The sequence below is a fragment of the Lathyrus oleraceus genome, chromosome 2, assembly GCF_024323335.1.
Source record: "Lathyrus oleraceus cultivar Zhongwan6 chromosome 2, CAAS_Psat_ZW6_1.0, whole genome shotgun sequence".
NCBI classification, from domain to species: Eukaryota; Viridiplantae; Streptophyta; class Magnoliopsida; order Fabales; family Fabaceae; genus Lathyrus; species Lathyrus oleraceus.
In genome coordinates, this window is record NC_066580.1 from 9,111,681 (window position 1) to 9,183,769 (window position 72,089).

At 38.9% G+C, this 72,089-nt stretch overlaps 5 protein-coding genes and 1 pseudogene across 5 annotated transcripts; 3 read left to right on the plus strand and 3 right to left on the minus strand.

Annotated features, from left to right (window-relative positions):
- Positions 1-7,334: 7,334 nt before the first annotated feature.
- LOC127117601 (ABC transporter C family member 3) lies at positions 7,335-13,925 on the plus strand. The gene is made up of 10 exons (XM_051047673.1): positions 7,335-10,076; positions 10,224-10,310; positions 10,393-11,040; positions 11,160-11,324; positions 11,452-11,746; positions 11,855-12,072; positions 12,319-12,624; positions 12,709-12,772; positions 12,949-13,188; positions 13,276-13,925. The coding sequence occupies exons 1-10, from the start codon at positions 7,662-7,664 to the stop codon at positions 13,383-13,385; spliced, it is 4,548 nt and encodes a 1,515-aa protein (XP_050903630.1). The 5' UTR covers positions 7,335-7,661; the 3' UTR covers positions 13,386-13,925.
- LOC127117602 (cytochrome P450 71D10) lies at positions 13,894-15,787 on the minus strand. Its single transcript, XM_051047674.1, has 2 exons — positions 14,752-15,787; positions 13,894-14,611 (listed from the first exon to the last, which is right to left on the minus strand). The coding sequence occupies exons 1-2, from the start codon at positions 15,622-15,624 to the stop codon at positions 14,000-14,002; spliced, it is 1,485 nt and encodes a 494-aa protein (XP_050903631.1). The 5' UTR covers positions 15,625-15,787; the 3' UTR covers positions 13,894-13,999.
- A 2,556-nt stretch (positions 15,788-18,343) lies between these two features.
- LOC127117603 (pentatricopeptide repeat-containing protein At5g18950) lies at positions 18,344-20,284 on the minus strand (the record flags this gene model as incomplete). Its single annotated transcript, XM_051047675.1, has 1 exon — positions 18,344-20,284. A coding segment is annotated over one exon (1,764 nt), but the record flags the coding sequence as incomplete, so codon positions are not given.
- Positions 20,285-20,592: 308 nt separating this feature from the next.
- LOC127121620 (kinesin-like protein KIN-14S) lies at positions 20,593-23,446 on the plus strand (annotated as a pseudogene).
- Positions 23,447-23,490: 44 nt separating this feature from the next.
- LOC127121621 (T-complex protein 1 subunit theta) lies at positions 23,491-24,120 on the plus strand. Its single transcript, XM_051052079.1, has 2 exons — positions 23,491-23,934; positions 23,986-24,120. Exons 1-2 carry the CDS (start codon positions 23,491-23,493, stop codon positions 24,118-24,120), a joined length of 579 nt encoding a protein of 192 aa, XP_050908036.1.
- A 22,140-nt stretch (positions 24,121-46,260) lies between these two features.
- Positions 46,261-47,208, minus strand: LOC127121622 (uncharacterized). The gene has a single exon (XM_051052080.1). It carries the CDS (start codon positions 47,206-47,208, stop codon positions 46,261-46,263), a length of 948 nt encoding a protein of 315 aa, XP_050908037.1.
- Positions 47,209-72,089: the final 24,881 nt, after the last annotated feature.

The window sequence follows — 72,089 nt, forward strand, 5'->3', positions numbered from 1 at the left end:
AAAAATGGTTTTATTATGAATTAAACAAAATAAGTGGATTAAATGAAAATATAAAAAATACAAAAAAAAACAAGGGCCATCAGATCTCCCTCATTAATTGAGGTGGCAGATCTAATGGCCAAGCACGCGCTTTACACCATACACCTCAGTAAACACGTCATAGGGATGGTAATTATAAGGAGCGGTCAAGATTAAAACATTTTGAATGGATCAGAAGGTTGGGAGAGTGCCAACGCACCACCGGAGCCCTAGCTCCAGTCTTTTTCTCCTGTGGACCTCACCGGATTGGTCCACCACCAACCTCCCCAAAATAAAAAGTGTGGATGTAATTTTAAAGGAAAAATGCTCAGGAGCTCGAATCTGACCTCCATTTCATCCAATTCCAAGTGTATTGAAAGATACATGGATTTGAAATTTGAGGTTCATGATGTGAGTTGCTTCGATTTGACCTCAAAGCAACTCAATCTTGTTGTCTACATTGGTAAGACTTCAGACAACCAATAATCAAGCAAAATAGTTGAGAAATGAGAGAGAATTGAAGAAGAGAAGTTTGAGAAAAATCACCTTTGGGTAGCTTCAATTTAGCTTGATCTTGCTTCTAATTTGCCTTGGCTCGACCCTAGAAGCTTGCAGGAAGTGAAATGGATCAATGAGAGGCTTGGATTCTTGGAGTTTCAATCTCAAAACAGAAGGAGAATTGAAACTCGATTTCAAGTGAAATCTGCAAGTTTATCCTTTAATGGAGGCTAGGGATGCAAGGGTTCAAAGCTTGGGCAAGCAGGGATCTTCTTTCTGATCATAATGGTCATGTATATATAGCATAGCAAGTTGCTTTTCGCTCACATTGAATTTTTGCCAATTTTAGCAACTTTGGTGCATGGATGCATGGACAATGATTTGGGCCCAATTCATGATGTGATCTCACTCCAATTCATGCATAATGGATTCTGAAACAATAACATGGAAGCATGCAAAAGGAAATGGTCAATTGAATTCAAATCTCTCCAAAACAAACCTATGAAAGGAACCATGCGTAAGTCCCTCAAATCTTGTCCAAATGAAGTGATCTTGGACTTTTTGGAAAGGTGGCATCAAGGGGAACAACTTTTATGTTGAACACTTTTCCATTTGGAGCTTGGATCATAATGCATTTTGAGGTGTAAGTTTGAGAAATCAAACATATTTGAAATTTTTCTAAGTACCAAGTCAAATGACCACTTCTTCCACCTTGAATAACTTTTGCTATGAGCTTCAAATGGAAAATGTTCCTTCATCAAAGTTGTATCTCTTTCATACCTATTCAATTTAGTAACAAATTTGATATCATTTGGATTTGGCATGAGGGAGTTATGCATTTTAGAAGTTGAGGAAAATTGCTTGTTCAATGATGATGGCCTAAAATGACCTATAATGTTTCCTCTTGGCACATGCCCTTGCAAGTTGAATTTGAAGTTTCTCAAAGAACCAAAGTTGGATAAGACATATTTAAATTTATAATGAAACTTGGATTGCATTCATCTCATAAAAAATGAGCAAGTTATGGTCCTTGGAAGTTGTCCTCCTAACTAGGGCACAGACAAAATGACCTATAATCTTTCACCATAAAAAATGACTTTACAAGCAAAACTAGATTTTGATGTCAACATGAAAGTTATTTGGAATTTCATAAAGAGTAATGTTTCTCTTGTAATCATTTTCATATGACAAACATTGTAGGAGATAGAGTCTAGGGAACCCCGGTTTTGACTAGTTGACTTTCTCTAGTCAATCTCTTTGAACCAACTTGCAAACTTGAAGTTATCTTGATCTTTGGGACTCATGGAGGATCATATATGCATAATATGATTTAATATGAAGTATACCTTGAAATACTTGACTAATTGTTAAAGAAATTTATTGAGGAAGTCACACAAGATACCCAGATGAATTAGGGCTTCCAAGGCAAACAAGCTTCAAACTTTTGATGAATTCTTGATCAAAATGATAAATGAAGAACATGGGGATCCATATATGATGTTTAGAACCAATTTGAACCATCCCTTGATTGATATCCTTGCACTGAGGGTCTCAAACCCTAGTTGTGAGCTTGATAGGGTATAGGTGGAAGCATACACTACCTACAAAAGAAACAAAGTTATACATTGACGTAATTTTGGTATTTTGGTTAGTAAACAAAGAAAATAAAGGTATGATACAATCAAATGTGCTTGTTGATCTATCCCAATTCAAACCCAATGAATGAGGGGTAAGGAGGGTTCCAAGGTGTGATCCCAAAGCCAATGTAATTGATGAGATATCATGAGGGATCTTAGGGTCAAAATTGGGGCCTTACAGCTGCCCCTATTTAAGGACATTCTAGATGAGGATGTGAAGGTTAAAATATTCGCATCAACTCAGTAGAATGGACTTAAATAACAACATCTAGAAATAAAATTTGCATGTATCCCTCTCCCCGCTTTCTAGCTTATGACACAATGCACACACAAGGCTTTCTCTTGGGATACCTTACAACGAGCCCCTTTATTTCTTGCACAAGTCCCTTGTATTTTTCATGTATCCCTCTCCCCGCTTTGATGTACTTTTTTACTCGCTTTTCTTTGTCTTGTTATTGCTTGCTAGCTAACATTAGACCATAGGATCATTCACCATTTCATAATCAATGAACAAACCCTTGATCCAACGTCAAGCGGTATTTTCTCAAATCAAATTCAAAAACATAATAAAATGAGATTAGGATTGTATGTCACGAGCCTTAAGTGGTAAAGAAGGGATGAGAATGGAGCTTTCATACACTCGTTCTGAGAAATTTGAACATAAGACGTTTGGCTTGGTAGTTCGAAATATTCACCTTTATCCATAGTCTTTAGTGCAATCCGAAGTCAAAACATTCTTTTCAAAACCTAAAAATAACATCAACTCGTCAAACCTTTTATTTGAGCCTTAGGGCATCACTTCGAAAACCTTTTTCAAGGTATAAAATCAACAAAAACAAACAAACATTTTGTACCCACGAACTACGGGGCTCTGATTTCTCACTTCAACAAGTGGGCATACGTAGGCACGAGGATCCAAATCCTTGGAGAGCACACTAATTAAAAATCCATATTCACTCTGTAAACCTTTAGCAAGTAAGCATTAAGATAACGACACTCATTCGAGCATAGACATACTAGATGGTTCCCATGGGATACCATGGATGTGAGGGATGCTAATATTTTGCCCTTGCATAACCGACTTCTGAACCTGTTCGTGGTTTCGATGACCATTCTTTTGGGGTTTTCTCGATATTTTCCCTTTCCTTTGGAATAAATAAAACCGATAGCGACTCTGTATTTTTCGTGTAGCGACAACTATGCTGAGATCGACGATGAAGATGAAATGTTATTAATGGTGCAGGCTGATATCAAGGAAGGAAAAAGGGAAGGGATCTGGTTTTTTGATTTCGGATGTTCATACCACATGTCAGGAAACAAATAGTGGTTCACACAACTTGATGAAACATTGAAGCATTCTGTAAAAGTTGGAAATGATTCCAAGCTAATGGTGATGGGGAAAGGAAGAGTCAAGCTAGAAGTTGGAGGCCAAACTCGTACTGTAAGTGATGTTTTCTATGTACCTGAATTACATAATAACCTGTTATGTATAGGTCAATTATAAGAGTGAGGCATCACCATTATCATCAAATATATAGTTTGCAAGTTGTATCATCTGATCCATGGTGTTATAATGGATAACATAATGACAACAAATAAAATGTTTGTTGTTATTGCTAACATTTTCATAAAATCACCTTCCTGCTTCAACATACAAATTGAAGAGTCAAGTGAAATTTGGCACAGAAGATATGGTCACCTGAGCAATAAAAATCTAATGTTGCTTCATAGTAAAGGGATGGTTCGAGGGCTTCCAGACATTAAAATTCCAATAAAAAGGTGTACAAAATGCTTGTTGGGAAAACAACAAAGATAAGTTATATCAAAGAAGAGCAATTGGAGAGCCACAAAGAAGTTGCAGCTCACACACTCCGACATATATGGTCATATTTTGCTTGCTTCATAAAGTAAAAAGAGGTACATATTAACATTCACAAATTATTATAGACGAAAACTGTGGGTTTATCTTCTAAATGGGAAAAGTGAAGCTTTTGTGACTTTCAAAATTTTCAAAATAATGGTGGAGAAAGAGTGTGGTTTATTAATGTGCAGCTTAAGAACAGATAGAGGAGGAGAATTCAACTCTAAAGAATTCTCAGAATTTTATAAAACACATGGCATAAGAAGATAACTCACTACAGCACATACGCCTCAGCAAAACGGAGTTGCGGAGCGTAAAAACCGTACTATCCTCAATATGGTGAGATGCTTGCTTGAAGAGAAAAAGATGCCCAAAATGCTTTGGCCAGATGCTGTGAAGTGGACGTGTCATGTTCTCAATTGGAGTCCAACTGCTTCTTTAAAGAACAAAACTCCAAAAGAATGTTGGAGTGATATAAAACCGAATGTTGAATATTTCAAAGTGTTTAGGTGTATTAGAAATGTGCACATACCAGATGCAAGGAGATTAAAATTAGATGCAAAAAGCCAAAAATAGGTTCTGATTGGCTACAGTGAGGAGTCCAAAGGTTACAAAATGATCAATCCTTTTATAAAAAAATCACTATCAATAGAGATGTGATTTTTGAAGAAAATGTAAGGATGGGATTGGGAGAGCATAAAAGAAGAAACAAGGGATATACTTGATTGGGGTGAAGCTTATGAGGAAACCTTCAATCAAGATGAAGAAAGTGAATAAGGGGATGAAGAACATTTAGATGAAGGTGGTATAGTATATGAGAATATCACCTCTACTGATGCAACAACCTCCTCAAGTTCAGATATAACACATAGAAATACCACTTCTTGTGTTGGTGCAGTAACCTCACTTGTACGAGAACGAAAGGCTCCAACATATATTTATATATGATTACACAAGTGGAGAAGAAATCTCCGAAGATGAGGTACAAAATTTTTCTTTACATATATTCTTTGATCCTTTGTTTTATGGACAAACAGTGAAATCAAAAAAATGGAGGGAAGCAATGGACCTTGAGATCAAGGCAATAGAGAAGAATTGTACCTAGAAGCTCGTAAAGGCTCATGTGGGAGAAAAAGTAATAGGAGTAAAATGGGTGTATCGAACTAAATTGAACAAAAATGGAGAGATTGACAAATGTAAGGCGCGGTTGGTGGCCAAATGGTATGCGCAAGAAAAGGGGATTGGTTACAATGAAGTATTTGCACCTGTAGCAAGATGGGACACTATCAGAATGATGGTCGCATTGGCAGCAAGAAATGGATGGAAGTTGTTTCAATTTGATGTTAAAAGTGCCTTCATGCACGAGAAACTCACTGAAGATGTTTATGTTGCTCAACCACAAGGTTTTGAGGTGAAAGGAGTGGAGAACAAGGTGTACAAACTAAACAAAGCTCTTTACAACTTGAAACAAGCCCCGAGAGCATTGTTTAGTAAGAATGAAGGTTATTTCATCAAATAGGGGTTCGAAAGGAACTGCGATGATCACACTTTATTTGTAAAGAAACGTGAACACAACAAAATTCTAATTGTAAGTCTCTATGTTAAAGATTTTATTTTTACAAGTAACGATTTATTCATGATGCAAGATTTTAGAAGCTCAATGCAAACCGAGTTTGAGATGACTGGTCTTGGAGAGATGAAATACTTTTTTGGGGTGGATTTGCATCAAGGTGTCAATGGCATCTACGTTAGCCAAAAATAATATGCGGGTGAAATACATGAGAAATTCGGGTTGAGCAACTGTAATGGAGTAAGAAATCCTATAGTTCCTGAAAATAAGCTGTCAAAAGAGGAGAACGGAGTAAAAGCAAATGAAACCTTGTTCAAACAGATTGTGGGAAGTTTAATGTACATGAAAGTAATTAGGCCAAATATAATGCATAATGTTTTATCATAAGTAGATTCATGTCTAATCCAATGGAAACACACATGCTAGCAGCTAAGCGAATACCGAGATACATTCAAGCTACTATTGACTTTGGTATTTTTTATAAAAGGGGGATGGAGAAGCGAGCTAATGACATACACGGATAATGACTAGGCTAGTGATTTGGACGATAGAAAGAGCACTTCAGGCTATGTATTCAAGCTAAGTGGTGGAGTTGTGGCTTGGGCATCTAAAAAGCAACATGTAGTAGCTTTATCATCTACCGAAGCCGAGTATGTTATTGCTGCCTCTTGTGCTTGTCAAAGCATCTAGATGCAACGAATTTTGAAGAAGAATAAAGATACTCAAACTGATTCTATTAAAATTCGTTGCGACATATTTCCACCATCAAGCTTACGAAAAATTCAATTTTTTATGGGAGAAGTAAACACGTTGATGTGAGATATTATTTTTTAAGAAATCTTACAAGTGATGTATCAATTGATATTGAATATTGTGGCACAAACGAGCAAGTAGGGAATATCATGACTAAACTATTGAAGCTTGACCAATTTGAGAAACTCTAAGAAGCTTTTGGTGTTAGAAGTAGTTTGGGTATAACCTAATATGCAACACACATGTTTAGTTTAGGGGAGAGATTTGTTAAGAGTTACATGTTTTAGAAATAGTTTTTTTAGTTGCTAATAAAGTTCCTAAATGTTAGGAGTGGAAGTTTGTTTAAGTTTGAATTAGTCTTTTATTGTAATCCAGTCCTTTCTAATTATATGGAGAAGTTAGTTTTTTTCTTATACTTTCTATTATTTGTAAGACTATTTAAAACCACAAATATCTTTTATATGTAAATAGTTTATTCTGTTCAATAGTTATCATTCTACCCTTGAAAAGAAGATGCGGCATATTAAGAAGAAAAGGTAGTATGGTCTTTTCTAAAACACATTATTTTCTTAAACATTTTAATAATTATTACAAATTACTAAGTAAAAAAATGAAAATACACTAATATTTAAAACAATTTTGAATTGAAACAAATTAAGAATCTCCCATTTCATTGCATCCACCTAAATTTGATAGAAAAATGAAAATAAAAAATTAGATAAAACAAACAAACTTAATTTCATTATATTTCATTAATTATTTACAAATCCAAACCATAAAATTTCAATTAATTACCCTTATATGATAGAATCTCAAGATTAAAGCAAGCATATCCTCATAGTTCTGTGCTGTATATACTCTGTTTCTCAATGTTTTTCAAATTCAAATTCCCAACACATTGATTCAATCCATTTCACATCAATTTTCACATCAATATCAATACTATCATATCTCACACAATTAAAAATCTTCCAATCCAATATTTTTCTATTTTCGCCTCTTCCTTCTACTAAAAAAACCACTAACCCTGTTTCTGTCTCTTTCTCAGTAACCTTTCTCATCTATTTTTTTTTTTGTCTCCTTCCCTCTCACTTTCTCTTCAATTATTTATCTCACGTTTCCACTAAACCCTCAATTCTTGGCCACCACGTTAACCCAATTCCCAAGAAATTCCCATTTTTCCATTGACTCCATAAACTTTTGACTTCATTACAGTACAACTTTTTCATCCTTTATAACCTCAAAAATCTCATCTTTTATGATATCCGACTGCACCCTTTTCATCATAGAATCTCAGTAACGAAAAAAAAACCGATTTTTAACCATGTTGTTTTCTTTGTCTTCTTCCACTTCACTCATGAACCTTGCTACTGATTTTGATTTTCTTCTCAAACCCATTTTCCTTCATGGGTTGTCTAGTGTTCTTCATATACTGTTGCTAGTAGGGGTTTTGGTTTCATGGGTTTGGAAAAGGGTTGTAGCTGGTGTTGGGAGTGTTGGGAATGAGACTAAGGAGAAGAAACCAAATAGTAGTTTGTTTAAAGTGACAAAGTTTTGTTCTGTTGGTTTTTCTTCTTTCAATTTTGTTCTTTTTCTTGTTAATTATTTCTACTGGTATACTAGTGGTTGGTCAGAAGAAAAGCTTATTACCCTTATTGATTTAGCTTTGAAAACAGTTGCTTGGTGTGTTGTTTGTGTTTGCTTTCATAAAGGGTTCTTATTTTTCTTCAGTTCAAGTCAGAGAAAAAGTAGGTTTCCAGTTTTCTTCAGAGCTTGGTGTGTCTTCTATCTCTTTGTTTCATGTTATTGCTTTGTGGTTGACATTGTTGTTTTGTATGAAAATCGCGTTGAGTTAACTGTTCCATGCATTGTTTCTGATGTGGTTTCGGTTTGTGTTGGGTTGTTCTTTTATTATATCGGGTTTTGTGTGAAAAATGAGAGTGGAGAAGAAGGTGATAGAACTCTTCAAGAACCTCTTTTGAATAGTGATCCACATATTGGTAATGGTAATGGTGATGTCTTGGAGTTAAAAGAGACTAAAGGGGGTGACACTCTTACCCCTTATTCAAATGCTGGAATTTTGAGCCTGCTCACTTTCACATGGGTGGGTCCATTGATAGCATTCGGCAATAAGAAAATCTTAGACCTTGAGGATATTCCTCAGCTAGATAGTGGAGATAGTGTGGTTGGAGCTTTTCCAACTTTTTGTGAAAAACTTGAAGCTGATTGTGGTGAAGTCAATAGAGTAACCTCGCTTAAGTTGGTTAAGTCATTAATAATCTCAGGGTGGAAAGAGATTCTTTTCACTGCTTTTCTTGCACTTTTAAACACTCTTGCTAGTTATGTCGGCCCTTATCTTATCGATTCTCTTGTTCAATATCTTGATGGAAAAAGGCTTTATGAGAATCAAGGCTACGTGTTGGTTTCTGCATTTTTCCTTGCAAAGGTTGTAGAATGCTTTACACAAAGGCATTGGTTCTTTAGGTTGCAGCAACTCGGACTTCGTATCCGAGGACTGCTCGTGACGATGATATATAAAAAAACGTTAACACTTTCGTGTCAATCAAGGCAATGTCACACTTCTGGAGAAATAATCAATTTCATGACAGTTGATGCTGAAAGAGTTGGTATATTCAGTTGGTACATGCATGATATGTGGTTAGTAGTTTTGCAAGTCACATTGGCGTTGTTGATTTTGTATAAAAACCTTGGACTTGCTTCAGTTGCTGCTTTTGTTACAACCATCATTGTTATGTTGGCAAATGTTCCGTTAGGATCGTTACAAGAGAAGTTTCAAAAAAAATTGATGGAGTCGAAGGATACAAGAATGAAGACGACGTCTGAAATTTTAAGGAACATGAGGATCCTTAAACTGCAAGGATGGGAAATGAAGTTTCTATCTAAAATAACCGAGCTCAGAGATACGGAACAAGGCTGGTTGAAAAAATTTCTTTATACTTCAGCCATAACTACATTTGTCTTTTGGGGTGCACCTACATTAGTATCCGTGGTTACTTTCGGTACTTGTATGCTTATAGGGGTCCCACTTGAATCCGGGAAGATTCTGTCAGCACTTGCAACAATCAGGATTCTTCAAGAGCCTATTTATAATCTTCCAGATTTAATTTCAATGATAGCACAAACTAAAGTTTCTGTTGATAGGATCGCGTCGTTCCTTCGTCTCGAAGACTTGCAGTCTGATGTTGTAGAAAGGCTTCCTCGGGGTAGTTCTGATACGGCAATTGAAGTGGACGATGGGAATTTTTCATGGGATTTATCTTTGCCTAATCCAACTTTACAGAACTTAAATCTCAAAGTTTTTCATGGTATGAAGGTTGCGGTTTGTGGTACTGTTGGATCAGGCAAATCTACTTTACTCTCTTGTCTACTCGGAGAAGTTCCAAAGATATCGGGTACCATTAAGGTTTGTGGAACAAAGGCCTATGTTGCTCAATCGCCGTGGATTCAAAGTGGTAAGATAGAGGATAATATATTGTTTGGTGAACAAATGGTTAGGGAAAGGTACGAGAAGGTACTTGAAGCGTGTTCCTTGAAGAAGGATTTGGAAATCTTGTCATTTGGTGATCAAACGGTTATAGGCGAACGTGGGATAAATTTGAGTGGTGGACAGAAACAAAGAATACAAATTGCTCGCGCTCTTTACCAAGATGCTGATATCTATCTATTTGATGATCCTTTTAGTGCTGTGGATGCTCATACAGGATCTCACCTTTTCAAGGTAATTTATTTTCTGTGTTTTGTTTATCACGTGCGATATAAAAAACTGGCTATTTTATTTCTTTTGTCCATGCATATTACAAAATAGTTATCAGTATCTTATGATACATGTGAGTCGCATCTTGATTCTATGCTTAATGTGTGGCAGGAATGCTTGCTGGGTGTTTTAAGTTCGAAAACAGTTGTTTATGTTACTCATCAAGTGGAGTTCTTACCAACTGCCGATCTTATATTGGTGAGTATTTATCATAATTGTATTATCATTTATTTAAAGGAAGGATTTCTTTTAACCTTTTTTTGGCCGTTGTCGTATAAAGGTCATGAAAGATGGAAAAATAACTCAGAGTGGAAAGTATGCTGATTTGCTTCACATTGGAACCGATTTTATGGAACTTGTTGGTGCACATAGAGAAGCTTTGTCTACACTTGAATCATTGGGTGAGGGAAAAACATCTAATGAAATAAGTAAGTTAGAACCAGAAGTAAATATCTCCGGCACCGGCACTCACGAAGAGGTAAACAAAAATGAGCAAAATGGTAAAGCAGATGATGATACAGGCGAACCGAAAGGCCAACTTGTTCAAGATGAAGAAAGAGTGAAAGGGAAAGTTGGGCTTTCAGTTTATTGGAAGTATATCACAACTGCATATGGAGGAGCTCTCGCACCGTTCATAATATTGGCTCAGATTTTGTTTCAAACTCTTCAAATTGGAAGCAACTATTGGATGGCTTGGGCAACTCCAATCTCAGCAGATGTAGAGCCACCTGTTAAAGGAACAACTCTTATTGAAGTCTATGTTGGTTTGGCCATTGGAAGTGCTTTATGCATTCTTGTTAGAGCATTGTTACTTGTTACATTCGGCTATAAGACAGCTACTATACTCTTCAATAAAATGCACTTGGCCATTTTTCGCGCCCCGATGTCGTTTTTTGATTCTACTCCAAGTGGCCGAATCCTTAATAGAGTATGTCATAACGCTGTTCTTTCTTTTTCTAGTCAATTGTATTTAATAATTATAACTATCGATTACATTTTCGCTTGTTTTTTTTATTTATCGTTTTCTTACTCTCTGTTGTCTTGCAGGCTTCAACTGATCAAAGTGCAGTGGATATAGACATTCCTTATCAAGTTGGCTCATTTGCCTTCTCTTTGATCCAGCTTCTAGGAATTATAATAGTGATGTCTCAGGTTGCATGGCAAGTTTTCATCGTCTTTATACCCGTCATAGCAATTAGCATTCACTATCAGGTATTATGGGGACCATCAACCATGTTTAGACTTTGATAATAAGTTGGGACTTTTTTTTTGCAAATTTGATTCCATTTTATAATATTAAGTGGTGATGCTTAACAACTATAGAACTTGTAATATGCAGCGATTTTATTTACCATCAGCGCGTGAACTATCACGTTTATGTGGAGTATGCAAAGCTCCTATCATTCAACACTTTGCGGAAACAATTTCCGGTACTTCAACCATTAGAAGCTTTGATCAAGAGTCAAGATTTCATGCAGCAAACATGAAACTGACGGATGGCTATAGTCGGCCAAAGTTCAATATTGCTGCTGCTATGGAATGGTTATGCATCCGCCTAGATATGTTGTCTTCCATCACATTTGTCTTTTCCTTGATGTTCTTGATTTCAATTCCACCTGGAATCATAAATCCAGGTGCATACTTCAAATCTAGTATCGTATATCCGTTAAAAGTTACTCTACTTGTATAATGAGGAGTTGAGCATAATTGTTTCTATTTTTTTATTCCAACGATTTTTGAAGGCCTTGCTGGTCTAGCTGTTACCTATGGACTGAATTTAAACCAAATACAAGCTTGGGTGATATGGAATATTTGCAACTTGGAGAACAAAATTATATCTGTAGAAAGGATACTTCAATATACAAGCATTCAAAGTGAGCCTCCCCTTGTTTTAGAAGAAGAAAATAGGCCAGATCCTTCATGGCCCGCAAATGGCGAGGTTGATATACGAAACTTGCAGGTAGCAGATTTTTTTCTTCGTGTTGCCCCCTCTTAATCTTGTTTCTGGTTTTGTTTTCATTCATTTTGTGGTTAATTAATTTATGAAACTCATGCTAAGGTTCTCTTTTCCTTAACGGTTAGAAATCCGCTTGTGAACAGGAAGGTTGTGCTTTTGATACAACATACTTTGTAGCATTATTTATCTACTAGATGTTTGTCTGAGCTCGATTTCACCATTTGTAATGATTTGTTGTCCATGATGAAGGTTCGATATGCTCCACATCTTCCGCTCGTGTTGCGTGGCCTGACATGCACGTTTCGTGGAGGATTGAAAACCGGCATTGTTGGAAGAACAGGAAGTGGCAAATCAACTCTTATACAAACACTTTTCCGACTCATTGAGCCTACTGCCGGGGAAGTTATCATTGACAGCATCAACATCTCTGCAATTGGACTGCATGATCTGAGGTCTAGACTAAGCATCATTCCGCAGGATCCAACAATGTTCGAGGGAACTGTGAGAAGTAATCTGGACCCTCTCGAAGAGTACAACGATGATCAAATATGGGAGGTGAGTTGGTTTTTTTTTATTCGTGTTGCGTTGCCTGACACTTGTAATTGTTCTTCAAATACTGATTTTAGTTCTTTAAAATAGGCTTTGGATAAGTGTCAACTCGGAGATGAAGTTAGAAAGAAAGAAGGAAAGCTTGACTCGTCAGGTTTGTCCTCTAATTTTGTCGAACATAAATGCTCCGTTCAAACTTATATATAAGCAAAAAGATATATGTAAATTTAGACCAGGTGTACCTTTTTGCTTATATTTAAGTCTAGCAGGAGTATATAGTATTTTCTACTCTTGAACCTATTGCTAATATGGAAGTTGATGCTTTTATAGTTACCGAGAATGGTGAGAATTGGAGCATGGGTCAGAGGCAATTGGTTTGCCTTGGTAGGGTTCTGCTTAAGAAGAGCAAAATTTTGGTGCTTGATGAAGCCACTGCATCAGTTGATACAGCTACAGATAATTTGATTCAACAAACTCTTAGGAAGCATTTCACTGACTCTACCGTCATTACCATCGCACATCGAATAACTTCTGTTCTTGACAGTGATATGGTTCTACTTCTTGATCAAGGTTAGGAAGAAAAGCTGTTATTCTCGATATCTTTTTTTCATTGCTGTTTCGTTTTCTTATGTCGTTCATTGTTGTGTGTTTGTGTAGGACTTATTGAGGAGTATGACTCACCAACGACATTGCTAGAAGATAAGTCATCCTCTTTTGCTAAGCTTGTTGCAGAGTATACCATGAGGTCCAACTCCAATTTTGAGTAATATGTTGATCACTGATTGAAGTCTAGTCTACCGTCCGAAATAAAAGTTTCTTGATGAAGACGAAAATATTGGGGAAGAGGATAGTATCTTATCATTAGTGTTTGTAATTTTTTTTTATTAAGCATGTTTGATAGAAAAATGTAATATATAAGAATAAGGCTTTGAATTGTTCAACTTCAAAAAAAAATTCAAGGCTGAAGGAAATTAATTTACTAGAGGAAAGAATTACAGAATAAAACAAAATCTTATTCAAAATGCATTAATGCATATGTAGTTAATATAGCATTGTTGTCAATAAATAAAACCATACGTGATACCAAAATCCTACATAGAAAATTTTGAAGCCATGAAGAATGCTGTTCCTTTGCAGGCAAGATTAATAGAAGAAGGACAGGGATGAGAGCTCATGAAAGAATGAATCAGAATCAGTTACTGCAAATGTGATATCATTGATTGAAGTGCATATGTTTTTTTAATTTATTAAACACTTTGTTGTAATACTAAACATGCATGAAAAATAGCATAAAGAAACTTAAAACACTTTGTGAACTTGATGCTCAAACTTTTTTTGACAGATTGTATGCTTAAACTTAAACTAGGCAATATAGTACATATTAAGAACGACGAGTAATAGGAATCAAACAGAGGTCATTTTTTCGTCTTAAAGAAAATCCAAATGAATCGCTCATGTCAAGTTCTTCGTTCTTCATTCCATTCTGAAGCTTCCAATCGAAGTGGTAAAGTAACATAGCAAGCGGCAACTCAACATTGGGTAAAGCAAATGCTATACCTGGACAAATCCTCCTTCCAGCACCAAATGGTATGAATTCAAAGTCTGTGCCTCTGAAATCAAGTGGACTGTTAACAAATCTTTCAGGTTTAAAACTCTCAGCTTCATCCCAATACCTTGGATCTCTTCCAATCGCCCAAACGTTGACAGCAACCCTTGTTTTAGCCGGGATCTCATATCCATTGATTCGACTTCTCTCTCTACTCTCTCTTGGAATCAATAATGGTACAACAGGGTGCAGTCTCAATGTTTCTTTGACGACAGACCTCAAGTATATCAATTGGTGCAAACTTGTCTCATCCACATACCCCTTTCTATCAAACACTCTTCTTACCTCAGCTTGTGCTTCTTCCATCGCCTTTGGATTCTTTACCATCTCAGATATCGCCCATAAAACAATACCCGAGGATGTTTCGCTACCAGCGGTGAACAAGTCCTGTATATGAATTGTCACTATCTTTTACTATATATTCATGCATTCATGCAGTATAGAATATAAGAACGAACTGGTGTAAAAAAATATTTTAAATTGGTTACTAACAAAACCGATCACGATGTGTTAGGTTATAGACTAACCTGGATGACTGCTTTAACGTTGTCATCGGTCAAATGATTATCCTGCTGAAACTTGAGAAGAACATCAACTAGATCTTCATCTCTATAATTGCTTCTGTGATCATTGATGATGTCTTGCAATAGCCTATCAGTTTCTCTACAAACTTTTTCAAATCTAGTCTTTGCCCTACTCACCCTCTGAAGCAATATTTTAACAGAAGGATAGAAATCTGCAATGCAAAATCCTCCTAACAAACTCACTATTTCCTCCATTGCATTTTTAAACACTTGTTCGTGTTTAGTCCTTTTTCCAAAAACTGCTCGTGATGTTATCTCATATGTCATCGAGAATACGTTCTCAGTGAGATTAACAATTGATCCTTCACGTGTAGATATTGATTTAACTAGTTTTGAAACTACTTCCTCTCGTATAGACCGGAATGATTGGACGCGTTTCAAACTTAACAGCTCTACAATGCATACTTTTCGTAGTTGCCTCCAATAATCTCCATACGGAGCGAACGCAATATCTGTAGCATTGTAAGTAAGTATTGTAGGCAAAAGAAGGTTTGGTCTATCGCAAAAGTTTAAGTCTTGTGTTTTCATAACCTCTTTGGCTATTTCTGGTGAAGTAACTATTATGTATGGTACTTGTCCTAGTTTTAGGTACATTAAGGGTCCATATTTCTCTGCTAAAATTTTAAAACATTGATGAGGCATTGAATTGCTGATAATTTGGTGTATGTTTCCTATGAAGGGCAGTGTTCTTGGTCCTGGTGGTAAATTGGTGATGGAGTTTTTAGAAGTACTCCATTTTTTAACTGTTTTGAGTATGATGAAGAGGAAAAGAAATGTGGCTATGAAGGTACAAAAGAAAGGGTTGTGAAGCTCCATGATGATAGCAAGATTCAAGAGGGACTAAAGAAGAATCATTAGACGAAGGGATTTATAAACACATTTTTTCATAGGAAAAGAAAATTATAAAAAAGTTGGCAACTGTGAGATTAAGATATATAGATGAAAAGTAGTTCAAAATGGAGTATCAAAGATTCTTGTCCATAAATTTAAAGATAATGCATATTGAAATAGGTAGCACCATGAATAGGATTGTTGAAGTTAGAAAAGATTATCGTCTTCATGTTAATATAAGGAAGTTAGTATCAGGAAAAAATCAGAATGTCTTTTTTAGTTTCTAATGAAAACATGACACTTTAGAGAAACAACCAATTCAAAAGAAAAAGAAATATTACTAGACAACTTACTTTCCCAGTTACAACCAAAAGAAAAAATAATGGTTTAAATATACTTTTTATCTCTGCAAATATATATTTATTTATTTTAGTCTTTGCAAAAAACATTCTTTTTATTTTTGGAGAGTTTTGTTGGAGGACTGCATCTATATCTTGAAATGTGTGATATTTTTAAAAAGTTAAAAAAACAATATATTACATTAGCATATAAAATCATATTGTTTTTTGAAATTTTTTTTTTACAGTTAGTGAATGACATCTCAAAAATGTCCATAATAATTAAAATATTTTAATAAATAAATAATTAATTCAATTAAAAAAAATCAAAACAATTTCACCGATATTTATGATGGAACCTAATGTTAACTACTAGTATAAGTAAAAGACCAATAAAGAACAATATTTTTTTTATTTTTGGAGGGTTTTGGAAAGGAAGACTTTGGAGGACTGCGTCTATATCTTGAAATGTGTGTGATATTTTTAAAAAGTTAAAAAAACAATATACTACATTAGCATATACAATCATATTTTGAAATGTTAATATTTTGAAATGTGTGTGATATTTTGAAATGTGTGTATATTGTTTTTGGAGGAATGCGTCTATATTTTGAAATGTGTGTGATATTTTTAAAAAGTTCAAAAAACAATATGATTTTATATGCTAATGTAGTATATTGTTTTTTTAACTTTTTAACTTTTTAAAAATATCACGCACATTTCAAGATATAGACGCAGTCATCCAAAAAAACCAACTCTCAAATGGACCCTTACTGATACGGATCTAGAATATGTATGCAGAATACATGCGAGAAATTAGTGGAGATGTCCAAAGATATGCCATAAGTAAATAACAACTATTTAATCACTAAGTTGTAGAAAATTTAGTAATGCAGTTTTGAATTGAAAAGAGTTATGAAACTTGTATGCACAGTTTACATTAAGACAAGCTGTGGTTTTAAAGCAATTCTTACAACCACACATTTTCATATCCTTTTTTGTTCGCAAGATAGACAATAATTTTATGAGGAAAGTAAACCATTGTCATAAAACTTAAAACACTATCTGCAACAAATACAAAAATAACAATAGAAGGTAGTTTAAGAAAATATTTATGCATCTAATATAAGACATGATGTAGACTGATACTTGATATTACTTACCAAGAGTATATAATAGGAGCATATTTATACATAAAACAGAGGGGAAAAGAAAACCATGTACAAACTACAGGTCTTCACAAATGAGAGTTATTAAAATAGTTAATATATGATATGATCCAACCAAAAATGCAATGACAATTAAGTTTACCTCACACCAGAAAGAAGAGGAGTATCAGCTCCAAGTTTTGATCAATAGGCCTTGCTTGGATTGCCCAACTTTATGAGTAGGTAAAGTGTAAATCATGTGTTGCAAGCTAAATTGTGCTCTAGGATAAACAAATGCGCATCAGACAAAAAATGTTAAGTAGTATTGAAACAAAGGTCCAGCGATAAGTGTAATGAAACTCAAATAATAGTCATTAATAATATGATATATTTTAGAAGAGAGACACCATTTTCAGCTAATTTTGTTGGTTTCTCTGTTTATGAGAACAAACTGAAGAGGATAAACATCTGCACAACAATTACATAATGAAGTTGTTCATCGACTTGGAACATCAAAATTTAAATAGAGGATTGAGAGAAGCAAACTAGCTTCTGATCCAAAGCTGCAAGGTTTTAAAGATCCAAATACAGTGTTGTTGACTTGTTCAGTGTACTAAATATGTATTGAATATTTGTGGTTCCAATACACTACTTAATATCAGTGGTTCCAATGCAATGAGAAAAATAGAGGCACAAACAAATGTATATTTAATATATGCGGTTCCATTACACTTGCTTAGAACGCAAGTAATTTCCCAATAGAGTTTTGTGACAACCTATATAATACATAATTGAGTTTTACCCACATCTAAGTCAAGTTAACTGAAAAAAACATTGACGAATTTGAAACAATTAAATGTATAGTTAGTTCAGAAGTAAAAAAAAGTCACTGGTTCTTTCTCGCTGCACGACATCAATTCTCTGGAGTTCTACAGCCAAGCTCCGCGCATATCAACTATCAATCAAGTCACACTCAACTGAAATTTGAGTTTATTATTCATGTATGAATACTTAGTTAAATTCCACATCACGCCCATATCATCTGAGGCACAATTCACATTGCAAAACCGTTGCAAAATTCACATTGCAGCTTCCTAGTTCTAATGCTCTTTGTAAGAGAGTGGAAACTTAGTCGACACTACTATGCTTACAAAGTATACTAAAGGCATATAACTCCTTTTGATAATTTGAAAAAAAAAAACACAACATTATAAATCCTCAGCGAAAATATTGTCCATAATCATAAAATTGAAAGGTAATTTATCTAGAAAGACATGTTACAGCTTCAAGATTTAAGATTTACAACCGGAAACATCAAGATGACTATAGCTACGTGTTTCCAAAAAATCATCGCTTTATTGATACATGGAAAATAAAACAACATAATCAGTTACATCAATTTCTTTCTACGAGCTCCTCCAAACACAAATTAGGGAAACCGAAATTCTCTTTGCTAAATTTACTGACCAAAGAATGAATTATGCTTTCTTTGAGTTTATATCCCTCCCTAAACATTAAATCTAAAACAATCAAAATATCATCTAACCTATCTTCATGTGATAGACCGTCAATCAGGTGCTCAAATGTAAGCACCTTGGGTTTCAGCTTCCAACTCATCATCTTTAGTAACCATTCCATACCTTGTGCAACATTTCCTTCTTTACATAGCCCAACTATAATATCATCATGTGTACTAGCAATTGGTTCCAAATGCCTGTCATGCATACCTTTCAACAACCTCATTGCACCCCCAATTTCACCGGCTTCACAAAGGCTTTTTATGAGAGGAGTAAATGAAGAAACTGATGGCTCAAAGCCCTGTGCAAGAAGTTCATGCAACAAATCAGTGGCCTTGACTAGCTCGCCTTTCTGGCAAAGGCCTTTGATTAAAGAGTTGTAACTAATCAAATCACGGGCAACACCCTTTCGAGACATCTCATGAAACATGCTCAGAGCTTCATCAACCCTTCCATGCAAACACAAACCCGAAATCATTGTGGTATAGCTAACCACATTTTCTGCATAACCTCTATCACACATATCATCATAGAGCTTCTTTGCCTCAACAAAATCACCGATCTTACAATAACCATCTATCATTACATTATACGTGTACTCATTCGGCACAAGTCCTTTATGAATCATCTCAAACCACAACTTCCTAGCCTCACCAAGCGACCCCATATCACAAAGACCTTTTATCACTGTTGTGTACATAACCTTATCTGGAAAATACCCTCTATCCTTGAGATCATTAAAAACCCTAAAACCCTCATCATTCTTCCTCTTGAAGAGTCCATTGATGACTTCTTGATAAGTATAGATACCCGGATTACACTTCATGGAAATCATAATATGAAGAATCTCAGAAACTCTATTATACTGTCTCTCCTTACAAAAACCAGTTATAAGCGAGTTAAAAACATTATTATCAGGACACAAACCCTTCTCAAGAACCTGTCTAAGAAGTTCATACCCATTAAAAACTTTATCTTCAACACAAAATGCTTTAATAAGATACCCAACAGTTTCAACATCAATGCTAGCTACAACACCAGATTCAAGCATATGTTCATACAATTTCCAAACCAAATCGGTTCTCCCAACTTTCAAACAAGCCAACAAAGACGCATTAAAAGTTGACACAGAAGGTAAAAATCCAACCTGTTTCAATCTAACAAACACATCAAGTACATCCTCAACCATTCCGCCTTTTCCGAGACACAAAACGTAAGACTCCAAAGAACCCGGCTTTGGATTAAAATCAGGATAATCATCAAGCAATGACTTTGCAGCTTTGCAGGCACCAGCATGAACAAGGGAATCAAAAAGCGCATCACATGAAGATTGATCCGGTGAGAAACCACAATGAGAAGCGAGCCATTGAAGGAAACGAAGAGAGAGGAAGGAATTGTTCTGATGATTGAGATAATGGAGGAAGAAATTTGGGTTTGAGAAATTGAAAGATGGGTATTGTGAAAGAAGGGTATTCTCCCAACGTGATTTAGTTCGAGTGATGGTGCAAATTTCACTGAGAATATGAGTAAAGTTTTGATCTTTGGAATAATCACCACCTTGTTTGGTTTCTGTGGTAAGGTTTCGGATATAAGAGGTTCCTCTTCTCCTCAGTAACATGGTAATTGGTTTGTGAAATGAAGCTCAAAGGTTGTTATCGGAGTGGAACAAGAAAACGTTAATGTCACCGAAGTGTTGGAGTTTAGTTTGCAGTAACTGATTAGGGAGTAAAATACTAAAATCACAGGTTATCTCTGTGGTCAAAGTGTAACATGAACTTGTTTAGGGACGAGTTATAAATTATGTTAAATTGCAAAATAGTACCTTAATTAGAGATTAGGTTACGCTGTGCGCATAGACAAGGCTAGCGTCTCTGCAAAATCGGCGTTGGGTGGTGGAGAAATCACCGGCCGGCGAAGAACTACCGGATATAGGATTAATTCGGGAAGAAGATGGAGAAAGGAAGAATCGACGTGAGAGAGATCCGCGTAGAACAAAAACTGCGTCGCGGTGGTTTAGAGATGAATGAGTTCGTTGTTGAGTGAAGTTTGTGAGAAAAGACGAGTTTTCCAATTGATCCACCAAAATCTGAGATAAAAGGGATTATCAAGATTACTACTGTTATTATATCACTAATACAAAACATTTAATTAATAGATTCGCTTTATTCATTGCGATGGATTCCAAAGTATAACAAAATACAATTTCATTTGCGTGACACAATTTATTTCTAGAGCGTCTCAACCATGGACAAGTATAAAGTCAATAGATTTCCAAAAGCGCTAACATAAATTATTCAAGATATCATAAATGATTCTTACTTGGAAGTTAGAAACTTTCGCAAAAAGAAGAGCATCATCTATATAAAAAAAAAGTGATAAAGAGGGTCCAATGCGAGACAATCTTATATGTTTTCATTGTCTTTCATCGACTACTTTGATGATGGCATGCGATAAGAATTCTATGTAGATAACGTGAAAAGGGTCGTAATCCTCTAGTCGAACAAAATTTGATAATTATCTCCCATTTCAAAGAATAAACATAGAGGAGCTAGCTACACCTAGTTACACAGTACATGATGTCATACCTCGATTTTGGCCCTAAAATTTTTTTCCCATCAATCACTCGTTTGCATTCTTTCTTCATGACCATTCCATCTGGTCATGATACTATCCAAAAAAAACGTTTGTTGTTGGACTCGCTACCACGACCAGTCCATGTTTGTCTTTTGGGCTTTGTTTCTTGATTTTTGGTATAAGATGATTAATTTCCTTAGCAATGCGAGATTTGAAAACTCTTTCATTTGTTAGAATCAAGTGAACCTCATGTTTCATCTTTCGTTCCAATTTCATCGAGGTGATTATTCATCTGTCATTTGTCTTACTACCAGTTTTCACCCCCCTTTCGAGTAAATCATGTGTCAAGTGCAAAATATTTTATTTTGGGTCATCATGCATATTCATTTTCTCATTCATTCATAATTCAAAGAAATTTCATATATATTTCTTCATTCACATTTATATTCTCCATTTCAAATTCGAGATTCTACATTTCATATTCAAAATTTTCATTCATATTTCTTCATTACATTGGAAATTTTTCATTCACATTCAAGAATTTCCACATACTCATTCATAGTTCGATTACTTCGTTCATTCATTCAATCATAATCATCCATTGACATGGCATATGAATAACTTATAATCAAAAAGCACCTCATCACATGAATACATGAAGTTTCTAAGATGCAAAGAGAGATCCTTGTCTTGCTACAAGAAACACCAATTTTCATTCATTGCAAATCATAGATTATCCAAAAAAAATACATAATTTACAAAGAGCAACATGTAGCATTATCTGATCACGTGAAATTCACAACTGAGTCCTTTTCAGGCCTTGATGTTGTGAATTCTATTCAGCTTCTCGGTCCTGAATGTGAACTCTTGAAGAAGAAGTATCTGGATGAATCTTCTGAGCGAAAGCGACTTTACAATGAAATAATAGAAATTAAGGGTAATATCAGGGTTTTCTGCAGATGCAGACCTTTAAGTGTAAGTGAAACTGGGAACGGGTATACATCTATTGTCAATTTTGAATCGACTCTGGACAATGAACTTCAAGTCATTAACTCAGATTCTTCCAAGAAGTCGTTTAAATTTGATCATGTCTTTAAGCCTGAAGATAACCAAGAGGCTGTTTTTTTTGCAAACTAAACCTATTGCTACATCAGTATTGGATGGTTTTAATGTCTGTATATTTGCTTATGGACAAACCGGAACCGGTAAAACATTTACAATGGAGGGAACACCTGAAGATAGGGGAGTTAACTACTGAACACTTGAAGAATTATTTAAGATATCTGAAGAGAGAAAGGGTGTAACGAAGTACCAGTTGCATGTTAGTATGCTGGAGGCTTATAATGAGAAGTTAAGAGATCTTTTGGTGGAAAATTCTGCCCAGCCGAAGAAATTGGAGATAAAGCAAGCTGTAGAAGGAACACAAGAAGTTCCAGGACTTGTTGAAACTCAGGTGCATGGAACAGAAGATGTGTGGGAATTGCTCAAGACTGGAAACAGAGTCAGATATGTTGGATCCACTTCTGCTAATGAGCAAAGCAGCCGATCTCATTGCTTGTTGCGAGTAACTGTTGTTGGGGAGAGTTTAATTAATGGCCAGAAAACAAGGAGTCACCTTTGGCTAGTAGACTTAGCAGGTAGTGAGCGTGTGGGAAAAACTGAAGCTGAGGGAGAAAGACTGAAGGAATTGCAATTCATTAACAGGTCTCTTTCAGCACTTGGTGATGTTATTTCTGCACTTGCTTCCAAAGCAGCCCACATCCCTTACAGAAACTCAAAGCTTACTCACATACTGCAGATCTCTTTAGGAGGAGATTGTAAAACCTTAATGTTTGTCCAAGTTAGTCCAAGCTCAGCGGACTTAGGAGAGACTTTATGTTCGCTGAATTTCGCCACTCGTGTCCGTGGAATCGAGAGTGATCCTGCTCGCAAACAAGTAGACCTCAGCGATCTGTTTAAGAACAAGCAAATGGCAGAAAAGGCCAAACATGACGAGAAGGAAATAAAGAAACAAGGAGTACTGGCTGATGGTCATATGTCGTGGGCTTGTGAGGCATTTTCGAAGCATCATGTAGAAGAGCTGATCTCATCCCGAGCTCTACATTGGTGTTGGACATTATTCATGATCAAACTTTGGAATCATGGTCTTCTTGATGCCTGCACAATGAACAACTGCAGTTCAATATTAGAGCGCTTCAAAAACAAGGGATCGGATACTGCCACAAAGTGAAGACAAACTTACTCAATCCAAACAAGTGATTGATGCAGAGGACCATGTTGCTGCCAGACTCTGTTGGATGGTACTGTAAAGATTCACTTTGTAGACACATTCAAATTCTTCCTTTCATTGTATGGCCACAACACAAGCTTCCTGTTCTGTGTATGAATATCTCATCAGATGGAGATTTAATTGTGACTGGCTCTGCTGATAAAAATATAAAGATTTGGGGTTTGGATTTTGGTGACTGTCATAAATCCATTTTTGCGCATGCTGACAGTGTTATGGCAGTGCAATTTGTTCCCAAGATGCATTATGTGTTTAGTGTTGGAAAAGATCGTGTTGTAAAACTCTTGGGAGGAGGCATGCGTAACAGTACAGTTGTTCAGGGAATGGTTTTGAGAAATGATGTTGTTGGTAGTATAAAGAGAATTGAAAAGGCAAAGGTTGTCGTGTTTGCGGGTGGCGTTGATACATCTGCAACTGAAACTAAAGGAACGGTTCTCATACATTCAACTGAGCATCTAGAGAATTATTCAAAAACTGAATAGGCTAAAGTAGAGGAGCTCATCAAGGCAGTAGTTAAATCTGATGCCAAAGTGGTTGTAAGCGGAGGGGCAGTAGGAGAGATGGCTTTACATTTTTGCGAGCGTTATAAGCTTATTGGTTCTGAAAATCAGTTCTAAGTTTGAACTGCGTCGATTTTGCCGTACAACCGGTGATGTTGCTGTTGAAGCTTAGTCAACCAAATCCAGATGATCTTGGATATGTCGATTCTATTTCAGTCGAGGAAATTGGTGGTGCAAGGGTTACAGTTGTTAAAAATGAAGAAGGTGGCAATTTTGTGTCAACTGTTGTCTTGAGAGGAAGTACTGATAGTATACTTAATGATATTGAAAGAGCAGTTGATGATGGAGTGAACACTTACAAGGCCATGTGCAGGGATAGCCGTATTGTGCCTGCAGCTGCTACAACAACAAACTACACACACACCAACTCAAAGTCATTCATAACCATACGAACTCTTCCTAATGAATACCATGAACCTTTACGCCCACAAACTCAGCATATGCCTCTACTGCAGCACCATTGACATCATTATTGAAAAAAGATGCTTTTTAGTGGAATAACCAAGCAGCCATTGCTTTCAAGCAGCTCAAGGCGGCAATTACAGTAGCTCAAGTACTTGCTCTTCCAGATTTTCATCAATAATTTATTCTCGAAATTGATGCTTCGGGTTCTGGTGTTGGTGCAGTGCTAAGCCAAGATAAACATCCAATTGCATACTTCTCTAAGAAGTTGTCCCCAAGGATGCAGAAACAGTCCACTTATGTGCGAGAACTCTAGGCTATCACTGAAGCTATGTCGAAATTTTGTCATTATCTTATTGGTCAAAAGTTCACAATCAAGATGGATCAAAAACGTTTGAAGGCTTTGACGGATCAAACCATCCAAACACCGGAACAACAACATTGGCTGCACAAATTTATCGGGTTGGTCATTCCTGCGGATAGACAAATTATTGAATTGTTACTCCGAGAGTTCCATGCTTCCCCTCTGGGCGGACATGTTGGCGTCATCCGTACCAAGGCCAAACTAGCATCACAATTTTATTGGTCAGCCATGAACTGTGACGTCAAGGATTTTGTATCACAGTGTTTGGTCTGCCAGCAAGCTAAAGCATCAACTGCACGTCCAGCAGGCCTGTTGCACCCTCTTCCTATTCCAGCCCAAATCTGGGAGGATATCTCTATGGACTTCATAAAAGGGACAAAGTTTTACTAGTCAGTTTTGGCAACAACTCTTCAAGTTAAGTGGTACTACTCTTGCCATGAGTACGACATATCATTCTCAAACGGACGAACAATTTGAAGTTGTCAACAAATGCTTGGAGATGCACTTACCTTGCTTTACGAGTCAAAGCCCTATGGCTTGGTCCAAATTGCTTCCTTGGGTTGAATTATGGTATAATACAGCTTTTCACACTAGCATCAGTATATGTCCGTTAAAAGCAATATACAGTAGAGATCCTCCTATGCTAATTAAGTATGACAACAGCTCTTTTGACTCCCCTTCACTTCAAACGTTACTACAAGAACGTGATACGGTCTTAGCTTTACTCAAAGAAAATATGTCCAAAGCGCAGCAAACAATGAAGAAGTTTGCAGACTCCAAGAGAAGGGTCTTGGAATTCCAAGTGGGTGATCACTTATTGGTTAAGCTCTAACGATACCGACAACATTCCATTGCCTTACGGCAGAATCATAAACTGGGGTTACACTATTTTGGTCCTTTTCAGGTCATTAACAAGATTAGACATGTTGCCATAGTCACAACGACAAGTTCCACCGCAGCAATTGATGCCACAGATTCAATCTCAGCCTGCGTAATTGCAACAGCAAATGAGTTTGCAACAGCAACCAACTCCTTTGCAACGAGATATGCAGCAAAGGCTTCAGACACCGGGTTCCATACTTCAACAAACAAGTGTTCTTGATCAACAAAAGCAGTTATATCAATCACAACGGCCCCTTCCAGAAATTTTGCCAAATTCTCCGGATTCAACAGCACAGACTCCTCAGGTGGAAGTAGATCGACTCTTTCAGCTTCCGGAATAAATACCAGTAACTTTGCTTCACGAAATGGTTATACAAGCCAACGAATATCTTGCTTGTTGATTCAAGCTTGTGGCCTCATTCTGGCTCAACTCCCTCCTGATTTTCATGCACAACTTTACTTGGAGACGACACGCATAATAAGAGAGAACCTGCCACGGCGTAACACCCAAAATTAGTTAATTCCAAAACAAATTTTTCAATTAAGTGAGTTACAGTGGTGAACTTTTTCTTACCGATGGTGAAATTTTGGAAATGGAGAGGAATTGAAGAGGGACCACAAGCTGAATATGGACAAAATTCAAAACGTCTTCCGTACAGACATTTTCCACTACTTTGAGGAAACACAACAGTACAGCAGAGAGGAGATGAGTGATATATAAGGAGAGAGAAAAAAAAAACCCTAATTGGAGAATTGAGCCGCTACTGTTCACCAAAAAAAAAGAGGTCAACGGCAAGGAGAAAAGAAAACCATAGTTTTTCTTGGTGGTGAAGGACGGACAAGAAGATCAAAGACCGGTTCAGACGAAACCTTACCTACATCCGTCGGTCAATCTCGCCGCAACCGATTAGTTTCCTTTTCGAGTTTCTATTTTCATTTCTCCGTTTTAGCTTCTTTGAAGCTTCCATTTGTTTGGTTATCTTGCTGTAAAATTTTGATCTTCAAAATGGAAAGAAAAATGATCTCTGGTTATCCGTCGCTACTGTTTTCAACTTTATGTTTTATTTAAAAGGTTTGGTGCGTCCTTTTTTATGTTATGTATTAGCGTTTGAAATCATATGATAAGGATGCCTATCTTGCGGAGTTGGTAAAAGGATGATTTGGCAAGCTCCTAATCCTAGGTATTTCGTCGCGTTTTGATTAATCACATATGACATTTCAATTATTGTCAATATGTGCAAACCGGTTTTGAGCACATTATCTAGATTTCTTGTTTGCTTTTCAATTTCCATCTGCCTTGCACGTCATTGCGTTATGCGACTTTGATTCGCATCCTCGCATCCCGATTTTTATCCGTGCACGTCCTGATTTTGTTTCTTTCAATTTAATTTTTAAGTGTCTTGTAAATATAATTTTGTATTTGTTGTTTTCTTCACATGGCTTATTCTTGGGTCTTCTTACAATGAGACAGTTCTCTTGCACTTACACTCATACATTGCATTATTTGTTGTTTGGGCCCGATTTAATTATTCCAGTACTTTGAATCCCCATTTGACAAAATGTACCCCACTCCCTCGATGTATAATAATTTTACTGCTTTTCATTTCTTTATTTGTTTGACTGTTTAGTTAGCTACTAACACAAGAATAAAATCAACCATTTCCAAAAGATCAAAAATAAAAACTCGATCCAACGTCGAGTATTTTCTCAATAAACAAATCAATTCATTTCTTCCTCCCATTCTATTCCATTTCTTTCAAACCTTCATCAAATGCTTGATCCAACGTCAAGCCATTTTTCATAATAAAAACTCAAAAATATTAATTCATATTCAAGACCTTTTCAATAAAGATGGAAATGGAACTTGGTGGATACCACGCACTCCTGAGACTAGGGTTCGAGATGGATGTCTCGCCTATCTTAGCTCTCGCCATCATCCAAACTTATCTATTCTGTTTCTCTCAAACACTCATTCAAATATTTCTCTTAAACGTCCATCAATGCTTAATCCAATGTCAAGTCATTTTCATAACAAAACTCAAAATACTTAATTCCTATTTAACACTTTTTTCAATAAAGATGGAAGTGGAACGTGGTGGATACCACGCACTCCTGGGATTAAGATCCGAGGTGGATGTCTCGCCTATCTTAGCTCTCGCCATCGTCCAAATTTTTCAATGCGGTTTCTTCAAACCCTTTCTCAATCAAATTCAAAACACTTAATCCTTATTAAACACTTTTTGCAAATAAGATGGAAATGGAACGTGGTGGATACCACGCACTCCTGAGGCTAGGATTCGAGATGGATGTCTCGCCCATCCAAGTTCTCGCCATTACGCAAAATACAACAAACCAATCAATTTCTTTTCTCACCGCCGTGCGATTGACTCTTAAACCTTTTCTCGTCGTCGTGCGATTGACTCTTCAAACCTTTCTCAAACGAAAGGTACTTTGTTTCAAAACAATGCAAGGCAATGTTTCTCCACCTGTTTTGGATAGTCCAACAATGTTTTCGTCGATTTGACACAAAGTAGCTTTCGCTAAAATCGACCAACAAACAAACATTTTTCTACCCAGAACTACGTAAGCCTTGATTTCTCTATTGAGATACGTAGGAGCAGGATTTGTAAATCTTGTCAGGCCCACTAATAAAAAACTTAGGTTTAGTCCTTCGTCAAAAATCCAAAAACATTTCTTCTCTCTTTTATTCTTTCTTTCCCACCTAATAACTTGAAAAGCCTAACATTTCAAACTAACATTAACGCGCACAACTGATCTAATGGTTCCCGTTGAGTACAACGGACGTGGGGGGTGCTAATATCTTCCCCTTGCGTAATCGACTCCCGAACCCTGATTTGGTTGCGACGACCAATATCATTGTCGTTCTGTCTTGGGTTTTATCGATATTTCCTCTTTCCTTTTTTAGGAATAAATAAAGTTCGGTGGCGACTTTGTTCAGTCCATCATTGCGAGCGTGCGATTGCGCTTCGCTAGGTCGTGCTCTCATTTTCCTGAGGTACGACACATGATAGACTTTATAATAATGGGAGGAAACTCGATTCGTTTTAAACAAAATTTCAAGAAATCCCAATTGACATGATCATAAGCTTTTTTAAGATCTATTTTAAACATCATATTAGCTTTTCTCTTTTTAGATTTATGCATATGTCATACCCCAAAATTTGCCCGTTGATATTACAAAGCATTCCTCAAGACCCTCCGACTTGTTCTGCAAGGCACTGACATCAAAGGAACAAAAGCCCAGCTCACAACAGGCCCAATCCAAAAGTGGCCCAAACTAGCTTGCTCGCTAGGCGAGCAATTCCTTCGCCTAGCGAACACTTCATCATGACACTCGCCCAGCGAAGCGTCAGATCCAGAAAAAGCCCAAACTAGCTTGCTCGCTAGGCGAGCAATTCCTTCGCCTAGCGAAGCTTGCGAAAATCAGAAGTTGTGGACCTCAGTCTGAGCCCATTAGGTCACCACTACTACTATAAATACCAGTTATTCAGCTACGAAAAGGGGGACAAACAGAGAGACCAAGACGGACAGAGAAGGACGGAAACCCTGGCGCAGAAACCCTGCTAACCTAGAGAATTCAGAGTAAGGAACCCTGAAGGCAGCTCATCTGCACCGAAGCTACCGCCGCCCAACTCAATCCGGCATCCAGAGTGATCAGCCCCTTTCAACATCGCAATTGCACACAGGTTTGCGTATCACCACTGTTTTACGTTTCCAATCGACATTCTTTACATACATGATGCATTACGATTAAAGTTTTGATATGTAATTTGATTTCACATGTGAATCCAAGTATGTCTGAACATCCTATATAATTGTCTATGCTATGCCTGTAATCCAATGCCATGAAAGTTCAGGTTTCCGGAGATCATGTTGCCCTCAAATCCAAAACCCGTGGCCACTCGCTAGCACATCGCTAAGCGAGCCGGCAGCGAGCATTCGCTGAGCCTTCGCTAGGCGAGGCAGGAGCGAACGAAGCAGTGGCTGTTTTGCTTCTTTGCTGCGGTGCCTTATGTTTGTCCGATCAATATTCATGCTAATTCTGCATTATTTGGTCTGATTTAGGGACTGTTACGTTGTGGTGCAATTTCCAAGTGTACTTTACTTCGGTACTCTAACCCGTGTGTTGAATTGTGTAAAGGCTACAGATTCTCGAAGAAACGGCTGGCCAGGTGTTCCACCCTATGTGTGGGATACCCTTATGGAAATTCACTCTGGATTACTCAATTAATTTTAATGTAGTGCTTTTAATGTATTATTGTTAATGTATTGATTTTAATGTGGAGATTCATCCTAATTACCTAATTAACTTTAAAATATGGATTTTAAATAAATGACATCGGACCTCTCTTTGTTACCCCACGATTACGTAATACGGTCATGTCCCGCGAATATGGGGATACCCTTAGCAAAGACCCTTCGGTTAAATCATCATGAAATAAATCATGGCCCCTCGGATGTTGCCTTCGAAAATACGATTTTGTCCCTCAATGACCCTTCGGTGTAGCCTATGGCTGAATGATGATAGTCCCTTCGAATGCTAAGGTATCCTCACAACTGTTGCCTTCAATGACCAGCCGATGACCCTACGATGACCCTTCTACATCCCAAGGATAAAACTACTTGCGTCTCAATAGTAAGGACAATTTTACCCTCACAAGGATAGGAAATACCCGGAAAGACCTCGGACAGGTATACTCTTAATTGCTCATTCATAACCTAAAATACTTTTCACACCTTACACAACATCCCCCTTTTTTTAGAAAATCACCACTTAGCATACATCCGTACTAGGATCATTGCCGAGTTATATTTTTCTAACAACTTTCAAAAACTGAACGAGATAACCACTTTGTATACATTCAGTCAAGAATCATTACAAAGTTAAATTCTCTTTTTCCAAACACCTTCCCTACCTTTCTCAAACACTTTTTCAACCAAAGAAAACATAAATGATTGAGCAATTAAGAGCCCATGGATAACCATGGATACAAAGGGTGCTAACACCTTCCCTTTGTATAACGTACCTCCCGAACCTAAGAATCTAAATTAAGGTCTTTCCTGTTCTTTTCCACCTTTCCTTATGGGATAAAAGAAAAGTCGGTGGCGACTCTTGCTAACCGCGACATTGCGATTAAAAAACACAAAAAAGTCAGTTCACCGTATGACAGAACTGGCGACTCTGCTGGGGATCATTAAAGAGAGGTCCATCTTAAAAAAAAAAAAAATCATTTATGTTTTGGATTGTTCCTTCTTTTAAGGGTATTTTGAGTGAAAGATCCTACACCCGGATCTAGTGTACCTTAGGCAAGTAACAATAGATCATCGCGACTATCCGGCGTATACTGGAATGGTTAAAATGATGGCTACGGTTAATGTGACACTTTGGATGTCCTGATGCTCCTCATGTTCACTTGAGGAGAAATTTGGCATTCGCGTGTTGTCATCAAAGCATTAACCAGACCTTTAGAACCCTAATTGACTCATCCTAGCCATTAGAAAGTAGTGAGATAACTGGCTTCGGTTCCGACTGAGGTTGGTTGATACTCGATACTACACTCTTTGAGATTGGACTTTAGGGAAGCTTTGGTCAACCACTTGGTGTTGCATTAAAGTGGACTTGAAGAAAGGTCGATGATTTGAGATCCTTCTAGAACCCGGTTACTATTCTAGGACAGGTTGAACCAACCAAACTTCAGTGGGGAGGGTACTTACCTAAAGAACTCATGCAAGCCTTAAAACCTAGGAATGATTGTGTGACTTGTTTATGCTTATTATTTGCATAACATCATAACATCATAACATCATAACAGCATAACATCATTATACTAACCATTTCAAGGACTTAGGAATTTAGCTTTGCTCTGTTAAACAGGTTATGACTTCCAGGAAGACTATCCGGATTAATCTTGTGGCAATCTCTCCTCAACTCAAGGATTTAGTGTCAGAACTCCCCGATCACGCTCAGTTCAACAAGAAACATGGTTCTATCCTCAATTTGGTTACCACTGGTTTCAAAGAAGATATGATGAGAGTGCTTTTCCAGTTCTTCGATCCTAAACATCATTGCTTCACTTTCCCAGATTATCAGTTGGTACCCACATTAGAAGAATTCTCCAAATTGCTTGGGTTACCTATCCTTGATCAAATACCTTTCAGTGGTCTGGAAAAGATTCCAAAGTCTGAAGAAGTTGCCGCAGCTTTACACATGACAAAGTCCGACATTGAAACTAATTGGGTAACAAGGAGTGGAGTGAAGGGTTTACTTGCCAAATTTCTAATAAATAAGGCCCGAGAGTTCCTAAAAGTTATGAATGGCCATGCTTTTGAAGATGTTCTAGCATTGCTAATCTATGGTTTGGTGTTATTCCCTAATCCAGACCAGTTCATAGACGTGAATGCTATTAAGATATTTCTCACTCATAACCCTGTGCCTACCTTGCTCGGAGATGTCTTGCATTCCCTTCACACTCGTACCATGAAGAGGCAAGGGACTCTCATGTGCTGCGTACCTTTGTTGTCTAGGTGGTTTATTTCACACCTTCCTCAAGCGGTCTTGAAAGAGGATCAAAATCTGAAATGGTCTCAAAGGATAATGGCACTCTCCCATTCAGACATCCGGTGGTGTTCTAATCTCAGAGAAAAGGTTATCCTCATCGACCGTTGTGGAGAATTCCCTAATGTACCCCTCATGGGGATAAGAGGAGGTATTACTTATAATCCCGCCTTAGCCCTACGTCAATTTGGGCATGCTCGAAGAGATGGTCCACATGAAATGATTATTCAAGGTACAGTGTTTGACTATGACAATGACTCTCAAGGTCTCCGTCAAAGGTTTATACGAGCTTGGGGCATGGTGAAAAGAAGCACTTTAGGACAGAAAAATTTTATTCCTATGGAGCCTTATCTCAGATGGGTACGAGCCAGAGCTCGTGAATTTGTCATGCCATATCTTGCAGTCGGACCATTGATTGTTGAATCAGAGGTCGAAGGAGTTACTTCCCAGATCATCTCTTACCCAGATATGCCTACCGATGTTGAGGAATTGAAAAGATCCTGGACCCAGTTGAGAGAGGAGAGAGATACTTTCGAAGCTCGGTTCAATGCAGAAAGGAAGAAAGTATTAGAGCTCACCAGCCAGCTTAATGAGGAACGAAGACTCAATGCATATCTTCGCCCAAAAAGAAGTCGCCCCTGGGAGACTTGAGCTTTCATTGTTATTCCTTTTGTAATGAACATTGATAAAAAAAAATTAGCAATAAACATTTCTCTCTTGTTGGTGATTTACGCAAAGTTAAATTCCAAAAGTCCTTGAAAACATTTCATACATTGCATCGCATAACATAACATTGCATAACAGGTATTCTAAAGGACCATATTCTCACGGTCTGCCTCTTACACAGAAAAATGGATCTCGAACAAACCGTCAAAGATCTCCAGACTCAGAATGCTCAATTCAAGGAGATGATGCTAAGCTTATCCAAGGGGAAGGAGGAACTGAAGGCTCTTTTGGTCGAAAAGAAGAAAGACAAGAAAGTTGTGAGTTTCATTAACCCGGGAAGAAGGCGTAAAGGACAGGCTACGGGAATCAAATTTGGAATCCCGAATGGCCCAGAAGAAGGGGCGGAGAATGATTCAGAGGAAGAGAATGTTGATTTCTCCAACCCTGAGGATGACGATGAAGAGTATGAAAATGAACAGTACTCTCCAAGAGATGATAAGTACAAATTGCTGGAAGAACGCATGCTAGCCATGGAGGGTCAGAAGGCACCTGGTCTGGATTTCGAAAGTTTGGGTCTGGTCTCCGATGTGACCATTCCTTGCAAATTCAAAATCCCCACTTTCACTAAGTACGATGGCGCATCCTGTCCTCAGATGCATCTAAGGGCTTATGTGAGAAAGATTCAGCCGCATACCACCGATAGGAAGCTGTGGATCCACTTCTTCCAAGAAAGTCTGTCTGGCACACAGTTGGAATGGTATTATCAGCTCGAGAGTTCTGACATCCGCACCTGGACTGACTTAGCGACAGCTTTCTATAAACAGTACCAGTATAATTCTGAACTAGCGCCTACTCGGTTATAGTTGCAGAATATGGCTATGGGATCTAAAGAAAGCTTCAAAGAGTATGCCCAGAAATGGAGAGATTTGGCCGGCAGGGTCAAACCCCCTATGGCTGACCGAGAATTAGTAGACCTGTTCATGGGTACCCTGACTGGCCCATTCTACAGCCACCTACTGGGGAGTTCTTCATCAGGTTTCACTGAACTTATACTGACAGGTGAACGGGTGGAGAGCGGCATTCGAAGTGGAAAGTTACAGGCGGCTACCTCTACAAGCAGTAAAAAGTCCTACCATGGGAAGAATGAATCGAATGCTGTGTATGGTCAAAAGAATCATAATAAGAAAAATGGTGACCATGTCGTTGGAGCAGTGACAATCGCAGCCCCGCCAGCTCAAAACTTCCAGCACCGACAAGACATACCAAGAAGGCAGTTTACCAAGCTCAATATGACTTTAGCACAAGCACTGCAAAGTATGCTAAAGGCAAACTTAATCACTCTCAGAGGCCCTCCTGCGAATGTCAACACTACTTCGCCTCGTTATAATCCCAATGCCAGGTGTGCATATCACTCCGATAGCCCCGGGCATGATACAAACGATTGTTGGTTGTTGAAGAACAGAATTCAGGATATGATTGATGCTGGGGAAATTGAATTCGAGCCTCCGGAGACTCCTAATGTCATCACTGCTCCTATGCCTAATCATGACAAGGCTGTTAATGCTCTCGAGGACGATTTTCTCATCACTATTGTAGCGGACTTAACATCTTCTCTCCTGATCATCAAGAAGAAGTTGTTGCAAGCTGGTTTATTTCCAGGTTGTGCGGAAAATTGCGATCTCTGTCTATTCCGACCCGATGGTTGCCTGAAATTGGGGAATGGTATTCAACGGCTGATGGACGATCGTACAATTCTCTTTGAAAGGATTCCTAAGGCGGAAGACACTGTCGAAGAAATATCGGTGATTGCAAGGTCCAAAGTTCCAGTAAAGATTACTGCTCCCAGAGTACCTGTGAAGATTATTGCTGAGCCCAAGGTGACCCCCCTAATCATTACTGCGCCTGGCCCAGTACCGTATTCTTCAAGCAAAGCCATTCCGTGGAATTATGGAGACGATGTCTACATCCATGGCGTAAAGCAAGTGGGTGATTCTGCTAATGACATTATTGGGACCAGTAAAGTTACTCGAAGCGGAAGGATCTTCTCTCCAGAAATCTCACCTCCAGTTCCCGAAAACCGAGGAAAGGAACCAGTCAACTCTTCTCAGTCAGAGATACCGATCGAAGCTACTACTGAAGACGTCGCCAAACGAGAAATGGAAGAAGTGCTGAAAATCATCCGCAAGAGTGATTTCGATGTGGTAGAACAGTTAGGGCATACTCCTTCCAAAATCTCGATGTTATCCTTGTTGTTATCTTCTGAATCTCATGCCCATGCCTTGATAAAATTCTTGAAGACTGCTCATGTACCTCAGGAAACATCCATCGATCAATTCGAAAACTATGTTGCTAACCTGACTGTTGACGATGGCCTAGGTTTTTCCAATGCTGACCTGACACCAGCAGGGAAGAATCACAATAAAGCCCTGCATATTTCTATTGAGTGTAAGGGGGTCACCCTGTCTCATGTGTTGATCGATAATGGCTCTTCTTTGAATGTGCTACCGAAAGTCGTGCTCGATAAACTTGACTGTAAAGGCATTGAATTGAAGCCTAGTGACATTGTGGTGCGTGCTTACGATGGTGCAAAGAGTGTTGTCCATGGTGAAGTCGTCCTCCCTATCAAGATAGGACCTCAAGTCTTCAACATTACCTTTCATGTAATGAACATTCGCCCCGCTTATTCCTGCTTGCTGGGACGCCCTTGGATTCATGGGGCGGGCGCTGTAGCTTCGTCTCTCCATCAAAAGTTGAGATATCCAATAGAGGGTAAGATTGTCACTGTGTGTGGGGAAGAGGAGTATATCGTCAGTAGTGTGCATACCTTCAGGTATGTTGAAATGGATGGTGAATTCTTCGAGACTCCGTCTCAGTCATTTGAAGTGGTTCCTCCGCCCAGTCCTGTCCTTAAGCCAACTCCCCTTGTGCCCGAGGTTATTCGAGCTCCTCCTGCCATGGTTTCCCTGAAGGACGCTCAAGCTGTGGTTGAAGATGGTGGCTGTACTGGCTGGGGGCAACTGATCAACATACCCTACAAGTCTGATAAATCTGGTCTGGGATTTAACTCGGAAAAGATGGTCAAAGATCAAATCAATGTTGTAGAAGATGCTGACAATGATTGCGACCTGGATAGCTGGATCTACCCAACAATTGGGGACGGACTCAATAATTGGAAGGCTGAAGACACTATCCCGATCTCCTTTAGTCAGGAGTAATTGTTATTGTCCATTTAGTATTGCAAATTTTTAATTTTTCAATTGAAGCATTGTGTCTACGCCCGGAGCACAATAGCTAATTTGTTAAGGGTTTGTCATTTCATAAGCATATTCATATTTAATAAATCAATGGACTTTTTGCATTCAAATGTTGCGCTCTTTATCTTTCCTGTCGTCTTTCAAACGAGCTATGCTTTCTTACACACACTCACATAACAAATTGCAGATCCGTATCCACTCTGGATCCTATTGATAATAATTCCGCTACTGTTCATTATGACTTTGAAAATCCGATCTACCAAGCCGAGGATGGAAGTGAGGAAGATTGTGAAGTACCTGGAGAGCTTGCCAGACTATTACTGCAAGAGGAAAGGACTATACAGCCGCATGAAGAGTCACTCGAAATCGTAAATCTAGGTACTAAAGTGGACAGAAAAGAAGTCAAAATAGGAGCAGGCTTGGAAAACAGTGTCAAAGAAAGATTGATTCAGATGTTACATGATTATGTAGAGGTCTTCGCTTGGTCTTATGAAGACATGCCCGGATTGGATACTGGTATAGTGGTGCATCGGCTGCCGATGAAGGAAGATTGTCGTCCTGTTAAGCAGAAGGTTCGCCGCATGCGTCCTGAAATGTCTGAGAAAATCAAAGCTGAGGTTATGAAACAATTCAATGTCGGTTTTCTAGCCGTTACTTCTTATCCTCAATGGGTTGCTAATGTGGTACCGGTACCGAAGAAGGATGGTAAGGTGCGAATGTGCGTAGATTACAGAGATTTGAATAAAGCAAGTCCCAAAGACGACTTTCCACTCCCGCACATCGATGTTCTGGTAGATAACACCGCTCAACACAAAGTATTCTCCTTCATGGATGGATTCTCGGGTTATAATCAGATTAAGATGGCACCTGAGGACATGGAGAAAACTACGTTTGTGACGCAATGGGGCACTTTTTGTTACAAAGTAATGCCATTCGGTTTAAAGAACACCGGGGCAACGTACCAGCGTGCTATGGTGGTTTTGTTCCATGATATGATTCATCATGAAATAGAAGTATACGTGGATGACATGATAGCCAGATCTCATACTGAAAAAGAACATCTCGATCATTTATACAAACTGTTCGAGAGGTTGAAGAAGTACAAGTTGAGATTGAATCCGAACAAATGCACCTTTGGAGTAAGATCCGGTAAACTCTTGGGCTTTATTGTCAGTGGTAAAGGAATTGAGGTTGACCCGGCTAAAGTGAGAGCTATTCAAGAAATGCCAGTTCCCCGTACGGAGAAAGAAGTCAGAGGTTTCTTGGGACGCTTGAACTACATTGCCCGATTTATCTCCCATTTGACCGCTACCTGCAAACCCATCTTCAAATTACTGAGGAAGAATCAAGAGATGATGTGGAATGACGAATGTCAAGAGGCTTTTGACAAAATCAAGAAATATCTCCAGGAACCTCCAATTCTGATACCACCAGTTGAAGGAAGACCTTTTATCATGTATTTGACCGTGTTAGAAAGTTCAATGGGGTGCGTGTTGGGGCAACATGACGAGTCTGGTCGAAAAGAGCATGCCATATACTACCTGAGCAAAAAGTTTACCGACTGTGAAACAAGATACTCACTGCTCGAGAGAACTTGCTGTGCTTTGGCCTGGGCTGCTCGCCGACTAAGACAGTATATGTTGAATCATACCACTTTGTTGATTTCTAGGATGGATCCCATCAAATACATGTTCGAGAGACCTGCCCTCTCCGGAAGAATAGCGAGATGGCAGATGATCTTAACAGAGTACGACATCCAGTATACTACCCAGAAAGCCATCAAAGGAAGCGTGCTAGCTGATCATTTGGCTCATCAAGCGGTGGACGATTATCAATCTATGAATTTTGAGTTCCCAGATGAGGATGTCATGCTTGTTACTGATGATGAAAAACCTAAACCGGATGAAGGACCCGAACTGGGATCCCGATGGACTATGGTTTTTGATGGATCTTCCAATGCATTGGGCCATGGTGTTGGTGTTGTAATCATTTCTCCCGGAGGTTACCATACACCTTTCACTGCTAGACTGTGTTTTCATTGTACCAATAATATGGCTGAGTATGAAGCATGTATTTTGGGGCTCAAGGCTGCTATAGATCGGCGAATCAAGTTTTTGAGAGTGTACGGAGATTCGGCCTTGGTAATCAGTCAGATCAAAGGAGAATGGGATACTAAACATCCAAATCTCATCCCTTATCGAGAGCGGGTAATGACATTAATCCCATACTTTGAAGAGATTACATTTGAACATATTCCACGAGAGGAGAATCAGTTGGCAGACGCATTAGCTACCATGTCATCTATGTTCAGAGTCAGATGGGACAACGAAGCTCCCAGGATCACTATTGAACGATTGGATGAACCAGCACACTGTTATGAACTTAACGCTGAGAGGGTGCAGGAGAAACCTTGGTTCCACGACGTAAAAAGATATTTAGAAGCTCAGGAATACCCTGAAGGGGCATCCATCAATGACAGAAAATTCCTGAGGAAGTTCTCCGCTAAATTCTTTCTGAGTAGTGGAGTGTTATACAAACGTAATCATGATTCGACTCTGCTTCACTGTGTGGATAGAAAGGAAGCAAAAAGGATTATGGAAGACATGCATGACGGTATTTTTGGGACTCATTCTAATGGACATACAATGGCCAAGAAGATTCTGAGATCAGGGTATTATTGGTCTACCATGGAAGCTGATTGCCACCATCACTCCAGAACCTGTCACAAGTGTCAGATCTATGCGGACAAAGTACATGTGCCTCCTGCTCCATTGAACGTGTTGACAGCACCTTGGCCCTTTGCAATGTGGGGCATCGATATGATTGGAGAGATTAAACCCACGGCTTCTAATGGACATCGCTTCATTCTCGTCGCTATTGATTACTTTACGAAGTGGGTAGAGGCAGCCTCATTCGCTTCTGTCACCAAGAACGCGGTGGCACGGTTCATCAAGAATAGCCTTATTTGTTGATACGACATCCCTGAAAGAATTGTCACTGACATGGTACTAATTTGAACAACAAGATGATTACTGAACTCTGCACGCAGTTCAAAATTAAACACCATAACTCTTCTCCGTACCGGCCAAAGATGAATGGCGCTGTAGAGGCTGCTAATAAGAACATCAAGAAGATCATACAAAAGATGACAGTAACGTACAAAGACTGGCATGAGATGTTACCGTTTGCTCTCCATGGTTATCGCACTTCAGTACGCACTTCGACAGGGGCAACTCCTTTCTCTTTAGTCTACGGAACGGAAGCCGTTTTACCAGTGGAAGTTCAGATTCCCTCTCTAAGGATCATGAAGGAGGCGGGTTTAGGCGAGGATGAATGGATTCAGACTCGGCTCGATCAGATAAATTTGATTGATGAGAAGAGACTTGCGGCTGTTTGTCACGGGCAGATATATCAGAAGCGCATGACCCAAGCATTTAACAAAAGAGTCAAGAGACAGGTGTATCAAATTGGCGACTTGGTGATCAAACGTATCATTCTACCACAAGGGGATCCCAGAGGCAAGTGGACTCCCACATACGAAGGGCCATTTGTGGTTAAGAAGGTATTCTCCGGTGGAGCCATGATACTTGCTACAATGGATGGCGAAGACTTCCCGCATCCTGTGAACGCGGACATAGTTAAAAAATACTACGCATAAAAGAGACCCGCTAGGTCGACGTACCTAGGCAAAAGTAAGGGCATCCCGGCGAACCAAAAGGGTTCGGGCAAAAATTAGGGATAAACATATACAAATGTACACCCGGCAAGTCGAAAACCTGAAAAGGCGGCTTGGGCAAAAAAAGGGTATCCCGGTGGACTGAAAACCTGAAAAGGCGGTCCAGGCAAAAATTAGGGATTAAAGCGTATGACTACATCCCGTTCTCTGTCAGCTTCAACCAAGTTCAAGGGACTGAACAAGCCAATCACCTCTATCCGACAACAGGAGATGAGATGCTTGAAGACATAATGATAGTAGTGAAATTAGAATCGATAGGACTTTCTCTGCATAGCTTTCTCTCTGTTTCCCTAGCAATGTCCTCTTACTAAGATGTCTGTCTCCTTGTACATAAATTGCCTATTTGTAGGCCCTCTTCCAAAATCAATCCAATTTTATCTCCAAAAAGATGCTTTTTGTTTTACTTCCTCTGTTTTGATTGCATAAACGTCCATTGATTTAATTTAAATTGATTTATGCATTTGAATATGACTAATGTTTACAAAAATACATGCCTAAAATAGAAATAACAATTACTACGAGACTTCAGGACCAAGGAGAAGGTCTAACCACGCTTTCCAATGAGTCCGTCGCTAATTCTATTCCTCAACAAGAACCAGCTGTTTCCCAGAAGAAATTGGCAAAACCAGACGAATTGGCCACCTCTTCTATCCCCAGCCAGGCTCTGTCAAATGTTTCTACCATCAGACAGAAGTCAAATGCCCCAGCTGAGACAGGGTCATCAATACCAATATCTCCGACCAGAAGAGGAGATTTATTTCCCCAGTAGAGTTCCCTGGAAGAATGTTCAGACGCATAGTGCATTCATTACATCATTTCATATTACATACCTGCATACAATGCTCACATTTACTTCATTCCGCATCATATACTTTACATCATTTCATAGCATGTATATGCATACCATGTTCGCAAGCATAAAGCATCTCATGCATCATGACATTGCATGAAACTAACTTTATTTTTCAGGCTAATTATCCTCCTGATCACATTCAAGATTCGAATACAGCCCTCAGATATAATCCATCTGACGAACGTTCTGACATCCTCCCAATGGTGGCATCTCTAAGCCCACCCCAGATATTCACTGCAAATACAACAAATATTATCAGATACAGCCTAACCAACTCCAATACGGTCTAACGTACGACCCATTTGGATACTCAAATCCTCAGATACTGCCTAGCGTACGGTACATTCCGGGGTGTAGTCTAGCGTACGACTACTTCCTTCTTCAGATACAGCCTAACGTACGGCTCATTCTGCAACTCCAATACGGTCTAACGTACGACCCATTTGGACCTTCAGCTCAGATACGATCTAACGTACGATCCATTCTGACTTTCAGCAACTCCAATACGGTCTAACGTACGACCCATTTGGATACTCAAATCCTCAGATGCTGCCTAGCGTACGGTACATTCCGGGGTGTAGTCTAGCGTACGACTACTTTCTTCATCAGGTACAACCTAGTGTACGGCTCATTCTGCAACTCAGATACGATCTAGCGTACGATCCCTTCTGATCTTTCATCCCCAGTAAAGCCATCCGCCTAATGAACAACTCACTCTGGTATTCAGACACGGTCTAACGTACGATCCATTCTGATCCCTTATCCCCAGCAGTATATAACACACTCTGACTCCCCAGCAAAGTCAACAGCCTAATGGATGACTCACTATACGGTCTAGCGTATGACCCGGTATGACACCCATGTCTCCAGGTATCGTCTAACGTACGACGCAATCTGGAGCCCTCATCATCAAACTACCTGGATGGCATCTTTAAGCCCATCTCCATCAAGACTAATTGACAGGTGCAAATTTTTGGGGCATCCTAGTGTTCAATAATCTTTCGCCTCCAGACCACGAACGGCACATACCATTCTACTCTCTCGGTTCAAGAATATTGAACAGGGGCAGCTGTCATACCCCAAAATTTGCCCGTTGATATTACAAAGCATTCCTCAAGACCCTCCGACTTGTTCTGCAAGGCACTGACATCAAAGGAACAAAAGCCCAGCTCACAACAGGCCCAATCCAAAAGTGGCCCAAACTAGCTTGCTCGCTAGGCGAGCAATTCCTTCGCCTAGCGAACACTTCATCATGACACTCGCCCAGCGAAGCGTCAGATCCAGAAAAAGCCCAAACTAGCTTGCTCGCTAGGCAAGCAATTCCTTCGCCTAGCGAAGCTTGCGAAAATCAGAAGTTGTGGACCTCAGTCTGAGCCCATTAGGTCACCACTACTACTATAAATACCAGCTATTCAGCTACGAAAAGGGGGACAAACAGAGAGACCAAGACGGACAGAGAAGGACGGAAACCCTGGCGCAGAAACCCTGCTAACCTAGAGAATTCAGAGTAAGGAACCCTGAAGGCAGCTCATCCGCACCGAAGCTACCGCCGCCCAACTCAATCCGGCATCCAGAGTGATCAGCCCCTTTCAACATCGCAATTGCACACAGGTTTGCGTATCACCACTGTTTTACGTTTCCAATCGACATTCTTTACATACATGATGCATTACGATTAAAGTTTTGATATGTAATTTGATTTCACATGTGAATCCAAGTATGTCTGAACATCCTGTATAATTGTCTATGCTATGCCTGTAATCCAATGCCATGAAAGTTCAGGTTTCCGGAGATCATGCTGCCCTCAAATCCAAAACCCGTGCCCACTCGCTAGCACATCGCTAAGCGAGCCGGCAGCGAGCATTCGCTGAGCCTTCGCTAGACGAGGCAGGAGCGAACGAAGCAGTGGCTGTTTTGCTTCTTTGCTCCGGTGCCTTATGTTTGTCCGATCAATATTCATGCTAATTCTGCATTATTTGGTCTGATTTAGGGATTGTTACGTTGTGGTGCAATTTCCAAGTGTACTTTACTTCGGTACTCTAACCCGTGTGTTGAATTGTGTAAAGGCTACAGATTCTCGAAGAAACGGCTGGCCAGGTGTTCCACCCTATGTGTGGGATACCCTTATGGAAATTCACTCTGGATTACTCAATTAATTTTAATGTAGTGCTTTTAATGTATTATTGTTAATGTATTGATTTTAATGTGGAGATTCATCCTAATTACCTAATTAACTTTAAAATATGGACTTTAAATAAATGACATCGGACCTCTCTTTGTTACCCCACGATTACGTAATACGGTCATGTCCCGCGAATATGGGGATACCCTTAGCAAAGACCCTTCGGTTAAATCATCATGAAATAAATCATGGCCCCTCGGATGTTGCCTTCGAAAATACGATTTTGTCCCTCGATGACCCTTCGGTGTAGCCTATGGCTGAATGATGATAGTCCCTTCGAATGCTAAGGTATCCTCACAACTGTTGCCTTCAATGACCGGCCGATGACCCTACGATGACCCTTCTACATCCCAAGGATAAAACTACTTGCGTCTCAATAGTAAGGACAGTTTTACCCTCACAAGGATAGGAAATACCCGGAAAGACCTCGGACAGGTATACTCTTAATTGCTCATTCATAACCTAAAATACTTTTCACACCTTACACAACATCCCCCTTTTTTTAGAAAGTCACCACTTAGCATACATCCGTACTAGGATCATTGCCGAGTTATATTTTTCTAACAACTTTCAAAAACTGAACGAGATAACCACTTTGTATACATTCAGTCAAGAATCATTACAAAGTTAAATTCTCTTTTTCCAAACACCTTCCCTACCTTTCTCAAACACTTTTTCAACCAAAGAAAACATAAATGATTGAGCAATTAAGAGCCCATGGATAACCATGGATACAAAGGGTGCTAACACCTTCCCTTTGTATAACGTACCTCCCGAACCTAAGAATCTAAATTAAGGTCTTTCCTGTTCTTTTCCACCTTTCCTTATGGGATAAAAGAAAAGTCGGTGGCGACTCTTGCTAACCGCGACATTGCGATTAAAAAACACAAAAAAGCCAGTTCACCGTATGACAGCATAGAATGAATTGCTTTTTGGAGGATAATGGCATTGTCAATTGTTCCTTTACCAAGCAAAATATTACTTTGGAAGGGTCTAATTATCCGATTTAGGTAAGGATGCAATATGTTAACCATAATCTTCGTAATAAACTTATAGCTAATGTTGCAAAAACTAATGGGTCTGAATTCCTTAAAATTTGGGGGGCAATCTATCTTAGGAATTAATGCGATTAAAGTCTCAAAAAGAGAAGAGTGAAAGTTATCTATCACAAAAGCATTTGATATAAGTTGGACAACGTCATCTCCAATTATACGCCAAAATTGTTTAAAGAAAATACCTTGGAACCCATAAGGGTCATGCGCCTTGAAAGGGTACATTTGATTCAATGCATAAGTAACTTCTTTCATCGCCACTTGCTGAGGCAAAGAGTGTTGGACTTCTTCAGTAATGATCAAAGTCATAGTTGAGTCACTCATACTAGCAAGGAGTATATGGGATATAGAGCAGAAAAGACCTTTAAAGAAAGTCAATGATTCTTTCCTGAGAATAGTATCATCATTGCACCAAACACCATTAGGAAAATAAAGGTCATTAACTTTATTTCTCTTTTGCCTGATTTTCGTCTTAGTGTTTACTATGAAATTTGATTAACCGTTAGTCTCTTATTAAAGGTTACTTACATGATCAACTAGAGAATCATAGGACATAGTGCTAAAGACTTTGATTTATAGCTTTGGTAGAAACGAGAATGATTTAGACTAGGTCGAAATAGTTATAAAAAGACGTGAAAGCGTGACTTCGACAGTAATAAAAGCAAGGATTTTATAAAACAAAAGGTAAAGTAACTAAAATTCTGGTATGCAAATCCCAAATGTCGTACACGATGTCACGACACCAGGGTCATCACATTGTCACACCATAAACAATATCATAATTTAAGTAAGTAGCACTTAAGTAAATAACACAAATAGTTGTTAACCCAGTTCGGTACAACGTCACCTACATCTGGGGGCATCCAAGCCAGGAAGAAAATCCACTATAACATAATTAGTTCGAAGTTCTAAACAACCTCAGGTTTTACAAACTTCTCACCTGATCTCTACCTGTGGAAGTTTCTATCTAAGACTCTCCTAGATATGAGATCCCTCTCACTTCCCTTAAATCACACAATAATGACAGCAACTTATATCAGAAAACAGAATCCATTATTGCTTAAAAGCTCATGAGGGATTGACAATTACAACTCAATAAAATAAGTCAAATTCAAGTATCAAAGAGATACTTGAATGACTCACAAAAAGAAAAGACAACTAAACCCTAACACGGATAATATTCAGCATTGCTTCGATGCCTTCTTAGGTTTAGAAACGATCTTTAAATAGACTTAGAAAGACATGGGCTTCAGGCTTGATTAATAGTAGATTCAGGGACTCTCCATAATCTTTTGCAGATTTGATTACAAGCATATCAGATGTTTCCTAAAATGTTTTGACATCTTTACTTCGAAAACAAGTCAATGCAAAACAACCTTTTGCTTTTCAGAACATGCATTTACTTCTCATGAAATAAATCTTCAGATATCTCATAACAGAAACAAATCTTTCAAGAAACTGAAACAGGGCACACTTCAATGTTGAACCAACATGTTAGGACATGTAGTCCAACATCTTGCTTGAATACATGTTTTTCCAAAATGCAGCCAATCACTACACACTAGACTTAATAATCTCCCCATTTGGTAAATCTTGGCTAAACAACATTTGCATAGCCCCATTAGAAAGAGGGTAAAGATCATATCAATAAGGAGCAATATAAATAACACACAAGCAAGAGAAAAGAATTGATCATCTTCAACCCAAAACAACAGAGGCAAGCGCAACATAAAAACCTAGGCTCACAACAGAGATAATAAAAACCTCACACGAAGAACCTGCATAAGAGAAAAATAAATTATCTCAGTCAGGATGTTAAGACATTTGATCTGACTTCATTAAAATAAGCACCTCGCACGAACTAGCCTATCACCATAAGGCATAAGCTCGAAACACATATGTTCCCCCTGAGTAGTAGAACAGGGGAAAGAGTTACTCCCCCTCCATAAGTACTCCCCCTCAAGGGGTAGGAGTCATGACAGGGCTATCAAAATGACCACAGAACTACTCCCCCTTTTAGGCAAAAAATTGACAAACACAATCACACTTAGAAGTAGCAGAGCAACCAATCAGTTAAGTTACAAACCAAGAGCACTTAAAATGCATAAATATTCAGGGATAGCCCACAAAAAACAACAACTAGAAGCACAAAGAAAATCACAAAAGAGTTAGAAAACTTTAGTCTTCATCACAGTTGGTTGTTTCTTCATCATCACTAGTATTAGCACCTTATTCTTTAGAATCTTCTCCATCCACATTATCACCTTCCACATTTCCCTCATCCCCTTCTTCAGACAGGGCCTTTATCAAAATCTCAAGCATGCTCTTCCTTTCAATACATAATTTAATAGTGTCATCCAAGGTTTTGCAGGTTTCTTTTAGTTCAACAAGGATTCTAGTCTTAGTAGTGAACCTAATGGGTTTCTCTCCAGATGTAATGACACTATCTGGAACGTGTTTCCCAATAAACAACCTATAATGTAATAAAAGAGGGGAATTTCTTTGGCAAACACTATCAGAACTGAGCAAAATACTTGGGTGTTTACTCAGTATAACATCATAAATTAGTGAAGGAAAGGCTATAGGCATTTTCACAACGAATGAGGTAACATGTTTCATTGTTTGTTCAAAGAAATAGGATCCAAAGTCAAAATTTGTTTTGGTCCCTACAATATAAATAAACTTACTCAATCCTGTAGTAATGTTGGAAGTGTGATTAGTTGGCACCCAATTAGCAGCTCCAATTCTTTGAAGTATTGCATACTTCACACTTAAGCAAACTGCTGACAGCTTTCCTTTTCTAGGCCATTCCTTTATTTGTTTTACCGTAATTTCTATGCAAATGATATTGTCAGAAACTTCCACTTCAGCCTGTTCTTCTTCATTTTTGCCCAAAAACCTATTTATGATTTCAGGAGAGAAGTTCACACACCTTCCTCTTGCATACACCTTTCTAAACTTCTTACCCATCTTGTTATCACAATCCTTAGAGATATTCACAATAAACTCTTTAACAAGCATTTCATAACACTTGTCAAATCCAGTTACACTTTTCATCAATCCAGCTTCTTGGATCATACCCATTACTTCTTTGCACTCAAAAGCATTTTTGCCAAGTTCTCTTTCCAACATCAGCCTTCTTTGGTAGACAAATTTCCATTTTTCTACATTCTCCATAGAGCGAAAGGAGATGTTGTCAATTGGAACTTCAAGAATATTTGCTGGAATCTTCTTCCCAGAAACTTGCTTTCTTGTAGCATAAACGATGTCTTGAACATCATGTTCGAATCATAGTAGGAGTAACGACCTTGCTTCATCCTTTTGTAGGGCCAACACTAGTACTTCTCTTGATAGATTTAGAAGGCATGTTGGAGGATTCAACTACTTTACCTTTTCTATTCTTTAACCTTTTAGTTATTCCTGGAGCCAATCTTTTGCCTATGGGCTCATCATCAGAGTCCATATCCTCTACATTCACAATGTCTGTAGATTGATCCTTCTTTTCTCGAGAGTTTTCTTCTTTGTTAGATAAATCACCACACATGCCATCAGAATCATACTTTTCTTCTGATTTTTCAGTGGACTGAGTAGAGACATTTTTATCAGATTTATCCATAGGGGTTTCAGTAGGGTTATCAGGTTGGGGCAAGGATGTGGAGACATCCGGCATAACACTAGTTTAAGGTTCAATACCCAAAACTTGAGAGATCAGCACACAAATATTTTTATCAATGTTATCTTTATCAGCTGTCATACCCCAATTTTATCCGAGCATTTTAAATTCATTTGATACAAGTCCATTTGTCCAATTTTGTATTTTTAGCCATATGCATTTATATCATCAAATAAAGTCACCATAATTATTCGTATATGCATATATAGTAAAAAGTCAACATAAAGTCAATATTTTACATGTAGAAGAAATTGACTAAAATTGCATTTTTTTTCATTATGCATTTTGAAAAATAATTTCATGATCATTTGACTTATCATCAAAATATTCATTTGAATTTTATTAATCATTTCCATGCATCATAATAAAAAATGTTTATAGGAAACCCAAAATATTTCTCATTATTACATCATTATTCCATTTATATATTACATAACTATCCACTATTTAATTAAATAAGTTTCTAGAAGGCACACACATTCTTTGTATAATTCCTAAACTACCATTTTTAGAGCCTATAAATAAAATCATTCTCATTCACAAATCTAACCATCAATCATTCACAAAAACTAAGTCAAATCTCTCTTCATTTTTCTATTCATTAACTTCAAGTTATTTCTTTCTTTTTATTGAATAGGTAGACTCTTATGCTTTTTCTATTATTAATATACGATTCACGAAGTTCAACCTGATATGCTCCTTTTATTTTTTTACTCCTTTTCCAATCGCATTTTGATCAGTTTGAGCCCTTATTATCGGTCAATTAATGATAGTTAGCATTCAATCGCAAGTTTAACTAAAAGGTTAATGTTGAGTACAACAGACGTGAGTGATACTAATACCTTCCCCTTGCATAATCGACTCCTGAACCTGAATTTGGTTGTGACGACCATTTTCTTTTTCTCTTAACGATTTTATCGATATTTTCGCTTTCCTTCTTTGGAATAAATAAAGTTCAGTGACGACTTTGTTCGAATCATTTATTTTTTCCGCGACTTCACTAAAGATTGTATTTTTCGAGATGCGACACTTGTATTTTCAATTCAAGTAATTTAAATATAATAATTTTAATGATTTATCATAAAACATGAATTTTATGCATAAATTCATCAAATGTGACATAAATTACTGAGTTTTACAACAAATAAAATTAAATATTTGTAAGTGTTGTTTTATGTTGATGATCATATACTTACAATAAGCATAAGATAAAAAATCTAAACACAAATTAAAACAACAATTTTCATATATATATATATATATATATATATATATATATATATATATATATATATATATATATATATATATATATATATATATATATATATATATATATATATATATATATATATATATATATATATATATATATATATATATATATATTATCTTCCAATCAATTAAAATCATAATTTTAATCATGCATACTAATTTAATAATAAATCTCTTTGTTGAGTAAAATTATGAACAAGTTATCGTCTTTTAGATCATATTAACATAAGCAAGAAGCTCTAATACCATAATAGAATTTTAGTTACTTATAACGTAATTTCAAGAATCTCATTTTTTATATCTAATCCCAGGATGATCATGCATATGTCAATATAACTCATATTAAGTATAAAATTATATACCTTTGATGTGTGAATCCACGCAGGTGCTAGCTTCCAATGGAGATATTCGAGAATGTCAAGCATCTTTCCTCTAGTGTTGGTTCACGAACAACAACCAGATCACAATATATGTGTCATACCCCAAAATTTGCCCGTTGATATTACAAAGCATTTTCCAAGACCCTCTGACTTGATCTGCAAGGCACTGATATTAAATGGACAAAAGCCCAGCTCACAACAGGCCTAATCCAAAGTGGCCCAAAATAGCTTGCTCGCTAGGCGAGCAATTCCTTCGCCTAGCGAATATCTCAGCATGCCACTCGCCCAGCGAAGCATCAGGTCCAGAAAAAGCCCAGACCTAGCTTGCTCGCTAGGCGAGCAATTCCTTCGCCTAGCGAAGCTTGCGAAAGTTTGAAGTTTTGGACCTCATTTTAAGCCCATTAGGTCACCACCACTACTACTATAAATACCAGCTCCTCTGCCACGAAAAAGGACAGACACAGACGGACGAAGACGGACGGAAAAGGACGGAAACCCTAGCCCCGAAACCCTTGCTGATCCAAAGAGTTCGGAAGGCGGAAACCCTGAAGGCCGCTCACCCGCTCCGAAGCTACCGCCGCCCAACTCAATCCGGCTCGCCAATTCAAGGTTGCAATTCGATTGCAAACAGGTTTGCATCATTATTATCGCTTTATTTTCTTAATTTGCATGTGATATCGCTTTATGTTCTTATTTTGCATGTGGTACCGCTTTAGGTTCTTAATCTGCATGTGATTATCACTTTATGTTCTTATTTTGCATGTGGTACCTCTTTAGGTTCTTAATCTGCATGTGATATCGCTTTGTGTTCTCATTTGGCATGTGGTACCGCTTCATGTTCTTAACTTGTGGATGATATTATAATTGAATTCATAAACATATTTGAAGTTTTGCATGTGAATTTAATTGTGCCTGAATATTGTGAATGCTGAACCATGTAATTATGTGTTGGATGCCATAAGCCATGCCGCAGGTTGAGGTCATACTGTTCTCAAATCCCAAACCCGTGGTCGCTCGCTAGCTCATCGCTAGGCGAGCCTGCAGCGAGCCTTCGCTAGGCGAAGCAGAGGCGAACGGGACAGTGGCTGTTTTGTCTCTTTGTTGTCCATTTTATGTTCATCTAATCATGATTCTGCATTATTTGGCTTAAATTTCTGACTGTTATATTTATTTTATGGGGCAATTTCCAATTGTATTTTGCCTCAATGCTCTAATCCATGTGTTGCATGATGTAAAGGCTAGCATACTTCCAAAGAAATAGCCGGCTAGGCATGCCGCTTTAGGTGTGGACATTCTTGAGGAGATGGCTTTTGGATGACCTAAGTTTAATATGGAGATTCATCTTGAATCACCAAGCTTGATTTTTAATGTATTGATTTCATTGATTTCCTGTGGACCTAATTACCTAGCTGATTACGACATTTTAATTAATTGTTAAAATCCGGACTTTAAATAAATGATATCGGACCTCTCTTTATTACCCCACGATTACGTAATACGGTCATGTCCCGCGAATATGGGGATATCCTTAGCAAAGACCCTTCGGTTAAATCATCATAGTCCCTCGGATGTTGCCTTCGAAAATACGATTTTGTCCCTCGATGACCCTTCGGTGTAGCCTACGGTTAGATGATGATCGTCCCTTCGAATGCTAAGGCATCCTCACTACTGTTGCCTTCAATGACCTATCAATGACCCTACGATGACCCTTCTACATCCCAAGGATAAAACTACTTACTTCTCAATAGTCAGGACAGTTTTACCCTCATAAGGATAGGAAATGCCCGGAAAGACCTCGGACAGGTATAACCTTAATTGCTCATTCATAACAAAAAAATACTTTTCACACCTCACATCTTTCAAACATCTTTTGGAAAATCGTCACTTAGCATACATCCGTACTAGGATCATTGCCGAGTTATATTTTTCTAAACTACTTTCAAAAACTATACGAGATAACCACTTTGTATACATTCATGCAAGAATCATTACAAAGTTAAATTCTCATTTTCAAAACATTTTTCACACATTTCTCAACCACCTTTTTCAAACTAGAAAACATAAATGATTGAGCAATTAAGAGCCCATGGATAACCATGGATACAAAGGGTGCTAATACCTTCCCTTTGTATAAAGTACCTCCCGAACCTAAGAATTTAAAATTAAGGTCTTTCCTGTTCTTTTCCACCTTTCCTTATGGGATAAAAGAAAAGTCGGTGGCGACTCTTGCTAACCGCGACATTGCGATTAAAAATCCAATAAAGTCCAGTTCACCGTATGACAGAACTGGCGACTCTGCTGGGGATCTAAAGAGAGAGGTCCATCTTAAAAATAAAAAAAAAATAAAAAACAAAAAAAAATCATTTATGTTTTAAATTGTTCCTTCGTTTAAGGGATTGTCTGAGTGAAAGATCCTACACCCGGATCTAGTGTACCTTAGGTAAGTAGCAATAGATCATCGCGACTATCCGGCGTATACTGGAATGGTTAAAATGATGGCTACGGTTAATGTGACACTTTGGTTGTCCTGATGTTCCTCATGTTACTTGAGAAAAAATTTGGCTTCCGCGTGGTGTCATCAAAGCATTAACCAGACCTTTAGAACCCTAATTGACTCATCCTAGCCATTAGAAAGTAGTGAGATAACTGGCTTCGGTTCCGACTGAGGTTGGTTGATACTCGATACTACACTCTTTGAGATTGGACTTTAGGGAAGCTTCGGTCAACCACTTGGCGTTGCACTGAAGTGGATTTAAAGAAAGGTCGATGATCTGAGATCCTTCTAGAACCCGGTTACTATTCTAGGACAGGTTGAACCAACCAAACCTCAGTGGGGAGGGTATTCACCTATGGAACTCATGCAAGCCTTAAAACCTAGGAATAATTGTTGTGTGACATGCTTGCGCTTACATAACATCATAACATCATAACATCATGACATCATACTAACCATTTCAAGGACTTAGGAATTTAGCTTTGCACAGGTGAGCAGGTTATGGCTTCCAGGAAGACTATCCGGATCAATCTTGTAGCAATCTCTCCTCAACTCAAGGATTTGGTGTCAGAACTCCCCGATCATGCTCAGTTCAACAAGAAACATGGTCATCTTCTCAACTTAGCTACCACTGGTTTCAAAGAAGATATGATGAGAGTCCTATTCCAGTTCTTCGATCCTAAACATCATTGCTTCACTTTCCCAGACTATCAGTTGGTACCCACATTAGAAGAATTCTCCCAGCTGCTTGGGATACCTATCCTTGATCAAATACCTTTCAGTGGTCTGGAAAAGATTCCGAAGTCTGAAGAAGTTGCCGCAGCTTTACACATGACAAAGCCTGACATTGAGACCAATTGGGTAACGAGAAGTGGAATGAAAGGTTTGCTTGCCAAATTTCTGATAAGTAAGGCCCGAGAATTCCTAAAAGTTATGAATGTCCATGCTTTTGAAGATGTTCTAGCATTGCTAATCTATGGTTTGGTGTTATTCCCTAATCCGGACCAATTCATAGACATGAATGCTATTCAGATATTCCTCACTCATAACCCTGTGCCTACCTTGCTTGGAGACATCTTGCATTCCCTTCACACTCGTACTATGAAGAAGCAAGGGACTCTCATGTGCTGCGTACCTTTGTTGTCTAGGTGGTTTATTTCGCACCTTCCTCAATCAATCTTGAAGAATGATCAAAATCTGAAATGGTCCCAAAGGATAATGGCACTCTCCCATTTAGACATCCGTTGGTGTTCTAACCTCAGAGAAAATGTTATCATCATCGACCGTTGTGGAGAATTCCCTAATGTACCCCTCATGGGGATAAGAGGAGGTATTACTTATAATCCTACCTTAGCCCTACGTCAGTTTGGGTATGCTCGAAGGGATGGTCCGCATGAAATGATTATTCAAGGTATAGTGTTTGACTATGACAATGACTCTCAAGGTCTCCGCCAAAGGTTTGTACGAGCTTGGGGCATGGTGAAAAGAAGCAATTTAGGAAAGAAAAATTCTATTCCTATGGAGCCTTATCTCAGATGGGTACGCGCCAGAGCTCGCGAACTTGTCATGCCATATCTTGCAGTCGGACTATTGATTGTTGAATCAGAGGTCGAAGGAGGTACTTCCCAGATCATTCCTTATCCAGATATGCCTACTGATGTTGAGGAATTGAAAAGATCCTGGACCCAGTTGAGAGAGGAGAGAGATACTTTCGAAGCTCAGTTCAATGCAGAAAGGAAGAAAGTACTAGAGCTCACCAGTCAGCTTAACGAGGAACGAAGACTCAATGCATATCTTCGCCCAAAAAGAAGTCGCCCTTGGGAGACTTGAGCTTTCATTGTATTTTATTATTATGCCTTTTGTAATGAACATTGATCAAAAAATTTAGCAATAAACATTTCTCCCTTGCTGGTGATTTACGCAAAGTTAAATTCCAAAAGTCCTTGAAAACATTTCATGCATTGCATCGCATAACATAACATTGCATAACAGGTATTCCAAAGGACCATATTCTCACGGTCTGCCTCTTAAACAGAAAAATGGATCTCGAACAGACTGTCAAAGATCTCCAGACTCAGAATGCTCAATTCAAGGAGATGATGCTAAGCTTATCCAAGGGGCAGGAAGAACTGAAGGCTCTTTTGGCCGAAAAGAAGAAGGACAAGAAAGCTGTGAGCTTCATTAACCCGGGCAGAAGGCGTAAAGGACAGGCTACGGGAATCAAATTTGGAATCCCGAATGGTCCAGAAGAGGGGGCGGAGAATGATTCAGAGGAGGAGAATGCTGATTTCTCTAACCCTGAGGATGATGATGAAGAGTATGAGAATGAGCAATACTCTCCAAGAGATGATAAGTATAAATTGCTGGAGGAACGCATGCTAGCCATGGAGGGTCAGAAGACACCTGGTCTGGATTTCGAAAGCTTGGGTCTGGTCTCCGATGTGACCATTCCTCGCAAATTCAAAATCCCCACTTTCACTAAGTACGACGGTGCGTCTTGTCCTCAGATGCATCTAAGGGCTTATGTGAGAAAGATCCAGCCGCATACCACTGATAAGAAACTGTGGATCCATTTTTTCCAAGAAAGTCTGTCTGGCACTCAGTTGGAATGGTATTATCAGCTCGAGAGCTCTGACATCCGCACCTGGACTGATTTAGCAACGGCTTTCTATAAGCAGTACCAGTACAATTCTGAATTAGCACCTACTCGGCTACAGTTGCAGAATATGGCTATGGGATCTAAAGAAAGCTTCAAAGAGTATGCTCAGAAATGGAGAGATTTGGCTGGCTGGGTCAAACCCCCTATGACTGACCGAGAATTAGTAGACCTGTTCATGGGTACCCTGACTGGCCCATTCTACAGCCACCTACTGGGGAGTTCTTCATCAGGTTTCACTGAACTTATACTGACAGGTGAACGGGTGGAGAGCGGCATCCGAAGTGGAAAGTTACCGGCAACTACTTCTACAAGCAGTAAGAAGTCCTATCATGGGAAGAATGAATCGAACGCTGTGTATGGTCAAAAGAATCATAATAAGTAAAATGGTGACCATGCCATTGGAGCAGTGACGATCGCAGTCCCGCCAGCTCAAAACTTCCAGCAAAGACAAGACAGACCAAGAAGGCAGTTTACCAAGCTCAATATGACTTTAGCACAAGCACTGCAAAGCATGCTGAAGGTAAATTTGATCACTCTCAGAGGTCCTCCTGCAAATGTCAACACTGCTTCGCCTCGTTACAATCCCAATGCCAGGTGTGCATATCACTCCGATAGCCCCGGGCATGATACAAACGATTGTTGGCTGTTAAAGAATAAAATTCAGGACATGATCGACGCTGGGGAAATTGAGTTCGAGCCTCCGGAGACTCCTAATGTCATCACTGCTCCTATGCCTAATCATGACAAGGCTGTTAATGCTCTCGATGACGATTCTCTCATTACTACTGTAGCGGACTTGACACCTCCTCTCCCGATCATAAAGAAGAATTTATTGCAAGCTGGTATATTTCCAGGTTGTACTGAAGATTGCAACCTCTGCATACTCTGGCCCGAGGACTGTTTGAAATTGAAGAATGGTATTCAACGGCTGATGGACGATCGTACAATTCTCTTTGAAAGGGTTTCTAAGACGGAAAACCCTGTTGAAGAAATATCTGTGATTGGAAGGTCCAAAGTTCCAGTGAAGATTACTGCTATCAGAGTACCTGTGAAGATTATCGCCGAGCCCAGAGTAGCTCCCCTGATCATTACTGCACCTGGCCCGATCCCGTATTCCTCAAGCAAAGCTATTCCGTGGAATTATGGCGGTGATGTTTACATCCATGGCGTAAAGCAAGTTGGTGATTCTGCTAATCCTAATGACATTGTTGGGACTAGTAAAGTTACTCGAAGCGGAAGGATCTTCTCTCCAGAGATCTCACCTCCAGTTCCCGAAAACCGAGGAAAGGAACCGGTCAACCCTTCTCAGTCAGAGACACCGACCGAAGCTACTACTGAAGACGTTGCCAAACGAGAAATGGAAGAAGTGTTGAAGATCATTCGCAAGAGTGATTTTGATGTTGTAGAACAGTTGGGGCATACCCCTTCCAAAATCTCGATGTTATCCTTGTTGCTATCTTCTGAATCTCATGCCAATGCCTTGATAAAATTCCTGAAGACTGCCCATGTACCTCAGGAGATCTCCGTCGATCAGTTCGAAAACTATGTTGCTAACCTGACTGTTGACGACGGCCTAGGTTTTTCCAATGCTGACCTGACACCAGCAGGAAAGAACCACAACAAGGCTCTGCATATCTCCATTGAGTGTAAGGGGATCACCTTGTCTCATGTGTTGATCGATAATGGCTCTTCGTTGAATGTGTTACCGAAAGCCGTGCTCGATAAACTTGACTACAAGAGCGTTGAATTGAAGCCTAGTGACATTGTGGTGTGTGCTTACGATGGTGCAAAGAGTGTTGTCCACGGTGAAGTTGTTCTCCCTATCAAGATAGGACCTCAAGTCTTCAACACTACCTTTCATGTAATGAACATTCGCCCCGCCTATTCCTGCTTGCTGGGACGCCCTTGGATTCATGGGGCAGGTGCTGTAGCTTCGTCTCTCCATCAAAAGCTGAGATATCCAATAGAGGGAAAGATTGTCACTGTGTGTGGGGAAGAAGAATACATTGTCAGTAGTGTGCATACCTTCAGATATGTCGAGATGGATGGTGAATTCTTCGAGACTCCGTCTCAGTCATTTGAAGTGGTTCCTCCGCCTAGTCCTGTCCTTAAGCCAACTCCCTTTGTTATTCGAGCTCCTTCTGCCATGGTTTCCCTGAAGGACGCTCAAGCTGTGGTTGAAGATGGTGGCTGTACTGGCTGGGGTCAACTGATCAACATACCCTACAAGTCTGATAAATCTGGTCTGGGATTTAGCTCTGAGAAGGTGGTCAAAGATCAAATCAATGCTGTAGAAGATGCTGACAGTGATTGCGACCTGGATAGTTGGATCTTCCCAACAATTGGCGACGGACTCAATAAGTGGAAGGCTGAAGACACTATCCCGATCTCCTTTAGTCAGGAGTAATTGTTATTGTCCATTTAGTATTGCAAATTTTAATTTTTCAATTGAACTTCTTAAAGCATTGTGTCTATGCCCGGGGCACAATAGCTAATTTGTTAAGGGTTTTGTCATTTCATAAGCATATTCATATTCAATAAATCAATGGACCTTTTCGCATTCAAATATTGCGCTCTTTATTTTTCCTGTCGTCTTTCAAACAAGCTATGCTTTCTTACACACACTCACGTAACGAATTGCAGATCCGTATCCACTCTGGATCCTATTGATAATAATTCCGCTACTGTTCATTATGACTTTGAAAATCCAATCTACCAAGCCGAAGATGGAAGTGAGGAAGATTGTGAAGTCCCTGGAGAGCTTGCCAGACTATTACTGCAAGAGGAAAGGACTATACAGCCGCATGAAGAGTCACTCGAAGTCGTAAATCTAGGTACTGAAGTGGAAAGAAAAGAAGTCAGAATAGGAGCAGGATTGGAAAACAGTATCAAAGAAAGATTGATTCAGATGTTACGTAACTACGTAGAGATTTTTGCTTGGTCCTATGAAGACATGCCCGGGTTGGATACTGACATAGTAGTGCATCGTCTGCCAATGAAGGAAGACTGTCGCCCTGTCAAGCAAAAGGTTCGCCGCATGCGTCCTGAAATGTCTGAGAAAATCAAAACCGAGGTTATGAAACAATTCAATGCCGGTTTTCTAGCCGTTACTTCTTATCCTCAATGGGTTGCTAATGTGGTGCCAGTGCCAAAGAAGGATGGTAAGGTGCGAATGTGCGTAGATTACCGAGACCTGAATAAAGCAAGTCCCAAAGACGACTTTCCCCTCCCACACATCGATGTTCTGGTAGACAATACCGCTCAACACAAAGTATTCTCCTTCATGGATGGTTTCTCGGGTTATAACCAGATTAAGATGGCACCTGAGGACATGGAGAAAACTACGTTTGTGACGCAATGGGGCACCTTCTGTTACAAAGTAATGCCATTCGGTCTAAAGAACGTCGGGGCAACGTACCAGCGTGCTATGGTGGTTTTATTCCATGATATGATTCATCATGAAATAGAAGTATACGTGGATGACATGATAGCCAGATCTCATACTGAAAAAGAACATCTCGATCATTTATACAAACTGTTCGAGAGGTTGAAGAAGTACAAGTTGAGATTGAATCCGAACAAATGCACTTTTGGAGTAAGATCCGGTAAACTCTTGGGCTTTATTGTCAGTGGTAAAGGAATTGAGGTTGACCCGGCTAAAGTGAGAGCTATTCAAGAAATGCCAGTTCCCCGTACGGAGAAAGAGGTCAGAGGTTTCTTGGGACGCTTGAACTACATTGCCCGATTTATCTCCCACTTGACCGCCACTTGCAAACCCATCTTCAAATTATTGAGGAAGAATCAAGAGATGATATGGAATGACGAATGCCAAGAAGCTTTTGACAAAATCAGGAAATATCTCCAGGAACCTCCCATTCTGATACCACCAGTTGAAGGAAGACCTTTAATCATGTATTTGACCGTGTTGGAAGGTTCAATGGGGTGCGTGTTGGGGCAACATGACGAGTCTGGTCGAAAAGAGCATGCCATATACTACCTGAGCAAAAAGTTCACCGACTGTGAAACAAGATACTCACTGCTCGAGAGAACTTGTTGTGCTTTGGCCTGGGCTGCTCGCCGACTAAGACAGTATATGTTGAATCATACCACTTTGTTGATTTCTAGGATGGATCCCATCAAATACATGTTCGAGAAGCCTGCCCTCTCCGGAAGAATAGCGAGATGGCAGATGATCTTAACAGAGTACGACATCCAGTATACTACCCATAAAGCCATCAAAGGAAGCGTGCTCGCTGATCATTTGGCTTATCAAGCGGTGGATGATTATCAATCTATGAATTTTGAGTTCCCAGATGAGGATGTCATGCTTGTTACTGATGATGAAAAAACTGAACCGGATGAAGGACCCGGACTGGGATCCCGATGGACTATGGTCTTTGATGGATCTTCTAATGCATTGGGCCATGGTGTTGGGGTTGTACTTATTTCTCCCGGAGGTTACCATACACCTATCACTGCTAGACTATGTTTTCATTGTACCAATAATATGGCTGAGTATGAAGCATGTATTTTTGGACTCAAAGCCGCTATAGATTGGCGAATCAAGTTTTTGAGTGTGTACGGAGATTCGGCCTTGGTAATCAGTCAGATCAACGGAGAATGGGAGACTAAACATCCAAATCTCATCCCTTATCGAGAGCGGGTGATGACATTAATCCCATACTTTGAAGAGATTACATTTGAACATATTCCACGAGAGGAGAATCAATTGGCAGACGCATTAGCTACCATGTCATCTATGTTCAGAGTCAGATGGGACGGTGAAGCTCCCAGGATTACTATTGAACGATTAGATGAACCAGCACACTGTTATGAACTTCACACTGAAAAAGTACAAGGGAAACCTTGGTTCCACGACGTGAAAAGATATTTAGAAGCTCAGGAATACCCGAAGGGGCATCCGTCAACGACAGAAAGTTCCTGAGGAAGTTCTCCGCTAAATTCTTTCTGAGTAATGGAGTGTTATACAAACGTAATCATGACTCGACTCTGCTTCGCCGTGTGGATAAAACGGAAGCGGAAAAGATTATGGAAGACATGCATGACGGTATTTTTGGGACTCATTCTAATGGACATACAATGGCTAAGAAGATTCTGAGATCAGGGTATTATTGGTCTACCATGGAAACCGATTGCCACCATCACTCCAGAACCTGTCACAAGTGCCAGATCTATGCGGACAAAGTACATATGCCTCCTGCTCCATTGAACGTGTTAACAGCTCCTTGGCCCTTTGCAATGTGGGGCATCGATATGATTGGAGAGATTAAACCCACGGCTTCTAATGGACATCGCTTCATTCTTGTCGCTATTGATTACTTTACGAAGTGGGTAGAGGCAGCCTCATTCGCTTCTGTCACCAAGAATGTGGTGGCACGGTTCGTCAAGAATAGCCTTATTTGTCGGTATGGCATCCCTGAAAGGATTATCACTGACAATGGTACTAATTTGAACAACAAGATGATTACTGAACTCTGCACGCAGTTCAAAATTAACAACCATAACTCTTCTCCGTATCGGCCAAAGATGAATGGCGCCGTGGAGGCTGCTAATAAGAACATTAAGAAGATCATGCAAAAGATGACAGTAACGTACAAAGACTGGCACGAGATGTTACCATTTGCTCTCCATGGTTATCGCACTTCAGTACGCACTTCGACAGGGGCAACTCCTTTCTCTTTAGTCTACGGAACGGAAGCTGTTTTACCAGTGGAAGTCCAGATTCCCTCTCTAAGAATCATGAAAGAGGCGGGCTTAGATGAAGATGAATGGATTCAGACTCGACTCGATCAGATAAACTTGATTGACGAGAAGAGACTGGCGGCTGTTTGTCACGGGCATATATATCAGAAGCGCATGACCCAGGCATTTAACAAAAGAGTCAAGAGACAGGTGTATCAAGTTGGCGACTTGGTGATCAAGCGTATCATTCTACCACAAGGGGATCCCAGAGGCAAGTGGACTCCCACATACGAAGGGCCATTTGTGGTTAAGAAGGTATTCTCTGGTGGAGCCATGATACTTGCTACAATGGATGGCGAAGACTTCCCGCATCCTGTGAATGCGGACATAGTTAAAAAATACTACGCATAACAGAGACCCGCTAGGTCGACGTACCTAGGCAAAAGTAAGGGCATCCCGGCGAACCAAAAGGGTTCGGGCAAAAATTAGGGGTAAACATATAAAAATGTACACCCGGCAAGTCGAAAACCTGAAAAGGCGGCTTGGGCAAAAACGGGTATCCTGGTGGACTGAAAACCTGAAAAGGCGGTCCAGGCAAAAATTAGGGATTCAAGCGTATGACTATGTCCCGTTCTCTGTCAGCTTCAACCAAGTTCAAGGGACTGAACAAACCAATCACCTCTATCCGACAGCAGAAGATGAGATGCTTGAAGACATGATGACAGTAGTGGAATTAAAATCAATAGGACTTTCTCTGCATAGCTTTCTCTTTGTGTTCTTGACAATTTCCTCTTACTAGGATTTCTGTCTCCTTGTACACAAATTGCCTGTTTATAGGCCCTCTTTCAAAATCAATACAATTTTATCTCCAAAAAAAGATGCTTTTGTTTTTACTTTTTCCGTTTTGATTGCATAAACGTCCATTGATTTAATTTGAATTGATATATGCATTTGAATATGATCAATGTTTATCAAAAATACATGCCTAGAATAGTAATAGCAATTACTACACGACTTCAGGATCGAGGAGAAGGTCTAATCATGCTTCCCAATGAATCTGTTGCTAATTCTATTCCCCAACAAGAACCAGCTATTGCCCAGCAGAGGTCGGCATCACCAGACATACTGGTCATCTCTTCTACCCTCAGCCAGGCTCTGTTGAATATCTCTGCCATCAGATAAAAATCAAGTATCCCCTAGCTAAGGAAGGATCATCAATACAAATATCTCCGACCAGAAGACTGAGATTTATTCCCCAGTAGAGTCCCCTGGAAGAACGTTTCAGACACATAGTGCACTCATTTCACATCACATACCTACATACAATTTTCATTCCGCATCATATATATTACATCATTTCATAACATATACATGTATACAATGCTCTCATTTATTCCAGACGCATAATTCACTCATTACATCATTTCGCATGCATACAACATTTGCATCTCATGCATCATGACATGGCATGAAGCTAACTTTATTTTTCAGGTCAATTATCCTCCTGACATAGTCAAAACAAAGGTCCATTCAGACGGACATCCTTATCAATTACATTCAGGATTCAACTACATCTTTCAGATACACTCCATGACAACATTCATTCTGACATCCTCCTAACGATGGCATCTATAAGCCCATCCCAGACATTTATTGCAAATACAGCATATACAAATACTATCAGATATAGCCTAGCGTACGGTTCATCCTGATTCATCTCAACATATGACTCCTTCAACTCAGATACGATCTAGCGTACGATCCATTCTGACCTTCATTAACTCAGATACAGTCTAATGTACGACCAAGTTAGACCTTCAAATCTTCAAATACCACTCAAATACAGTCTAATGTACGACCAAGTTAGACCTTCAAGTCAGATTCTGCAAATACAGTCTAATGTACGACCAAGTTAGACCTTCAAGTCAGATTCTGCAAATACAGTCTAATGTACGACCAAGTTAGACCGTCAAGTCCTCGGACAACTCAGATAAGGTTTAATGTACGACCAAGTTAGACCTTTATCTCCTCAGATGCTACCTTCGGATAGGTACATTTCTGAATGGTAGTCTAGTATACGGCTACTCCCTTACTCAGATGCTACCTTCGGACAGGTACATTTCTGAATGGTAGTCTAGTATACGGCTACTCCCTTACTCAGATGCTACCTTCGGACAGGTACATTTCTGAATGGTAGTCTGGTATACGGCTACTTCCCTTGCTCAGGTGCTACCTTCGGACAGGTACATTCCTGAATGGTAGTCTGGTATACGGCTACTCCCCTTGCTCAGGTGCTACCTTCGGACAGGTACATTCCTGAATGGTAGTCTGGTATACGGCTACTCCCCTTGCTCAGGTGCTACCTTCGGACAGGTACATTCCTGAATGGTAGTCTGGTATACGGCTACTCCCCTTGCTCAGGTGCTACCTTCGGACAGGTACATTCCTGAATGGTAGTCTGGTATACGGCTACTCCCCTTGCTCAGGTGCTACCTTCGGACAGGTACATTCCTGAATGGTAGTCTGGTATACGGCTACTCCCCTTGCTCAGGTGCTACCTTCGGACAGGTAAATTTCTGAATGGTAGTCTGGTATACGGCTACTCCCCTTGCTCAGGTGCTACCTTCGGACAGGTACATTCCTGAATGGTAGTCTGGTATACGGCTACTCCCCTTGCTCAGGTGCTACCTTCGGACAGGTACATTCCTGAATGGTAGTCTGGTATACGGCTACTCCCCTTGCTCAGGTGCTACCTACGGACAGGTACATTCCTGAATGGTAGTCTGGTATACGGCTACTCCCTTGCTCAGGTGCTACCTTCGGACAGGTACGTTCCTGAATGGTAGTCTAGTATACGGCTACTCCATTGCTCAGGTGCTACCTTCGGACAGGTACATTCCTGAATGGTAGTCTGGTATACGGCTACTCCCTTGCTCAGGTGCTACCTTCGGACAGGTACATTCCTGAATGGTAGTCTGGTATACGGCTACTCCCTTGCTCAGGTGCTACCTTCGGACAGGTACATTCCTGAATGGTAGTCTGGTATACGACTACTCCCTCTTCAAGCAGATTCAGCCTGATGGACGGCTCAGTCTGCTCAGATACGGTCTAATGTACGACCCAATTAGACCTTCGTCTCCTCAGATGCTACCTAGTGTACGGTACATTTCTGAAGTGTAGTCTAGTGTACGACTACCCCCTTTTATCATCAGATTCAGCCTAATGGACGAATCATCCTGCAACTCCAATACAGTCTATCATAAGACCCATTTGGATCTTCAACTCAGAGACGATCTAGCGTACGATCCGTTCTGATCTTTCATCCCTATCAAAGTCATCCGCCTAACGAACAGCTCACTCTGATACTCAGATATGGTCCAGTGTATGATCCATTCTGATCCCTTATCCCCAGCAGTGTATAACATACTCTGACTCCCCAGCGAAGTCAACAGCATGATGGATGATTCACTATACGGTCTGATATATGACCCGGCATGACATCCATGGCTTCAGACATCGTCTAACGTACGACACCATCGGAAGCTCGTCATCAAACTTCCTGGATGGCATCTCTAAGCCCATCTCCATCAGAACTAGCTCCTAATGGACAAGCGCAAATTTTCGGGGCATTATAGTGTTCAATAATCTTTCACCTCCAGACCACGAACGGCACATACCATTCTACTCTCTCGGTGCAAGAATATTGAACAGGGGCAGCTGTCATACCCCAAAATTTGCCCGTTGATATTACAAAGCATTTTCCAAGACCCTCTGACTTGATCTGCAAGGCACTGATATTAAATGGACAAAAGCCCAGCTCACAACAGGCCTAATCCAAAGTGGCCCAAAATAGCTTGCTCGCTAGGCGAGCAATTCCTTCGCCTAGCGAATATCTCAGCATGCCACTCGCCCAGCGAAGCATCAGGTCCAGAAAAAGCCCAGACCTAGCTTGCTCGCTAGGCGAGCAATTCCTTCGCCTAGCGAAGCTTGCGAAAGTTTGAAGTTTTGGACCTCATTTTAAGCCCATTAGGTCACCACCACTACTACTATAAATACCAGCTCCTCTGCCACGAAAAAGGACAGACACAGACGGACGAAGACGGACGGAAAAGGACGGAAACCCTAGCCCCGAAACCCTTGCTGATCCAAAGAGTTCGGAAGGCGGAAACCCTGAAGGCCGCTCACCCGCTCCGAAGCTACCGCCGCCCAACTCAATCCGGCTCGCCAATTCAAGGTTGCAATTCGATTGCAAACAGGTTTGCATCATTATTATCGCTTTATTTTCTTAATTTGCATGTGATATCGCTTTATGTTCTTATTTTGCATGTGGTACCGCTTTAGGTTCTTAATCTGCATGTGATTATCACTTTATGTTCTTATTTTGCATGTGGTACCTCTTTAGGTTCTTAATCTGCATGTGATATCGCTTTGTGTTCTCATTTGGCATGTGGTACCGCTTCATGTTCTTAACTTGTGGATGATATTATAATTGAATTCATAAACATATTTGAAGTTTTGCATGTGAATTTAATTGTGCCTGAATATTGTGAATGCTGAACCATGTAATTATGTGTTGGATGCCATAAGCCATGCCGCAGGTTGAGGTCATACTGTTCTCAAATCCCAAACCCGTGGTCGCTCGCTAGCTCATCGCTAGGCGAGCCTGCAGCGAGCCTTCGCTAGGCGAAGCAGAGGCGAACGGGACAGTGGCTGTTTTGTCTCTTTGTTGTCCATTTTATGTTCATCTAATCATGATTCTGCATTATTTGGCTTAAATTTCTGACTGTTATATTTATTTTATGGGGCAATTTCCAATTGTATTTTGCCTCAATGCTCTAATCCGTGTGTTGCATGATGTAAAGGCTAGCATACTTCCAAAGAAATAGCCGGCTAGGCATGCCGCTTTAGGTGTGGACATTCTTGAGGAGATGGCTTTTGGATGACCTAAGTTTAATATGGAGATTCATCTTGAATCACCAAGCTTGATTTTTAATGTATTGATTTCATTGATTTCCTGTGGACCTAATTACCTAGCTGATTACGGCATTTTAATTAATTGTTAAAATCCGGACTTTAAATAAATGATATCGGACCTCTCTTTATTACCCCACGATTACGTAATACGGTCATGTCCCGCGAATATGGGGATATCCTTAGCAAAGACCCTTCGGTTAAATCATCATAGTCCCTCGGATGTTGCCTTCGAAAATACGATTTTGTCCCTCGATGACCCTTCGGTGTAGCCTACGGTTAGATGATGATCGTCCCTTCGAATGTTAAGGCATCCTCACTACTGTTGCCTTCAATGACCTATCAATGACCCTACGATGACCCTTCTACATCCCAAGGATAAAACTACTTACTTCTCAATAGTCAGGACAGTTTTACCCTCATAAGGATAGGAAATGCCCGGAAAGACCTCGGACAGGTATAACCTTAATTGCTCATTCATAACAAAAAAATACTTTTCACACCTCACATCTTTCAAACATCTTTTGGAAAATCGTCACTTAGCATACATCCGTACTAGGATCATTGCCGAGTTATATTTTTCTAAACTACTTTCAAAAACTATACGAGATAACCACTTTGTATACATTCATGCAAGAATCATTACAAAGTTAAATTCTCATTTTCAAAACATTTTTCACACATTTCTCAACCACCTTTTTCAAACTAGAAAACATAAATGATTGAGCAATTAAGAGCCCATGGATAACCATGGATACAAAGGGTGCTAATACCTTCCCTTTGTATAAAGTACCTCCCGAACCTAAGAATTTAAAATTAAGGTCTTTCCTGTTCTTTTCCACCTTTCCTTATGGGATAAAAGAAAAGTCGGTGGCGACTCTTGCTAACCGCGACATTGCGATTAAAAATCCAATAAAGTCCAGTTCACCGTATGACAATATGTTAGTATGGAAGGAGGGGACACATTTTTCTCATTAATTTTGTAGCTATGGAGAAGCTAAAGATTGGATGAAGAGAATCGGAAGAAAAAAAATCTCTCCAAATATGGAGGACGTTGATTAAGCCCATAATGTCCAACATTATGTGACTTAATCACCCCTTTTAAGTTTATTTCTCTTCCAATCCATAACCCCCAACATAATCCTTATCTTACTATTTGTGTGACCTCATAAAATCCAATAATATTAGTAGTTGGCCCAATCTTATTGTCCAATAAATCATAATTGGCCTATAGTAAAGCATTATAACCACTTAATATTATTGAATATTTTATCTCCATAAATTGTCCAATTATATTTAGATTATTAGACTTGATTGAATGGCAAAATCATTTATCATTCCCTCATAGTATACGTCAGCATGTCATTGTTATTGTTGGATGGTGTGCACGGTTGGTTGGAGGTTTTAGTCCCGATAACAAAGTTCATCCATATAGCCCTGCATTTCTGACAGTGCTTCCTTAACATCTAAATTGGATGTAACATGTGTGGCCACCATTGTAATGTAACATGTGTGGCCACCATTATGAAACGACGACTGAGTCATCAAAACTCTTAAAAATGTGCAACACTAGAATGTTTGACCAGAACATAATTGGTGCCAATTGTACTTCTTCTGAGTACAATAGTATATACTATGTATGTAATATGCTAAGGAAGAGATAATATGTATGTGATTCGTAAAAAACGTGATTCTTTAGCCTATTCCTTGAGATATATACACATGTGTGACCTAATGAGATGTGTCAAGTCTTACCGCTATTTTTCGATCTTGTTGTTATTTAAATTTTAAGTTAATTGACCGTTTCAATAAAAACATTCATATTTATTTTTCTCTCATGTCTCGTACTCCTAATAACTTACCACAAATATTATGATGAAAATATAAATTAATTTAAAAAACAATTTTGTAAAATAATATAACAAATAAAGTTAAAATGAGTATTAATTATTAATTAATTATCTTACCCTAAGGCTTAAAATCTTTTTATAAAGGGTTTTGGTTCAGTACCCTTGTATAGCTTGGAGCATTTAACTTGACACTCTAACTTGAACTTGGCATCCCTATTGCATATGAATAAACAATACTGTCATTGTACAAATTTTTTACTCATTTTTGAAATTTGCAGTAGCCACACACGAATTTCAATTGTCTGGGGCAATACCAAAATTTTTGAATCTTCTACCGGAGATTTCGAAATCAGTACGTTTTCTTACCGCAAATGTTGAAATTTCTGGTATTAATGAAAACATTTTAATCAAAAATTTTAAAATTTCAGGTACAAAATCATCTGGAAATTTCCAGAAATTTCATAATTTTTGGTAGCTATAAATTTTTTAATCATTTTACCGGAAATTCTTTCCGGTAGGTATAAAAACATTGTTTTTTTTAATCAAAAATTTAAGAATTTTCGGTAGTTATAAAAACTTTCTTTTTTACCAGAAATTATGAAATTTCCGATAATTTATAATGTTTTGTTTTTTTTCCATTCTTTTGCAGTGAAATACAGAGGCAGGGACAACAATGCGAAGACAAGCTTCTCAAAGTGTTTTGATGAAGACATGCTTCTACAAGCAAATGTGCATCGCAAAAGAATGGTTCAAAACTCAAGCACAAGTCAAGCTTCACTTATAAAAGAATTTCAAGTCTTGAGGATTTATATTGAATTGATCAAATTATTAAGGTATAAAGTTCTCAACCTCTTTATGTTCATTCAAATGCTCAAGAGTTTCATTCATACATGTCATGTTTCATTTAGGCTTGTTAAACATTTCCATTTGGCCTTACAATTCATTTTCAATTGCATTTGGTCATTCTACCTTGATGGTAATTGGTTACCAGGTTTGAAGTAATCGATTACCAGCTATTTGCGCTGCCTCTTGTGACAATTTTTGTAGTAGGTAATCGGTTACCATGTTTTGGGTAATCGATTACATGGTGAAAATTTTCAAAACTTTTAATGTTGGTTTAGGTGTAACCGATTACCATTGAACCAGTGGTAGAAATAAATGCATTTTTTCATGAAAACATTTTCTGAAATGTGTTCTTGAATCATGTCATCTATTCATCAATTATGACCATTTATAAAGGTGTGTAAGAGTTATATATATCACATATTTTCATAATTTGAATTAACCTCCTTTCACACTAATATTTAAAACAATTTTTCTCTTCATCTTTTCAAATTTTCTCAAGTGTTCTTGATTAAATTTTTTGGTGAACCTTTCTACATATAATTTTCAATATACATTCATATAGTTTCATCCATACCATTCTTAGAGTACGTGTATGTCATAAAGAGAATTGATTTCTTAAAAGGAGAAGATCAATCAATAGATTGATATATTGTTCCATCTTACAAAAACTTGTAAAAACTCATATTGTTCTTGTTATCCTTGTTGTCCAAGACTGTTGGAAACAAGAAAGTCATTAAGAGAGTATTGTTCTCTTAGTGGACTTAGTGAAAAATCCAAGAGGATTGTTCTTGGTGTTCTCGTTAGAGTCTTTATAGAAAGACTAGTTTGTCTTGTCCATAAGATCTAACAATAATAAAATCTCTTACATATGGTAAGGGGACTGAAGTACTCTCGGATTATGAGGGGAACCAGTATACGTCTCAATGTTCTTTACTTTCCGCATTTTACCGTTTCATTGCATAACCAAACTAGAAAAGAAAGAACAAATTTTCATAAAACTGGAAAAAGTTTTCAAAGAACCTAATTCACCCCCTCCCCTCTCTTAGACGCATACTCAACTTACATTTGGTATCAGAGCGAATTATTAGTAACTTGCTCTTTAGATCTAGAAGATGGCTTCCGTAAGCGTAAACCCAATTTTCAAAGATGGTGGTAGTAGTAACAAACCCCCTCTATTTTCTAGAGAATATTTTGACTTCTGAAAAATTCGCATGAAGGCACATCTAGAGGCCCAAGGAGAAGGCATATAGGAAATCGTCGAAAATGGTCCACATATTCCAATTAGTGTGGTTAATGGTGTTGACACTCCTATGGTTAAAGGCTCATATGATAAAGATGACAAGAAAAATATCCTAAATGAAAAGAAAGTTATCAATATTCTTCAAAGTGCATTAAGTATGGATGAGTTTTTCCGTATGTCTCAATATAAATCGACAAAAGAAATTTGGGACATTTTGGTGGAGACTCATTAAGAAACTAATGAAGTGAAAGGATCAAACTTGAACATATTAAGTCAAGAATACGAAATGTTCAGAATGTATTCCGGAGAATCCATAATTAGCAAAGAACGATGTGTGGTTGAAGCGATGGTGACAACGGCGGAAGTGGGATGAATGATGGTCGCGATAATGAGGCGTGACGGCGGTTGAAACGAGGTTGATGAAGCACGATGGTGATTGAAGCGACGGTGACAACAGCGGAAGACGCGATGAGATGAGATCGTTAGTAAAGAAATGGGTAGAAATTTTTTAGTAGAAAAATCTCCTTGAAGTTTTAGCAACAACGACATATTTATATGCCTTGAATCGATTTAGAATCGTATTGATGCTCTGTTAAATCTTCATTGCCGTTTTGGTTAGTAATTTGGGTTTTGAATTTTCCACGTCGTTTGGGAGTAATTGTTTTTGGCTTGTGCGCTTCGCTTTGAGTTGCTGTTTACTTTTGCATTTGTTTAGTAGCTTTTGTTTTCACATGCCGTTTTCAATTCGGCTTGATAGCTTCGCGTCGATTGGATTTGGCTTGTTGTGTAACATCTCGCGGCTTCTGTATTGTTACAGCTTGAATGTCATTCTGTTGGTTTTCGGTTGCGTTTGGCATGGCTTATGTTTTGGTGAGGAGAACTTTGATGCACATGTCCATGCTTGCTTGATGGTGATTGTTTCCTAAACTGTATTGTCATGTTGCAGTTTCATATGATGGTAAGTGCAACAACTTGTCCTCATAGTGTAGCAGCTTGTGTTTGGAAGCTTAGCTTGTGTTGTAGTTGTTACATAGCATTGCAGCGTTGGCTTACGGCGCGCTTCGTTGTACTTGCGTTTTGCTTTTGTACTTGCGTTTGGAATGTGTTTCAATTGGTGTAGTTGCAACTTTTGGCTTGGCTGCACTTTGGTCAAGATGCCTTTCATGCAGCTTTTGCTCCAATCCATTACCTTCCTTTTTTATTTTTGTCTCATTTGACTTATGACACTTAGGCTTAGTAAAAATGTAAATGGGCTCAGCAAAACAAAAACGGATTAAATGGTTGAAATGGATTAAAAAAAGAAATGGGCTTACATGGTTTAATTGGTTTGGTTACAAAAATGGATAATGGATTTAATGAAAATGGATATGATTTGGATTTTAAAAAATAGACATGGTTTGGATAAAATTGGATAAAGTGAATGGATTTTCTAAATGGAATATGGTTTTGGGTATCCATTTAAATGGATATGATATTTGAATAATTGGATAATGGATTGGATCTTGTAAATGGATAAGAAAAAATATGGATTGGATTTAATTGGATGGTAATTTGAAGAATTGAACTATGGAAAAAAATGGTTGTGATAAAAAAATGGATATTGGATTTGGATTATGGTTAAATGGGCCAAACTTATGGGTTTGATGGATTGTATGGCCAATGTTAGTTTTTATTATGAGAAAAAAAAGATGATAAATGGGTCAACTTCCTAATTGAATTAAATCGAAACTTCTAAAACTAATTTGAAATAAAAGATGATGAAATGATTTCTAAAATCGAATTTAAATTCCACAGATCAAAATCTAACCCCAAAAATTAATTTAAACTTCAAAACTTAATTTGAACCAAAAATCAAATTGAAGCTAAAATCGACTTGAAAAAAATAAATTGACATAATACTGACTGTAATGATAGCATTTAATGAATTGATGAATCCAACTGACGACTTGTAAATCGAATTGAACCATAATCAAATGAATGAAAAATCGAACCACTCATGCACCAGAAACACATGAATTCAAGTCACGTGTCGCCTCTTGTTGAACCATGCTTATTCAAAAGAGATGAATGCTTGAAGACGATATGAAAATGTTTGGGTTAGTGACCTATATGATTATGTGAAGGGTATGGCGAATTTTAAGGTATGACAACCCCCCTCTTATGCGCACACTCAACTTACAAACACAATTGCATGCATAACAATTGATAGAGTGATAAACTAGGCTAGGGTCATTGAGGCTGAATCTTCCCATATACGGGCTGAACAAGTGGTTCCAACCGATTCACACCGAAAATAGTTGACTGAGCAAGTTCAATTTCGTGAACCTCGTAGCACTCAATGTCGACCGGTACGATCAGTTAATCAACCTATAGATGAGGTGGCAAATGAGGTGGTTCAACCAGATGTTATTGCTGCAGATGAAGAGGTTTCCAAGGATGTTGCTGATGAAATGGTTGCTGATGAGGTAATTGTTGATGAGGTGGTTGCTGAGGTGGTCAAGCCAAATACTATTATTATTGATTCGATCCCATCCCTTACTACTTACACAGAGGTTACAACTCCTTCGACCGAGTCCTATGTGCACACTGATGGAGGATTCCCTGGAGGACCCACTGACCGATTGGTGCTTATTGAGTATGCTGACCATGTGGCCTATTAACTATGACATGGAGATATATATGTCTCTTATGTTTAACTTTAATTTATTTATTATTATGCCATGAAAGCTAATTGCTAATTTTATTAAATTTGTTTCGTACAAGACTGTATCCCATTGAAGGTGACATCGCACAGGTCAAAGTTGATAAGTCAGGTTTTTATATTGATGCCCGCTACGTGTGCCAGTTTGGTAGCCTCGAGGTTACCAGTTGGACTTAGGGGTGTGCTGCGTTGACCATGTTGTATACAACACTTGAAGTGGCGACAATATTTGAGACCAAATAGCTTGCTGGTTATTTGAGTCTGTT

Excerpts from the sequence above, each read along its gene's own strand:
- LOC127117601 (XM_051047673.1), top strand. The coding sequence starts at position 7,662 with ATGTTGTTTTCTTTGTCTTCTTCCACTTCACTCATGAACCTTGCTACT. Across the intron at positions 11,041-11,159 it reads GTGGCCGAATCCTTAATAGA|GCTTCAACTGATCAAAGTGC; the intron begins GTATGTCATAAC and ends GTTGTCTTGCAG. Across the intron at positions 11,747-11,854 it reads ACCTGGAATCATAAATCCAG|GCCTTGCTGGTCTAGCTGTT; the intron begins GTGCATACTTCA and ends CGATTTTTGAAG.
- LOC127117602 (XM_051047674.1), bottom strand. The coding sequence starts at position 15,624 with ATGGAGCTTCACAACCCTTTCTTTTGTACCTTCATAGCCACATTTCTT. Across the intron at positions 14,612-14,751 it reads ACGTTAAAGCAGTCATCCAG|GACTTGTTCACCGCTGGTAG; the intron begins GTTAGTCTATAA and ends ATTCATATACAG.
- LOC127121621 (XM_051052079.1), top strand. The coding sequence starts at position 23,491 with ATGTTGCTGCCAGACTCTGTTGGATGGTACTGTAAAGATTCACTTTGT. Across the intron at positions 23,935-23,985 it reads CAACTGAAACTAAAGGAACG|GCTAAAGTAGAGGAGCTCAT; the intron begins GTTCTCATACAT and ends AAAACTGAATAG.
- LOC127121622 (XM_051052080.1), bottom strand. The coding sequence starts at position 47,208 with ATGGAGAATGTAGAAAAATGGAAATTTGTCTACCAAAGAAGGCTGATG.